At 36.0% G+C, this 60209-nt stretch overlaps 1 protein-coding gene across 1 annotated transcript; it reads right to left on the reverse strand.

Moving 5' to 3' along the window:
- Window positions 1–20347: 20347 nt before the first annotated feature.
- On the reverse strand, window positions 20348–55905 carry PLD1 (phospholipase D1). Its single transcript, XM_072408113.1, has 19 exons — window positions 55817–55905; window positions 55431–55583; window positions 52309–52458; window positions 51138–51221; window positions 47125–47206; window positions 46791–46901; window positions 45991–46194; window positions 44759–44978; window positions 39426–39554; window positions 38635–38753; window positions 38411–38524; window positions 35372–35482; window positions 34451–34539; window positions 33573–33686; window positions 32615–32664; window positions 30805–30939; window positions 25691–25844; window positions 25239–25356; window positions 20348–24698 (listed from the first exon to the last, which is right to left on the reverse strand). The coding sequence occupies exons 1-19, from the start codon at window positions 55900–55902 to the stop codon at window positions 24474–24476; spliced, it is 2448 nt and encodes an 815-aa protein (XP_072264214.1). The 5' UTR covers window positions 55903–55905; the 3' UTR covers window positions 20348–24473.
- Between the last annotated feature and the right edge of the window lie 4304 nt (window positions 55906–60209).

A 60209-nucleotide genomic window follows, 5' to 3' on the forward strand; every position in this document is an offset into this window, starting at 1 on the left:
ACACACGAGTATATATTTACATTATTTCACCTTTCTACTTTGTTGTTTGTCTGGAGTTGAGCTCTAACCTATTTAAAGGCTAAAAGGTGTGTGCCAGTAACGTTATATCATTCATTTCCCCATCATGTCAAGATTATTTATGAGGCACATTTCTTTTAGTGGGGATTATTCTGATGCATTGGCAACCACAGAAACAAGAATCTGCAATGTGAAGAGACTCACTGGTGCATTCTCATATAGTCATCTGTAAACAAGTATCACTTCACCCTCAAGATGCCCTAATCATCATTCAGCATAACTAAAGCATTTTGTTTGGTTGGAGTTCACATTTAATAAACATTCTTTAAAACAGGTATGTTAATCTTACCTTAGTATAGAAACACAGTACATTACTGAACTGTGTGTGCTCTGACAGAACATAACATTCAAATATATGCAAAGATGATGAGATGGCAGTTCTGTCTCTAAAGTCTGCCTTGAGGTGACAGGCAAGCAGAATTCAAGCACATTAGGTGTATCAGCACACTGTAAAGTGGATTAGTAAAAGAGCTGATCTGCTGCTTGGCAGAAGTTGTAGCCATACTATGTATGTTATATAACCCAAAAAAGAAATATATGTAGTTCAAATTCTATTGCTAAAGAAAAGTTGAACAGGACAAAAATGCTGTGGTAGTAGACATTTATAATGTATAAAATCACCTGGAGATGGAGGTTTGTAGAAGGAGAATGTAACGTCTCTTTTGCAAAAATCTTTCTTATTTATTTGCCTACTCTAGTGTAGAGCCCAAATTTATAGGTAGGCACCTCCAAGAATAGACCCACACACTGAGAGCAATGTAACTCCTGCATGTGCACTGGAGTTACATTAACAGTGGGCGTTCAATGGCCATAAAGGATCACTGTAGACAGAGGAGAGTTGGCAGCAAGTTGCCCGCTTTGGGGAGATGCAGCAGTGACAAATTTCTGGACCTATCATCTCTGCGGGGCACCTATAAAAAGGTATGAGAGCATACTTTCCAATTACGGAAAAATTTCGCCCACATCAATGAAAATTTAAGTCTGCAGTACCTAGGCAAAGATGACACCACCATCCTCCAAGAAAGATTCTTCTGGAACACAAAGCAAATCTTCCTAGAAGATGCTCTTGCAATGTATTGAAGTGTTTTCTTGCAAGATTTCGAACAATGTGCATTCCACCAGTGATGTGGAGGATGGGGGGTAAGGTAAACATAATGGTGGAATCCTGATATAGGCTAGATTAAATTGTCACTGGCAATGTCAGATAGCCCAATGAGTTTTATATAATTTACTGCCAGATTTTCAGGCTTTCCATCTCTCCAAACAGAACTGCATTCTCGTGTCACATGATTCTGTGCTTTTAACCTTCTTTGAACAGAGAATTGCACTTTGATATGATGGAATGTGCTGTGAATTCCCATGCATACATCTGGGGCAAAATATTCAGAGTGCCTATAAAAACTAATGAGCAGAGTGGTCAGCCAAAAAGATGGCAGGGACATAAATCAGAGCCAGTTAGAGGACAAACTGTGCCCTTTCAGCCAATGTAATTGCAATTCTTGTTTCTTTATGCAGTGTTCTTTTAATACACCTCTTTTGCAGATAGGAATTCAGTCTTTTATTCACCAGTTATCCGTCATTTACTATAATAGGTCAAAGCTGTTGAAATGTTTTCCATAGTTGCCAGGGACAACTGTGCATAGAGAACCAAGGACTTTGAATGGCGTTCGCCCCTCTGTAGGCTCATATGTCGATTGAAAGTCTCAGCAAACTGTGTTCAGGACGCTCAGTTCTCTGCAGTTTCCTTAACAACAAGAGGGAAAAAAACCCTACACACTGAAGAGTATATAACCACTCCATATGCAGCTGCTTCTGAATGGTACAGCAAGATAATTCTGAGATACAATTGTAGCACTTATTAAAGCTGACCTTGTGCCAATAACTACAAACTCATACCATTGCAGCAATGTATAAATAAAGTGAGCACGGCGTTTTTATAAGGGATTTTTAATCCTTAGTGAATGGATGATTTCCAACCTCCCAGCCTTGTGATGGCATGCTAAATGCTAAACTGAAACAAGGATGGCTGCTTCGTGACATCAGGAAACATTACACTGTTTATGTAAAAACTTCACTTCATCTAGAGAGAGGACAACTTCCTTTCTCCACATGAGATCTTCTCCAATGTCAACGATAAGAAAAGGGATTGACTCTCCTTCAGCAATTAGAAAACAAAACAACATGGGGCAGGCTTGGGATGGGCAGTGGTATTCATTTACATTGGGATATGGTGATCATTTTTTGTTTTTGCATTAGTATTGTATTACTTGTTTCCATGACAAATAACTAAGAAAGGATTTCCATCACATGGACAGAAAACATTTATAAAAATCCCATCCTACCTTGTAAAGTTAGAGAAATAACAACTGAACGTTCCAATCATCTTATCAGTGCCATTAGTGCTAAACTGTGTAATCATTTTTAGTGGTGAATTCTGGGGTCCTGGGGGTAATGTAATGATCCAGAGCCCTTCCTTCTGTCTTGCTTCTTATTTTGAAATCTTTTTTGCAATGCATTTGTGTCACCATGGAAAACAGGGCAAGATTTGCCAATGTAAATGTAACATTGGTTTGTGACCAATAAGATGTTCCAGGAAGAAGAGCACTGGCTAAATGTGGCACCAGATTTGTAGAAATACAGCAAGGGCACCACAGATTCCAGCATACTGAAGAAACGTCAGTAAAAAGTCCAGCATACTAGGTCAATTGTAGGTCTATTTAGTTAACATAAGAAGGTACTGTGCAATAATTAAACTATACCAAAAGGAATATAGTCAGTCATAGGATATATTATACAGCAAACCTAAATGCATATGTGATTTATATTTTATACATATTTTATTTGGTATTGATAATTTATTTATTTTTACTGTATAATAAATCTTATGATTGTTGATGTCCTCTTAGGTTTAGTAAAACCCAGTTTACCCATGTTTTTACTTGTTGACCATTCTTTATTGGTTAATTACATTGGAGAAACGTGAAACCACTGACCTGGCTATGTTTTCTGAAATTGTAATAAATAAGTCTAAAATATCTCCCATTTTTTACATACTTTTCTTCAGCCACCTGGCTATAAATCCGACTTTGATCATATTGCTTGTATAATGTGAAGTTGAAAAAGTCTGATAGAATGTAATATTAGTATGGCATAATTCCACCAGTTATCTTATGCATTACATAAATTAGACCACACCCTATATTATTACAGTAATAGAGAGGTATTCACAAACTTTCATAAATGTTACTGGTGGATGAACAAAAACACATACAAATATAGCAATAAGCCAGCAGTCAAAATACTTTTCATTTAAAGGGTCTGCTGTTTCCATGAACATTGGTTTATCTTCAGTTTAGAGGTGTATGAGATGGCCTGTAAAGTATACTTCCTTAAGAAGCTGGCTTGCTGTCATGTACTTTATGTCCCAAAGCATTGTGATTGGGTACTCCTTCTAAATTTAGATTCCAAGTCTGCTTTGGTACTATCATATCACTATGGTTCTCTGGATTGCAGCATTTTTGCCTGGATGTTAGGTGACCTAACCTACTTTGTGTGTTATGCTAATAAATCACCTGCCCTGACTTCTGTTTATTTATGGTTTTGTAGCCAAATTTGTACTTAACTTTAGTACAAATTGAATTGCTGAAGGGTAGCCACCGGGGAAAACCTGAAGACTGCAACATGGGAGTGTTACACAGCAGAGTCTGAGTCTACTGATTGTACTTCTGATAAAGACTTTGCACATCTTAAACCCCATATCTTTAGGAAGCTGATCCTAAAATTGGTGTCACAGAGAGCCCATTTCAGTCTGTAGCTCTTTCAGTGGCATTTACTAACACAAGTAAACAGTGAAATGGTCTTTGATGCTAAAGTTGAGTTTGAACAAGTTCTAGGTCTAAGGATTTCCAAAGAGCTGGTAGCAACAACTAGCATAATCTAGAACAAGCACTGCCATGCAAGTCCTCGAGGAGCCACTCAAAATCAAGAAATAAAGCGGCAGGTTCACCTGTATTGGGCTTGAATACTTATCTTCCCTGGAGAAGATGCTGTTGCACATTCCTTCATTACTTGTGGGTTTCCTGATAAAAGGGAGGATCAGAGTTTAAATTCACAAATTCTGCCTTTCTGTAGACATCATGTGACCAAGTTTATAATTCCTCAGGCATATGTCCAACACTAAATAGTGTCTGCATCAGCATTTTCAACAGGAAAGATACCATAAATATTTCAACCTTTGTAGTATTCTTTCCCCATTCCAGAGACATTGTTAATGTAGCCTTTCCTGAAAAGCTGTAGCAGTCCCCTAAATGATTTTACTCTTGGCTGCTATTGTTCTTTATGTGTTCTTGCTTTTGTTTCCTGTATTTTATAACAAAACGCTCTTGTTTTTATAAATCTCTGTGTACATGTGGTATTTCCTTCTCAATAATTTACTGTGTTTTGTTTGAGTAGACTGTCATCACCAATGTTAAAAACAAGAAATTTAGAAGTGTGAGGGATCTGACTAGACTGCCACTGGCATTGCCCTTAGAGTCAACTTCAGTCAGTCAGCTAGTCATCGTAGTACTGTTATAATGACATTTTTAGTCATGCCTCCAAGCTTGGCTCTTTTCTCACAAGGAAATGGCTTTGTTTTTTAATCAAGGAACAAGGAAATATAACAAACACACACATGCTTCAAGGAATTTAATGACTCAGTCAAAAACATGATGATCTTTGTTGAAAAAAAGGAAGTCCTAGTTTATATATACAGCTCTAACATTTGGTTTATGCTGTACGCCATACCATGCACACTTTCTTTTTTTAGTCCAATGCTAATTTATATGTTCAAGTTACTTTTTTTCACTACTCAATTGATATTGAATTGATAAGATAAAATATACTAGGGAATCTGAACACAAGTTCTTCCACTTATTGTAATAAACCTAGGGCCATACCTATCAAAAATGAAATAAAATCATTCAAACTTACCTTTAAATCTGAGCATGATTCATCATTATTTCCATTCAATCTACCCTGCCCACTTTGTGGTGGTCCTAATATTTGTACCAACATGTCAATCTTTGATCAATGGGATCCTAAAAGGTATTTAAGAAATGTTTTACATTTCATAATACTTTATAGAAAGCCTTTCTTATAGTATTATTTGTAATAACTATACAGTCCCCTATAAGTTAAGAACTTTGAGCTAATCACTAAACCAAGGATTTGAGAATTTTTACAGCTTTTCCTGATTTTCATCTTAATAAAAGACCAAATACCTTTTTTTTATTGATCACACTGCTGGAGATTTGACAGTGCTATTTCTTTACAACCATATTTAAAGTCTCTGGGGTCCAGGCTGTTTCATTCACCCATTTTGTAGCTTTACAAATCACACCTATTTTTTCTATCTCATCAAGCTTGTCTTCAAGTCTTTCTTTTACTGCTGCTAGAGTATGATGTTAGGTTACTTGCTTTATCCACCTGGTTTTTGTAATTCCCAATAAAGTGTTCTAGTCCATGAAAGGATCCTTGTACTCACAACTGCAGGTGTCCGATGACTTTCTGTTCTTTTTGTGAGAGAACACGAACATTTAAACTCAAATTATGGCGAAGAGGGGTTCCCTTGTCTACAAAGGATTGTGTCATCTATTTAATCTTCAGGCAGCTTTTAAATTTACTCCATGACATTTTGTAATTACTTTTCACTTTTTGTAAATCATAAAATACTTATTAGCTCTTAAAGAAATAACAAAAATAAATATACAGTAATAAAATTATCACTCTTCTATGAACATAAATGTAAAGTAGCCTTATAATTTGTAACAAGATGTAGTGCATCCTATTCCATGTAACTATAGAAATAATATACTGAGTTATGGAACTGTGGCCTGTGTTTATTGGTTTTCCACAAATTCTGGTATTGATAAATAAAAATCAAAAGTTGTTCCAAAAAGAGTCATAATGCTGTTTTCTAATTTTAAAGTGTCATCTGAGACTTGTAGTCTGTCTAGTAAGACACAGAATGTTCTGTTTGTATGAGATTGAATATTATAATAAGACATACATTTAATTTTACCAGCAGGTAATTTTGCATAATGACATGAGGCTGATTTTGAGTTTTGAGTAAGATCTTAAGTGCTTGAGATTTTAGTTATTTGACAATCTAGAAACACTAGTTAGAATAGAAAATAAATGCAAGAAATTGGCAACGTTATTTGACATCAGGTCATGAATAACTAAATATTGTCTTTAAATAAACCCAGCTCGTGTTGTGTGCCTGCAGTAGTGATGTCAGCAATGGTAGAATTATCTCTAAGGATGAAACCCGGTGTCATTCAGAAAATGCTGGTTAAAGGGCCATGTTGCCTTGGTACTTTCTTTAAATAGTAAAAAAAAATCCAACCCATACCCATGAGGGTCAGATTATTCAACTATCAATGTTATTAGTTGTTTGATTTCAATGGGCAAAACCTTACTGGCCACTGGGACAAATCATGTGATACTTTACAAAAATTTCAACTCCCAAACAGAGGAGACTAATTTCTAAAGTTCCCTGGTTGGACTTGAATGTTCTCAAATATTATTCCTGTAGGATAAACTCCCAATAGTAACTGATCCTAGCTGCAGGCTAATTCAGTTTATTTCAATGACAGCTCAGATCCCCAGCAAAAACAATTCCCTCCTGGTATGCATGATGACATACTTAAAGTAAATCTTGTTATGGTCTGTTAGAAAATAAATACAACCCATGAGAATAAAATTATTGTTTTTCACAGAATTTGAAACACATGACTTTTTTTACTATCTTTTACATGGGCTTGTCCCTGAATTCCCCAAAGAATTCATGTTCCTATGAACTGTCTGAAATATATAGTATTGCCTTTACAGCAAATTACAAAAGCTCCATTCTTTATAGACCTGATTTACTCCCATTTCCAATATTGATAACTTTGCCCACAACAACAATCTTAAATGTTTAGTGTATTCGGGCCAAGATGTTTACTTAGTTTTCTTGACCAGGAGATATTTTAAATTTCTCTTTAGTATCTGTCTATTTCCTTTACCCCATCCTATACATTTTAATAGTTGTGTTTATTTTGTGACCAAACGGCTACTGAAAATGTGGAATTTTAGCAGTAAATAAAGGTCACAAGGCTAAAGTTGGACTTTTACCATCTAACCAAAGGAGTATGCTTCTCTGTAGTGCTATGTCTTGTCTGGCTCCCTTTGATTCCTAATGCTAAAATAAACATGCAGAAATGATTGAGTGAGAATCCATTCAAACAGGGTATTCTTTTATTATGGAAAATCCCAAAGATTTGAACAATATATTGTGACAGAGTGTCCCTAAAAAGTGTCAGGAAAGTGTTAGAGGCTCCAGGGAAAGAGTATGTTAATATGTTTGGATAGGTTTTTAGGAAGAAACCAGGAATTTTAGGGCCCAGAAGCCGGCCAAGGGAGTGAAAGGGTGGGTTCCTTGGCCCAACCCTGATTTGGGATATATCCACCTGCACTCAGGAGCAAGGGGAGGGAATTGATCAGCAAGAGGCTGAGAGAGAACCAGAGTGGATTCCAGGCTGAGAGTGAGCCAGAGTAGATTCCAGTCTGAAAGTAAGCCAGAGTGTTCTAGGCTGAGAGAGAGCCAGGGGGTTCTAGGCTCAAGAGAGAGCCAGAGTGGATTCCAGGCTGAGAGAGCCATAGTGTTCCAGGCTGAAGAGAGAGCCAGAGTGTTCCAGGCTGAAGAGAGAGTGAGAGGGTTCCAGGCTGAGTAGAGAGCCAGAGTGTTCCAGGCTGAAGAGAGGGCCAGAGTATTCCAGGCTGAGTGAGAGACAGAGGGTTCCAGGAAAGCCATCGGGGCAAACAGTACTACAAAGTTGTGAGTTAATAGTACTGATATAGTGTATGTGTTAGGAAGGGAGGGCACCAAGTGAGGTAGCCAGATGCCCAGGTGGGCTACTGTTTATTGTTTTGTTATAAAGTTTTCGAGTATGTGCTGTAACCCCTGGCTAAAATAAATACTGCTGTTATTTTGGACTTTTGAAGTCTGCTGCCTGTTATCTCCTCTGTAACCATCCCGTTATCTTGAGCAACCCCCAGTGACCCCCACAACATCCTCAAAATAAAATGAAAAACCCCTAAGCAATATATATATATATATATAAATTTTTTTTGTATATATATATATATATATATATATATATGTATGTATATATATATATATATTTTTTTTTTTAGTCTGCGAAATGCATTGGAAAATCTGTGTGGAGATCTGTCAAGCAAGAAATGGGAGAAGCACTGTTTTGATATTCTTTGTTATGTGAAAAATTGATAATATACATTGTGGATGATTAAATAAAGAAACATTAATTTGGAATGTAATTTTCAAAAAAATGAAGTGTTAAATAAAGTTTCTTGATATTTTGTAAAAAGCCTGTTTGGGTTTATTTACTGTATACAGGTAGTCTTCTCTTAATGACTTACCTGTTTACCGACCACAAGCACTTATGACGGGCTTTCCCAACAGGTACACTGTACAAGATTTCTGTAGCAGATGAAGAGGGATTGCGTGTGATCCTATACAGTTTTTTTAATGAGAACACTAACTAATGTTATTCAACCTTGATTTGTACCCCATTTTCAAAATTATTTGGTTAGCACATTATTGTGTAGAAAGAGATTCTGTGCATGTATACAGGTAGTCTCCTAACGTCCAAAAGCATAATACTATTATAATTATTTCCATGCAGATTGGAAAGTAGATTATTGATGGTGTTTTCATGTAAATTACTGTATACAAAGTGGTGGAAAATAAGGAGAAAAAAGTAAGAAAGAAGTAAAAGTAGCAATTTGTACTTCTACAATACAACTTATCCATTTACCAACTGGGCAGAATGATAAATGATAGCTTGGCATAGTAAAGGCAAAGCCAGCCCAAGACACATAGCACTTGGCACAAATCCTCTTACATTACAGGGAAAGTATTTTGCTTTCACATCTGGTTACTGTGACTGGATATCAGACATACTTCTTTGAAAAACAGGATGCATTTGTGTCGATTTTTGCATTGGTCCTTGAATGTCCTGACTATGAATTTAAAAAGATCCTTCTTTTGGTACATCATATATTTCTCAGCATAGGCTTTATTGATTGTCAGCCTAAATGTATTGTCTGCTATCTTCACTTTTCATATTTCATGTTTGATCCCAAAAACAGACCCATCATTTGTTTTTCTGGTTTGAGAGACTCTTTTTGGCCACTGTTAATACATGTTTTTTGCCTTAACGTCTGCTGTACTCATTTGAAAATGGTTTAATGATTCAGGCACACCTATTAACATCCTAGTACTGAGAGTCACCTAAAACCTTGATGGATGGGCGGCAGTCTATGACTTAGTAATGCTGTACTACGTACGTTTACAGCCTTTTCAGGGATGACATCTTCCTCTCTGCTAGGGGCTGGGGAGTGTAAAGGGAATAGTCAGAACTTTTATCTAATATAATTTAAGTCAGATGGTTTATGATTAAATCAGACATGTTTATAAATAGGAATGCATTAACCCCCCTAGCATTCTAATTTTCTCCGTATTACCATGCAAAAAGCGTTACATTTTTTTGCATGGAAATTTATTTTACATTGTAGGCTTATAATTCTTAGGTAAAACTCACCAAAATATGTCCAATATTTATTAAATTTAATAATAAACTTTAAATAAAAAAAATAGTTAAACATGTAATATACATACTGTACTGTAGCTTGTATAATATATATATATATCAGGATTTCTTTGTATTTGACTCAATACAGCTATTTTCTATTGAATCCAATACAAAATTATTTGAATTTCCCACCGATCCTCCCGCCCGCACTGACGCATGCATCGACGTCACCGGGAAACGCCGGAGAACGTCTCTGCAGTCACCAGCTGGAGATCGAAGAGGAAGAACGTGTCCTCAGGACCTGCGGGGACAGCAGCACACCGACAGAGCAAGGTAAGTGTTTTTTTTTTAAGTTTAAAGCGACCCCAAGTGTGACTTTTTTAGCCTGGTAAATCCACCCCGGTTAATAATGCCCCCCCTTAAAATCTTTTACAGATAATTTAAAGCAATATCACACATGTGCCTTATTTAGTGTATGATAAGTGATATAACAACATGACAAATCATTCTTAGAATGGTTTGAAGGCCAACTTAAACTCTTGACCTCACTGTTGCAAAATGCTTTGGAAATTCTTTAAATATTTTTTTTCTGCCTTCACACTCTCATGCCCTGTAGTGGCGGTACAGGTACATTTACACCTCATTTCACATTGGTCCACTCTTGCATTTGTATTTCTGAAAAGAGGAGTGTGTGTTTTACAGTCTTTACAAAGTACAACACAGCAACTGCAACAGGAAAATTTAGGTAAAACTATAAAATGAAGATGGTTAGTAAAATGTCTATTTGATTGCATATTTATAAGAAACTAAAGAAGAATAAGAATAAGAAACTAAAGAGGTATTTTATCCAGGGAAGTAGGGTTAACAGAGTTGCCGAGCCTAGAGTGTATTCTCAATATGTATAGAGAGAAGAAATAGGCTTTTTGAAGGCAACATTCAAAACAAGGTGTTTCTTTAATTGGTGTAAAGTGAACTCCTGACTAGCCAAAGTCTGCCTGTGCTAAACAATAAATAATATAATAAAGAAAAATAAAGCATACAGCAAAACACAATATTGTACTGAGTCCTTTGTGTTTTTTTGCAGGACTATCTTTAGGTACAGCCTCACCAATACCCCCCGTTTAGCCACCCTTTTTTTTTTTAAGCGTGACTAGGACCCCTAATTTTCCTGGGCATTCCCTGATAGCCTAGGTGTGAAGCCTGTCCTGGTGGGGTCGTTTTGGGGAAAATGTAATTCTAAACAATAATACGTTCTGCAAATCCAATATAACATCTATGTACTTCATATTCTTATCCAATACCCCTTTTATGTCCTTAAATGTTTTTCTATCATGTTCTTCCTCAAACATTTATATTTTCGCTAGACCCATATATGAGCGCACAGCGCATGCATCTGTACTATAACATTTTCTCTTGTATGACTGTTACCTGCGCTTGTGCAAACTTACGCGCATATGAAATTAATAGACACCATTTTACCAATGGGCAACACATAGGGCTAAAGTGTTTCAGACGCCCAAATAACACGAAGATAACATCCCACTTTAATGAGGGCAGAAGTATTCTCTCCCCACCCGACCTCACTTAACCCCAACACGCATGTGTGCCATTTCACACATGCGCACGTCAACACTGGATGAGTATTTGCATTTTAGTGATTCAGATCACATAACCCCAAGCGCATGCACAACGATGTTTCACATACTGATCAGAATTCAATTGTCTGTTTATAAATACACTGAGAAAAGCAAAAGAACTCCCTTTCTGGCAATCATACTTAGGAATTTATGTATCCAAGCATCCCCCCTGGGTTAAGATAAGATAAGCTCTCCTTTACACAATCCTTAACCCTTTAGATGCCTTATGAGACTGACAATTATTCTTTGCTTTTGAATAGCTAACCACTTGGATGCAAATTTAACCCTATAAAGATTGGACCTATTAAATTACTTATTAAACCACCTCCGACCCAAAGTAAGTTTTTTCCCTACATATTACAAACTCAAACCTTTCTTTTTGATTGTTAAACAGTTATTTGATGTACTTATTCACACATAACCCAAAACATAACCTAAAACATTAATATTCATTAACTATCTTTTCAAATACAAAACCTTTTGGAAAGTTAACCAGTCTCTATAAATTGGACTGTTTACACATCTACCATCTACAAAGTGAGTTTTACTTAATACTACCCATCTTATCGCTATAATTAAAAAAAATACCACTAACAACCCCCCCTCCCCTCTTTTTTACCCTTTAAAGCTAAACTATGCTAAAAAAAAACATTTCTTTTAAAATATCACCTTATTTGGTCACAATCCTTAATCAGTGAGTACCCTAATATCCCTATATATATATATATATATATATATATATATATATACTTACTATTCTGTAAGTTATACTCTCGTTCTCCTGTATTTCATAACAAGTGTTGGAATATAGTATATTTAAATGGTAAATCTATTGACAAGCTTTTTCGCATATCTTTGAATTGTCCCTAATCCTGATTCTCCTAAATAGAATATACCGATCTACTGATGTGTTATGATAACATTAATGTTATAGCATGTTTCTATACTTTGATATGAGAACTAGGTACTGGCACAATCATCAGCACCGACACTAATTTTGATTATCAAGAAATTGTTTTCTAATGTTCATTTGATATTTAAATTACATTGAGATCTTAGTTTCTATTTTTGATTGATTTATTTCTCTCTTAGTTTATATGGTTCTGTTTTAGTTCAATATTAGTCTCCAAAAACATCCCCTGAAGAAGCCAATAGGCGAAACGCATTGGTTTTAAGGGACAAAAAAACACACAAGGACTCAGTACAATATTGTGTTTTGCTGTATGCTTTATTTTTCTTTATTATATTATTTTATTGTATAGCATAGGCAAACTTTGTCTAGTCAGGAGTCCACTTTTCCAAAATTAAAGAAACACCTTGTTTTGAATGTTGCCTTCAAAAAGCCACTCTTTATTTCTTCTCTCTATACATATTAATTAAGTTCTCAAGTAGCCCAAAACTCCTATATAAAAGGCATTCATGCTCATGTGATTGATTCAGATGTGAAGACTTTTTTCTAACATTAATATTTTGGACTGGCCAAGTGACTATAGCAGGAAGACGCTTCCACTCAGCATTGGGGATATGACCACTCAGGATATTACTACCGGAAGCTGGAAGGGCATGTAAAGAGTTTGTGTGAATTCCAATACACATTGCAATAGAAAGAGGTCTGGGAGGACTCCCATGGGGAGAACGTGGCATGTCACTGATTTCAGAACTTTTAAGGACATCTTAGACTACGCCTATGTTAAACTTCAGTTGCGGCTTCAGTTGCGGTTAGTTGACTCATAAATAAATCTAAGACAGAGATGACAGTCCATAGATTTTTTTAAGAATTCTTTAATGTGTCTTTCTGGCTGTTCACAGTATTTGCAAGTAATGTCACTATCACCATACAGTAAATTGAAAGCATTAATGCATATCCGATTCTGCTATTTCAAGGTCCATCCTCTGTGAACACATATTCTTTCTACAGAGACATATTTGCTTTTGAAAATCTTATCTAAGCCTTGTGCTCCATATATTTTATAAAATCCATGCTTTCATTGTGCACATTCTAAAGATAGATAGCTAATTGGTGCAGATGATGGAAAAAAGAAAAAAAAAGACATTAAAGAGAGGGATAGAGAAACAATGCATCTTGAACTCTGCAGATTATTGTAGCAGGCGTGTGAACTAGTTTATAAAAACTACATTATAATTACATCTCTGCCAGAAAGAATGTTGCAATTTCTAAAATTGTATTTTTTTCCAATACGCTTTACTGTTCTTCAGTTAAAAGACATTTCGTTCTTGCTGGAAAGTGGCTAGAATAGCTGCCATTTCTCTCGCAGTAGGGAGCACACTTTAGATTTACTTTTTCGCCTGCTTCTGAATAAATAAAAAAAATGACAGGTCATTCAAAAGAAGTCCTGCAGGTAACACCTTGTACATTTAAAAATAGATCACACAAAACTTCTAGGTTCAGATTATCTAATTAGCTATCAGAAAAAAAATGAAAGCAAGTGAGAATTTTTCTCATTGATATAATGCATGGCATCAAAATAATTTTATGCTTTGATACATTCAGTACATATTTTCATGAATAAGTTTTATTACGCTGAAGGAATCAATATTGGAGGTCCTCACAGTAGTTCAACAACATAACTAAATCATAGAACACTAGCTCATAAAGGCAGAAGGTTTTTTTTTAATTCACTTTTTCTAGCTGAAAACCTTTGATCACTGTATTTATTGCACATAAAATCCCTTTTACCCCCTTTTGTTATTTTACCAGTGTGATTGTATAACCTGTATTTGCTCATGGCTTTTGTTTTGGTTTTCTGTTGTTATTGCTAATAATGTTTTAATCTAACTTTCTGTTCCAATATACATTTTATGTTTGTTTATTATTACAAGTTCCTTTGTAAATGTTGCCCAAACCTGTCCCAATATATATTTTTTGATGTATTGTACCTGTGCTGTATTGCTCTTTGTGTTACTGTTATATTGAAGCTGATATCTAATGCAAGTTATTGTTGATCTCTACTATGTTCTATTGTTGCTTAGTATACAACATGATCGCTAGATTTTTGGAATAGCATTCAATTTTGAAAACAGGCCGTGAACAAAACATCTTACAGAATACTTGCAATATGAATAGCCTTCACTTGTGTTTGCATGTTAGGTTTTGATGCATTGTCCACACCATAGAGTTGTATACCACAAAGATAATTCTGTAGCAGAAAGAGTAGGATTGCATGTGATCCTATACAGTTTTTTTTTTTACTGAGGACACATATTGGCATTAAGGGCTATCTAATGCATTCAACCTTGATCTGTCTCCCATTCTCACAATTATTTGGTTAGCACATTATTGTGTTTGAAAAAGATTATATGCATGCTATAGTTCAGAAGTACATTTAACCATAAAGTATGTAAGCCAAATTCAAATTATGTAATCTTAATTGTCCTCTGGTTTAGAAATCCAATGTATTATTTTGTATGGGGATAATGAAAAAAACAGTTTTGAGACTGTTGAGATAATCACTGGAACAGTCATTTTTCTATATATGGGGCAATTTGGAAACAAGTTGAATTTGTAAAGTTTTTGGTGGGGTTTGTTTATGGAGAGATTACCCCTCAGCGAGGACAACTTTTGTTTGGACAATAGTTCCCAGTGGGAACACAGGCAGCGATTAAACATGGTAAAAGTTTTAATTGGTGCAGTGGGTGATCTAGCAAACCCGGAATAGATTTGGTAAAGTTATTTTGCTATTTGTTAGCAAATGTTTTCAAGTCCTTTACCTGATCCATTCCAGGATTGCTGTGTCACCCAGGTTTACTGATGGAAGGCTCTCCAGCCTTGGAGAGCTTTAATAAATCAGGCCCATGGTGAGGAAAACTTTTCCCAAAGGTTACACAGGTGAAGTAAGTTATGTGAACACAAATACAAATACAAATAGTATATACATGTAATGTTAGATTATGATTAATTTACCACTTTACTGTTTATTGTAATAAATCTGAGCTGGCTGGTAATGACAATAAGTACGAACTCTGTTGCTTTCATCTTCAGGGTTTATGGGAAATATGATATATCTTTGAAATGTGTTTTCATAAGATAAGCACATAGCAAAGAAGTCTGAGTACGGAATATATGTGGTTTAAACGCTAAAGAAATGCAATACCTGTTGCTTTTCTATTAGCCAGCCATGCAACAGATATGGATAGAGGACAAGAGCATGTATTGCCCAACAGCTGCCTATCTCTGTTTTCATGGCAGCCCTCTCCAATCTAGTGGCATATTTATTTCCAGATTTGCATGGGCATAAAATATAATAGCTTTGAGGTTTCAGCCACAGGAAGACATCATTAAACTGCCAGTCAGATATGTTGCTGAATTAGTCCCGCTGATTTGCCATTTCCTTGCACAATTTTGCATTTGTAAAACAGAACAGGAACAAGGTATGATAGGAGGCAATACAATTCATGTGCACTGCATTAGGCATTAACATAAAATATAGCCAAGAATCCCAGGCAGTGAAGATTTATTCATCTAGAGCAGGATGTGGGCCATAAACAGTGACTATTTTCCACATCTTTTCACCACTGTATGGGTGACAAAAATAGTAGATTTCGTTACTGTAATGTTAGGCTATGGTTTGTATGGCTGAGCAATTCTGTATCAGACAACCAAACAAATGTGAAATACTCTTCTTGCCAATTATTTACTTTCAGTATTGGAAAACTGGCACCATAAATATGCATTTTGGTTATCTTTTGACCCCAATGCACTTGATAGAAGTATTTTTCTGCATGTGTTGGTTAAGTGTTAAAGATTAGTTTGGGGTTTGATATTAGTAAAGAAATTAATGGTTGGTAGTTTTTGTTTACCCTGTACAGACAACCAGTAATTGTGGCTAATAAAGACCTTAAGTGTTTGTTTCCAGGGACAGAAGAACAAATACTAATCTGTTCTATAGAGAGGAGAACTGGGGGTCACCCACTGTATGCTCCACTAGAAAACAACAAAAGTCATTCCTGTCAGCCATTTAGTAATCTAATAGGACGTTAAATAATTACAGAAGGACAAGGAGTACAAAAATAATGGAAAATTACAAATCATCATCTTGGACAACCTTAGTCTAGCAATTGAACACAACTTTATTTCACACAATTTTCAAGGATACAGTAGGAATGTAAAATTAGCTATTTCAGTACATAACCCCATTGGAGACATTTTCCCTCACTCCTGGTCCTTGTGACACTAGAAGAAATGGAAGGAGTGGTTGTAGCCAGGATATATTGGCTACATATCATACAACAATAAAAACAAATGCAGAAGCTCGAACAGCTCCCTGCTCCAATAAAAGTATGATTTTATTTGTGTACTTTTGATGAAATTTTCAGCACTTCCTGTTCTCACAGTTCTGATGTCACAGGAAATATATTCTAGCATTTACTTTAATAGAATTTCTTTCTTGCTTTACGGACATGCTGATGATTCTTTTTCACTTTTGTGGGGCCAGTAAGTGTGAATCCATGACAACAAATGTGGAGTTTTTAATAAAGCCATAAAATGTATCAGCCAGCTTTGTTTCTGTTAGAGGGAAATATATTATTTTACTGGGTATAATATTAAAAAGTTTGTCAGTAAATATAAACAGGATTGGCTCTGCATTTTTAAATTTCCCTATTTAAAACCAAACATTCCCTGGGTGAGTTTTCTTCAATCAAAATCATGTAGGTTAGTTGTCCAACATATCTAAAATGAGGACTTTTTGCTCCACCTGTGTAGGGATGGACAGACTTGCCCACATAACCTACATCAGAAAGTATACTGACGTCAATGGGAGGCAATTGTAAGTTATTATGGCAAATTACACAAAAAAAAAGCATGGGGTCAAATGCCATAAGGACCAGGGCAACTAGTGCAGATTTACCTTTGGAATATGAAATCCTATTCAAATGTTTGAGGAAGATCTTGGCCAAATCTTATTTTAGCGAGGTGAACTTTTCTTGAAAAACGTTTTTTTTTTTTTTAAACAGAATGTTTAAAAGTGAAAATGTTAAAAGTTTAAAAGTAAAAAGTTTAAAATTATAATTCAATTTTTTGGGGACAAGGGACAAAGTTTTTTTTGGCAATATTGTTGTATGAAAATAAGGTATTTTGTATGACAAAATGAGGTACAGTAAGGGATTACAGTTTATACAAGCAAAGTGGTGGACAGAGTTTCTGTTTTATAGTCCAAATGAGCTTGCATACTGCATTACAGCCATTTCCTTTCCTTGAATTCAGCTAGTGAGAGGGTCAATCAGATGTAATAATATTCCACCCATAGTATGAAGAACGATAAATGGCAGACATTTCCCAGCATTCCTACTTTACAGTAGAAATTATGTGTGCATCAGGAGGGAGGACTTGTAGTCTCGGGAAGTAGGTGGTGATCATGTGTAGGACCTCAATCTGTTATTAGGAAACTAAAATGAAAGATCCTGGCTATGTGGATAGATGCACAATACAGCAAAGAACACAGTGAGATAATTGGTTTCAACTTTATGAATTTTTCTATGTTTGATTTTGGGTTTAGTTGGCCAAAAAGAGGAGCTGAAAGTGAGAGATACATCCTAAAAACCATCAATAAAGTTTCTAGGACATATCTCCTGGACTTCTCCCTGAAATTCAGAATGTACTGATTTCAAATATACTTCAATAATAGGCTAATTTGTATACGCAGTTTATCCTTTGCCTAACTTTCATACCTTAGATTACCTAAAGATGTTATATAACCTCACTACAAAAATGACAGATCAGCTAGACAATGCAAATCACATTCATGTAAACTATCCTGCAAATCTTCCTTTACAAAAGCAAATCTATAAGAGAACACATTCACACATGGTGAAGTGTCTGCACTATCTATAGCATCACCTTTGTTCCTTAAAGCGTGCTTTAGAAGAATACCAGTGATAGAATAATTGTTGCCACAGGCAAAACATTTTCTCTAGGGCTGCCTGATAAATGAGGCCCTGGGAGATGGCCAGATTTACTACCAATGCACTTTGCTCATTTACATGGAGCTTGAAAAATTCTGCAACAAGACCGACTCTTTTCTGGGTTTTGTAGTTTCAAAATACATTTATTTTAAATATTTGTTTCAGCAGGCAACCCTGCCTTTTTCTGCTTCATGGCAATTTTCATTAAAGAGGTATAAGAAATCCTTTTTAATTTACCTAATGAATACTCCCAGATCATGATGAACCATCCTATCCTGGAGTAACTAAACCCAAAGTGAACGGGCCACATATGTTACTTCCAAATTTGGCAGTTACAAAAAAAGAGAAATACAAGAATATTAATGGAAAAATCAGTAAGTAGTTTACAAACTGAACAATGATAAAATCAGCAGTGCATGTTCTGTTTATTGCCAGTATTGTCTTCCCCACCTGGGCTAACATTTCACTACATCTACTGATGTTCACAGGAAAATTACCGCTGGGTTTCATGCTGCAGCCTTAAATTACTGTGACATTTTTCCTTGTTTCCTCGGCAAAGCATATGAGAAGGACAAAAGGAGAAAAGATTTGTACAACCAATTATATATAAAATATTTATATTAAGAGGGGGAATCTTTTTTTTTTTTTTTTTTTTTTCCCAATCCTATTTTCAACTTGAATAAGAATACATATGTATACTGATCAGCCACGGCATTAAAACTACATACCTAATATAGCCAAGGTCCCCCTCCAAAACAACTTCAGAAAACCATTAAAGATGATAGAACATGGCTATGATTTATTTGTTACAAATCCAACCAAATTTTACCTGGTATATGAACATGTTTTGAGTTTACCCATGGCTGTGAATTCACGGTTAACCTACACAGTGGGCAGATCTACCATTGGCTGGTGGTTGTCAGTGGTGGAAGTAGCCCTAGAAGGTAGTTTACAATACACCCCAATTTTGATAATGTAATGTTTTTCAAACAGAAGTCTGGACTGGCAAGTCAGAAAAAATAATTATATTTTCTTTTGTATTTTAAACAGTAAATCTGACTTACCACATCAGTAGTAAGGGGACCCCATTGAAAATCTCAATTACGGCATTTATCAGGTAAGGAAGTAAACAGTCCCAAAATTTCCACTGACATTGTCAATTGTTTAATTTGCTATTTAATTGTTGGCAACATAAACGGCGTACTCTGCTCTCTAAGGATCTCCAGATCCAGACTGAAATATTTTAGGTGAAGAAAGCTTCTAGGTGAAGTCTATGAATTTTACTGGACATAATGCACACATTTCCTACAAATTACTGTTGCCCTCAATAAATCTTGTTAGTAAATAATCATACAATAGAAAAGTAGAACTATGGCCTCTGTTTAAAAATAATGTGCTGCAACACATTCATCTCAACCTACAGTTTTCCCTTAGTCTTCAAAGAACCACAGATACCTCTTCATGCTGCTACTGAAGATCACCCCATGCAGCTTCCGGAGATGAGTTGTCAGTGTTGCTGTATGACTTCTGAATACAGAGCAGTGTTACCCTTATATTTGATGTGCCAACAGTAGGATGAAAGGATTTTTCAGGAGAAATGGCTATAAGTAACATTCACAAGCCTGTAGCTGATCTGTCTCAGCCCCTGGCACACCTGGTCCTGCCAATGGCTTTCATCAGCAATGCTTCTGCTACTGATGCCCTTCCTCTGTGATCTTGAAGGTAAGTACACTTACCACTCCTTGCTCTGTCATGGGTGCTGGCCTTTTCACTCCAACCTCTTCTGAGTTTAGGATCTTTGGACATCTTTATTGGGCAGCCAGGCATCGTATTCTGAGCTTGGTATGCTCAGCTCATGTACATTATAGAAAAAGAATTTGAAGAAGTTGGTAAGTTTGTTTCATTGCACTGCCCCCTCCACAATAAACAACCTGCCTACTTTTATTTTTTTTTAAATATTTTTTACACTATAGATAGAATAACCACAAAGTTTAAAACCAATCTTTCTGAATTATTAGTGTTTGGTAGGTGCAGGTTAAAAAAAAAATAACTAAAGCAAGTGAGCAAACATTCAGGCTGCCATATTTTAATTAGAAACAAATACATTTATTGAAACAATTAATCAGAACATAATTACAGTGACTAGCATAGATAAAATCAAGGGATGGCTTAGTCATGCAGTAAAGGTAGCAGTACAGCCAACAACCCTTCATGGAAGGAATAGAAGTTATTGAACTGCATCTTTCATCACAGAAATGAGCATTTCAAATACTCATATATGTCACCCCAAATAACATTCAGCTAGAACATATAAAGTGACACAGACTAGATTTAAATTACATTTCATAAAAAATACATTTGTATATTTTTGCATTACAATTTTACATTTTCCTCTGCATAAAAAAAAAATTACATGTATATTCTTTAAATGTATTTCATTTACCCTATGGGAGAGGTTCTGAAAGAAAGTGCCAGATAAATTAACAAAATTTAGTATCCATTTAATAGGAAAAAGTTTTTTTTTCACAAAAAATAAAATCACGATATGAAACAATAGCCTAAAAACAATAATTTCAAGCAAGCTGTTTAATTCAATTATAATAATAATTATAATTAAATAATTCAAATTTTCAAGCAGTTCTATGACTAAATTACATTTTTAAGCTGTGACTGAAATGTATGACATAAAATTAGAGCACACAAAATACAATTGGGAATTATGTTGTTTTCATATGTTTTGTTTTAGGAAGCTGGACTTGTTGTACATGTATAGTATTTATGCACATGAAGGTTAACAAAAAAATAAACAAACTAGTAAATAAGTATTTTACAACATTTAAGTTTTGGCTATGACTAGGTTTCAATTCCAATATTCTTATACATACTAAATATGCACATTGCTGTCTCAATATAGGTAAGGATTCTACCAACTAGTGCCTTAAATCACCACTAATCTACGTCTTCATTAAAATAAAACAAGTGGATTAAAGGGATACTGGATAAATAATGCAGAAGTCTCTGCAAGATTGATCACTGCCCTTTGGTCCCCATGACTTTGTATACCACTTAAATGTCACTAAACAGCTAAATCCCCTAAGATAGATTTATCTAAAAAGTGCTTAAGGTAGTCACACTTTGATAAAACCATCTTTTGGTGCCTAGTCTTTAAATAGATTTCAGAGAATCACACATTGATCACATTGAAAATTACCAAATGTAATTGTAGGCATCATACGTTGCCAGAATTTTAGGCACCCAATACAACAGAGACCTAGTTCATTTTAATATATAAAGCATTTATCAGGATAGTTTTTTATAAGCAGACCTTTATGTCTTCTATTCAGACTTATAACTTAACATAGCTCTTCTTAGAGGATCGAATGTAGTAAATTGCAGCTTCTCATAGAAAAATGTATCATTTAATTCCCAGTTTACTATTGACTTATAAAGTCCTATTATTCTTCCCATCTGACAAAATTTGCCTATTTGAACTTGCCATGGTTTTCAGTGAACTAGGAAAGTCCAGAATATTTTCACTTAATGGAAATGCACTATGATTTACCTAGATCAAAGAAGTTGCTAAATATTCAAAACAAAAATATTCAATTTGAAACTTTTCACTTCGTTTACTGTTGGAGTGTTGCCAGCAGCAGTGGCAGACTCTGGGAAATGACCCATATTTTACAAATGGACCCCTCAGCAGTTTATCTGAAAGGGTCTACTTGGTAATAGATGAAGACAGCTTGCTTCATGGCTAGTGGTCACTTTGAAGAAAGTTGTGAGCTTTCACAGGCAAACTGTATGCAAATACAAATGCATACACTTATGTTAGTGACATTAAAAATTGTATACATAAATATGTCTTATTCTTCATTTGTTAGCTTGAAAGGAAGTGCATGGAGCCCAATGCAGATAGCAGTAGTGCCACTGGGGAGCTTAGTGATTATAACTGACTGAATATGGCTGCAGCACCTAAATCACAGTAAAACTATCTGCACAGGGTTATAGTTGAACCAACACATAACGCATCCTCAGCCTTCTATTTAGCCTTCTATCTTATAGAAAGGGCTCACAGAGTACCCATCAGTAAGGCTGTACGTATACAATTGCAGGAAATCACAACAACCAATAACTTAACTAATCTCTCACTAGTTTCTTTGGATTACAGAACATTCCACATTTTTTGTACTGCATTATTTTAAAGCCTGAATTCATACCTTGTAATGGGCTAGTAACAAAAGCGGATCTAGTCTTCCAAATATTACACCAATTATGGTCACAGACTAGTGTAATCTACATATAGTCATACATATAAGACAACAGATGCAATGAATGTTACGGATACTTTTATAATACCTGTCAGTATATTGGACCAGTACACAGCTGCTTCTCTTGTCTTACGGAATCCAACAATCATTTAAATTGTTGTCAGTGATGCCAAGGTCCCGGGTCTTTGAGATGTGCTGGATATTTTTGGCTTCAACAAGGTAAGTAATCAAGGTTAGCGTATTGAAGGTATTGAGGTAGTGTTAGTTAAATGGATAATGGTATTGGAGGTGTTTGGATAGAAACATATGCAACAGCATGATAGCATTCAAATAGGATTAGAGAATGCATTTGATGAATTTTAAGAATCAAATGTAGTATTGGGATCTTTATTTCTTTGTTCATGTGCTGAGGGTGTTAAGTGTCAATCTTACATTTGGACTGTTAGGTTGAATACTGAAAGGTTAAGTATGCCAATTCAGACTTGCGGTTGGCCGCACTGTTCTACCGCAGGCTCAACCGGCTTCCAACGGACATCATTTTGTGCACGTTTCAATGCTGCTGCAATTGTATTGGTCCATCGTGATGTGGCTAGAAGTGACAAATCACTTCTAGCTTAATGGTTGCTTTTCCACCTCCTGAGAAAGAGCTGCACCTTAAACTCAACCACAGGACAGAGGTTTTCAGTGGGGTAGCTGGAGGAGGGTAATAGCATGGTTTTTCACCACAAGTCTGAAAAGGGCCCTAAGGTTAGAGGGCGGTTATAAGTAAGGCAAGAGGAGTGGTTACACATTTGTTTGATACTAAGATATTTACCAGTTTGTTGTCAATAGGGATGAGCGAGAATGCCTCTGGCATTCTCGCAAAAAAGTTCCTCGAACTTCTGATAGGTCCGCGAAATTTTGCAGAACTGATTTTACTGACCCATCGGAAGTTCCAGGAAATGAGTACAGGAGAATTTCCAGGGCTGCATTCATTCATGCAGCCCTGGGAACCCTCCCCGGGCACTAGAGGTTAATTAACCTCTAGTGCCTGGGCATCGCAGTAGATTTCCAAGGCACTAGAGGTTAATTAACCTCCAGTGCCTGGCGATTGCAGTGGATTTCCAGGGCTGCATTCATTCATTCCCTCCTTTGGAATTCTTTGTGCGATCCCCAGCACTGGAGGTTAAAAAGGGACAAGTGTGCCGGGGATCGCACACTGAGCTGATCAATGATCAGCACAGCCCACCATTTTTTTTTTTTTAATTAAAATTCGATCTCGATCGGCGATTTTACACGGGTCATTCTCGATTACAATTTTGGTAAGCGAGAACAGCCGAATTCACCGCGAGATTGAGTTTTAAAAACTCGCTCACTCATTGCTAGTTGTCAATACATTAGTAAGAGTATGACCAATGTTGCCACTAAAGGCCTACATCTGTGGCCGGAAGTTGCTGCACATACATTTGCAATGATGCCTAGGTCTGTATAAATGTCAGACACACTTTCTATTTACTCGTGTGATGTGGGACATACCTAAATTTTAATTGACATTTCTTTATTTTATATTTTCACATTTAATAGAAATATACCCCTAATCATACTGTAATGTGATTATTCAGTACAGTAAATAAAAAAGACCAGATGTGCCTTAACCCCACCATGAAACAGTCCATTTATCAAAAATAGGGTTTATTAGAAAACAAAGTATGTGTGTGTGTGAGGGTATTGAACATAGTGACATGAAAAATTAAGTATAATTAAGGTCCCTCAAATTTGACACTTAATATATGCCAAGCTGTGCATCAAATTGTGCACCAAAGAGTTTGTGGTCTCATGATTCAGAATAAGGTGTCAAGGTGTCAGTGCCCTCTTGTGTATTCATGATTCATGTTCCGGGATACAGTCTGTGATTATAGCAGCTTTACCATGTTTTTCATTTTGAAAACTCATGTCCATGTTTCCATAGGTACTATGGCCTCTCTAGTTCCCACAGACGGCAAGAGGTTTTCTCCAGACAAAAACAAGAAGGGCAGATGGACTACAAAGCCTCGGATCCTTTGCAGCTCTTCTTGTGCTGTGGTTCGGTCCTGTGTGGCCAGTGCTGGCTTGGAAAGGAATTCAGGTAAATGGATAAAGTTGAGCACTTCATCACTGGGAAGACATCTGAAGACCTGGAATAGTAAAATGCAAGCGATTAGTCCTACTCACAAACACTTAAGTCAAGGTTAGGGGTACACGGTGGGTACTTTAGCAGCTAATAAGAAGCATTTATACTTCAACCGTCATTACTTAAAAAATATCAAATTTAATCAAGAATACACTGATAAATAAGGTATATTCTGACTAAAAATGGTCATAGGTAAGAACTTTTACTTTTGATACAAGGATATAATGATAGATTTGTCCATGGATTTATTCTCATCAATATTCTATGATCCTAAAACAACAGCTATTTTTTGTAGCAAATATAGCGAACACTGTGTTATCCCTTACAGGTTGGGTAATGTACCAGTTGGGTACACTGTAGATGATTCCATAAGAGCCAAATCACCCAAATGTTCTGCTATATGCCAATATCACCTCAATGATAGCATTTTTATACTGGCTATGTTCACAGTATGCAAACCCTGCAACTAGTAAAATTGGTTGAAATTGGGTATTATTTACATATTTGACATTTTAGAAAATAAGGCAATCAGTAAAATGGTCACCTTATCAAAAATAGTTGTATTGCGTGCACTTGTAGCCACCCAAACCTCTTTGAAGAATTTGTCACTAACTGGGTCCTGGATGTTGACAGAGGGATCATTGAGACAACCAAGAAGAAGCCTGGAATAGAAAATTGAGAATTAAGTACACGATCCTGGCGTTTGCACACTTATGACACTTAGCTCCACAAATAAAAATGGCTTGTCTCCAAAATTCACACTTCCAGAATATTTCCCAATAGATCAATGTCAATATGATGCCAGAAGCATGAAAAGATATGTGGGACAGCATATATAAATGTTTTCTTTACAAAAGACTATTTTAATAATTAGGGTTTCAAATAACAGTCATTCATCAATATTAGCCTTATTCCTTGAGTTGTTTGCCTACACAATGACCATTACGGTATAACCTTGCTGGGCTTAAAGAAACTTCAGCCCTAGTATTAGCCTACCTGAAACAATGCATGCGAAGGGACAGAGCAAGTTTCCCAGCTTGATAAGCCTCGCCATCCATTACCGAAGGGACAATTTCTGTGTCCTGGATAATAACTGCCATCTCACTGTCACGCTTTCCCATCATGCTGCGGTCATTAATATTAGCAGAACCTGAAGGATGTATGAAAATGATGAATGGTCTTATTAACTAAGCAGTAATGACACAGGATCATGTTCTATGGACCATGTGTCTAACGATGTAATGCCACCACAAAACTCATGCTCAAATATACTGTGTATATTTTTATATATATATATATATATATATATATATATATATATATATATATATTATATATATATATATATAATCAAAGAGGTTTTAGGAACACAACATACCGAGGTGATCACCTCTAATCTCATGATCATACATCTAGAAGTAGTGTGTCCAATGCTTTAAAATACTGACTGATAATTTGGAATATTCAGAAAAAGTCATTGCTACCCCCACAAAAATATGGCTAGAGTCATTCATAATAGCATTTTAATCAAGCTTCTCTTTTATATAAACATGTGCACTACTGAACATCCACTGATTTTTATACTTACAAGGTATGTATCATTACTGTATGTATAACTGCCCTAAGCATTTTCCCATGAGTTTCAAAGGCCACTGTACAAATGTTTGAAAGTTTTATTTTAGTAAACATACTATACACAGGACACTTTTTAAATAAACAACATTAAATGACATAGACCAGGCCATAGGGCTGAAAACTATGAAAAAGCCAGTGAAGACAGGAAAAACAGAACCAGTCACAAATCTGGTTTACAGAGGACGCAAAGAGTACTAAAGACTAGGAAGCTCACGGAGGACATCAATGTTGGAATAAATAGTAATATAAATACTCTTAGGAGCAATAAGACCAGTCTATTAAATGGTTCAACACAGAAACCAGTGGGTGTTGAGTCATGAATGTATATAGTGGACACATGCAATTGTATCTGAAAAAAGTTTCTGTTTGCAAACATAACTAGTTGCACTTACAGAGAATACCAAGTGCATTGTAATGCTAATAAATGCACAGTATGGCTGTCCTAAGTGGGTACTGGTGGATAGATGCACAGAAAAATCCTTCCATAAATATAGCATGCTTAAAGTACCTTCCATACAATCTACTTCAAGTGTATAAACCCAGCCACAACAGTCTGAATATTGGAGCCCAACAGACCCTTAGGCAATACATCTGAAGTTTTGGATGGATTGATATATTCCGATTTATCATTACACGTCACAATCACATATATTAATATAGGGAAACTCTGTATGGCTTGGTATGCAAACACTGTTCTCAAGGACTACCTATAAGCAAGTTGACTATGATGTCGGGATTTGTCTTATAAAAACAAATAAGTCTTTTGTACCAGGTCTCCTCTACTCTGAAAGGATACAATTTCACATTACTACTGGGCTGATTTAAATATTAAAACTCATTCACCTTGAGCAGCTTTCGTAGATGATCCGTTGTGCAATATAATTACTTTTATTGTTAGTTCTATCCATTTTGTTTAAATAAGCCATTCTGGCACTGACTCACTCAACCCAGATTATTAGGAGGAGGATGCAGGTTATGTGATTTGTGACTTGTAAACATAAGCTTTATTAGCCATACTGCACTCTGTCCAATCTTCCTAAACCTAATAACAGAATGGATTCCATGCAGCTGCTTCAGAAGCATCAGTAATAATAAGTAATGAAGAGAGGCTCATGGATAGAATATGCATCTGTTTTCCCTGTGTGAAATAAGGCAATAAAACTGCAGATCTTAAACAAATGGCAGCCATATGCTCAATTATGCAATAGTTTTATCACATGCGCTTAGACTGGGCTGCAGAATGCTAATTTAATTTAGACTGCAGTGACTACCTTATGTCGTAATCGGCCCCTGCCCCTGGTGATTTGTTACTATTATTATGCATACAATTAGAGATTTTAAATATTGCCTCAGTGTTAAAGAAAACTTCAGCCAAAATAGGGCCTTGTTTTAGGATAAGGTGATCTAGTTGTAGTAGTATTAGGAGCCCATTTACTAATATAGTTTACCATAACAAATGGTATAGGACAATATGTACATTGGTGCACTGGGGTACTGCAGTTTATGACAAAGCACAACTGGTGTGTTGCTTTCTAAAAAAAAAAAAGGGTCATGGGTGTTTTTTGTTGCAATTTCACAGCACATTGAAGATGAAACGAACCTAACAACTTCATTACATGTTATACCAAACTAACGTGAACCTAGCCCAAGACATCTGCATTTTTGGAAGCAAAAAAAAAAAAAAGTTACCAGCATATTGGAAGCCAGTAAGGAGCCCATGTCAATATTTGTTCTATTTCCCTCTTACTATTGACCCAAAAATGTTTTACTTATATTTAAAGCCAAAATGGTTATTCATTTTTGAATAGAGTAGGCAATGCCACTTATTTCTCATTGAGGAGACTTCTATTCACTTCCTGTCCTCCATAAACAAGAGGAAATAAAAGGAATTTCCTTTTCCCTAATTTACCCTATTAGTCTGGCATAACTGAAACAAGCATCCACATTAGAAGATTTTACCTGTACTGCTATTCTTGTTAAAATGTCACATTTTTCCTTAAACTTTCTGGTCACCAGGACTATTATAGAGAGTAAATGTTCCCAATGAGAACAAACAAACGCTGACAGGGGTTCTAATATCTCCTCACTCTATCCGACATAAAAAATAGCTTTAGTGGCATTAAAATTTAAGGACTTAGAGAATACATTATAAACCCTTAATCAATTGGTTCTAAACAAAAACAAAAAAGGGAAGTTTAGCAGTAAAGCACTTTTTCCATCCACATATTATAAATATTTTTGTAGAAAATGTGATTCCAGAGTACAGACAATGCCAGAAAAATTCTAATTTCAAAGCACTCTGTGTTCTTCAAAGAACAGATAACAGGTTTGTCAAGTTTAATTGCTAAACTTGACTTTGATTCAAGACAGATGGGCCCCATTCTGACAGTTAGCCCACTCTTGATGCTTGCTATTTTTTCTACAGAATACAACCATCAGTAGACATATGAAAATTGTTCATTCCATAATCAACACTTTCTGAAAATCATTTAAACTGAAGCAGATTTAAAGGAAACTCAGCTTGTGGTGCCAAAGCAGCCCCCCTATACTAGGTTCACTGTCATTTCCTTTTTTAAATGGCAACACAGTGCAATAAAATAAAGAGAAAGAAATATTTGCATTTCTCACTTTATGCAATGCAGTATGTTTCACACGTTTTTATCATGGAAGTGTTACCTATGGGTGCACTTTACTGTACTGTAATGGTACAGGAAGTAATGTACAGCACAGCCAGCAATGATAGCTTGCCAATTGCATACGATCCGCCTGCATTACATAGTACCAACAGGGTGATGTCACTGGGGCTAAAATAAGGTAAGGCATACAATTTAAAGGTTTTAATTAAAATAGTATTAGCATGTATGTTGGTGAGGTGGAAAGGCACACACATACACATGCGCAAATATGAATGGTGTATAAACACAAAGCAGGAACAGGTAGGGAGAATACCAGTACTGCTGCTTTGCACAGTATTAAATTCAGTATCTTCTGCTTTTATCACCTTAGAGGTCTATTTACCAAGATTAGACAATACCAGCTTTTCATTTTACCATCCAATTTTCCCTCTAAACTGTGGATGGAAGTCCACAAAAATCGGATTTAAAAAAGGTATAATGCTGAATTGGGTTATAAAAAAATAAGTGGAATTTTACAGACTGGAAATACGAAGAAAACTAAATATACCCCATACATTCCCTCTCTGCTTTTTCTCTGCTAAGCAGAACAGAGAACACAAGGTTTTTATGGTAGTGCATACTACACATTGGAGAAAAACAAACTTTTTTTTATAAAACTGCAAAATAAACTTAGCATAACACAGCATAAAAACTGTCAGAACCAACATATACCACAAAATATCCCGCAAAGTATTATTATTATTATTACACAGTATTTATATAGCGCCATCATATTACGCAGCTGTACAAAGTCTATAGTCATGTCACCAACTGTCCCTCAAAGGAGCTCACAATCTAATGTCCCTATAGTCATATGTCATTATTACAGTCTAAGGTCAATTAAGGGGGAAGACAATTAACCCCAATTCTGCCTCAATTAACTTAACTGCATGTTTTTGGGATGTGGGAGGAAACCGGAGTACCTGGAGGAAACGGGGAGACACGGGGAGAACCTGCAAACTCCATGCAGATAGTGTCCTGGCTGGGATTCGAACCTAGGACCTAGTGCTGCAAAGGCCAGAGTGCTAACCTCTGAGCCACCGTGCTGCCCAATAAGTATCAGTTCTTACCATCTATAAACAGGTCTCCTGGGGTTAGAAACTGTTAAAAACCATAGAGTTTATAGCTCCTGGATGCCCACTGGCAAAAACCAGGCACCCAGAAGTGGTAGCAGGCAGCGACTGCTAAGTATTTACAAATGCCTGTGCAGAGGTTTGCTTGCAGTTGTAATTGGTGCCTTATTTTTCTATATGGAATGATATACTGTAATTTTTGTAAGCAGGTTTAGAGGTTAACCACTCTTGGATGCAGCATGTAGTGTCTGAAAAACTGTGCATCAATGCTACCACAAGCAAACACCCAAGAATAAAAAACTCAGTTGTTCCAAATATTGACCTCTTTTAGGGGGCAGCTAAATGTGGTTAACCACAGTGGCACAAAAAAAGCCACTCTAAGCCTAAGCTTCGTACAGACTTGCAATGAACATCAGAAATTGTCACATAAAATAATCTTTTGTAATTGTTTCCAGTAACAGATAAATGACGAAGCACTGTACACACCATGCCATTCTATTCAAATGAAAGAGGAACAGGGAGGATAGGATGAGTGAACAGCACCCTTCTGTGCTCTCCTCCACAGGAGTAAACAGTGGAATTCAGGGGACCACCAAACAACTTAGAATTGTTGCCCAAGACAAGCATTCGTCTCGAGTGATGATTATCTCACCTGTTTACATAGCTTAAGCCTAAAAATGTAATGTAGCTTGATATAGAAGTACAAAATGTGGGTTTGTTTACTTACCAATAATGATAGTGTTGTCATCAGCAATGAGCAGCTTGCTATGAACATATATCAGTTCAGAGACAAGGTTTCCCTCCAGTTCTGCATGTGTTCTGAGACCGCAGAAGGATATGTAGTTCAGCCAATTATCCCCAACTGAAAAAACAAAAAAACAAAGTAGCAGTTGTTAAAATGTTTGTTAACTAATGTCACCAAAAAGCCATCAACCCACATTTGTATTTAACGCTGGTAACGCTTCCTCTAAAGTGAAACTTAAGTGGGTAAGTCTAGGTATTATAGTGAAAGGGTATAATCTCTGTGAGGAAGTGGACGCAAACTCAAATTGGACACAGACAGTAAAAACATGAAATATGTTCTAGGCCTTTCTATTCGATCAAAGCTCAAGAAAAAAAAAAAAAAAGTTTCTTCGGCAGTTACATTTATTTGGTAAGACTAATGACAATGACAGAAATTAGGCAAGCTATGATATCCAAATCAGAGTAATTACAAAACTCCATGTATGCCATAGAAATGGTTTACTAAATCTACATACAGCTGGTGCTTTTACAAAAGGCCTTCTTTCTTATAAATAAGCCAACTCCCAAAAACTTGAGAAGTAAATTCGATGTCCCTGAACTCACAAGAAGCTCCTCAGCTACGACCTGAAATTATTCTCCGGCATCCTAGCACATAGATTGGCCCCAGTACTGAGTGGCCTTATTCACCTTAACCAAAGTGGCTTTCTCCCCCTCCGAGAAGCCAGGGACAACACTACATGTACTCTAAATATCATTGATTATGCTCATGCCCACAAGATTCCTCTCATGTTTCTCTCCATGGACGCAGAGAAAGCATTTGACAGGCTGGATTGGAATGTTTCTCCACTCTACCCTGTCACACTTGGGCATACCTCCACGTCTCTTAACATGGATAGAAGCCCTCTACTCATCCCCCAGAATGGAGAACTCTATTATATCTTCTATCATATGGAAGATATATTATCCACTGATTCCAAGAGAGCAGACAAATTTGCCCAGGCTTGGTACCACTGGATACATTTCTCTACATCAGTGGAATATAATGGGCCTGTTGCAGCCCCCTCAGCCTGCCTCACTACATGCCTCTGCTAACTAAATGGTATACTTTTGTTAGTTAATGTATTGAATGTGAGTAGATTTATGTAACTGATAGGATTTGACTCCCCCTCCCCCTCCCTTCTATATACTCTTTCTTTTTAAAAAAAGAAAAATGAAAATTCTCACGTTCCATTTAGTTATACATGATCCTGTTTATGGTTTTATTATTGATTTTTACATTTTTTTTGGTTGTATAACTTTAACAAATCGCAGAGCTGTCAGTGCTGTGTGTTCTTCATTTCTTTTTAAAATTCTTTTTTTGAGCAAAGAATGCTTACCCTTGTATGTACCAAAGCAACATTTTCTTTACTGTTCTGTCTTTAAGAGATTGTGGTTTATGTTCATAATACTTTACTGAGCGCATGTAATATACTTCAACATGTAGATGAATCTTTATATAGATTTTCCGGGTCAATCTCCTCATTTTGATATATAACAGAATAAAGCTTGGAGTAGAAAAGTCCCAAAAATAGTCATTATGTGAACAGCAGCATGACCATTAGTGCCATACTGAAATATCAGCCAGTTTTTTATTAAGTCACTTCCACCAAGATCACCATCAACCAAGAAATGACAGGGACATGTTTTTTTAAAGTCTTTGTGTTATCGTCAGGAAAACATCATATAACTGGAACACAGAATCAAAACTAACAATTTTCACAATGTACAAAAGAAAGGAGAAAAGTAAAACTCACTTTCTGCTTTCAGCTGTTCAATGATGGAATGCTCTCCTCTGCAGATAGTTCTATAAATAATGAAATTAAAGCTCAGAACAGTGTGGACAAGAAAGCACAACACAGCACAACATACACTGATTAAAAATAAGGTAAAGAATAGGAAGCGACATCAGTGTATTAGTTCTGTATATATGTTACACTATTGCTGTTGGTTATTAGGTTCCATTGGTTTCTAAAAAAAACAAAAAAGTAGCTAAGCATCCTTTATCAATCACAATATTAGCAGCTAACCAGAAATACATCTAGAAAGCTATAGGAAACATACCCAGGAGTACAAGAATGATTGAACAAGAATGTTACAGATAAATTAACACAAGAGGGAGCCAAACTATTAGACCAACTGAAGCTGGAAATCCCAGCATTATATAGCGACAAAAGGATACATAGCAAGAACACAGAAATTCTTTTAAAATTGAATATAATCAATGCACAACATAAGTAATTATTTCAATTTTTCCAAGTTTATTAGAACAGATTTTAATATTATCAATTTGTCGTTGTTATTGTTACACCAAGCCAGTTTAGGCCACATCTGCTGATAACTTCTCAATATGGGTTTATAGGTAAAATTTTTTGACTAGGCTAACTTAAAAAGAATGGAACCAAGCAATACACTCAACTAGTGTAGTGCCCAGAAACAAATAAGCTTTCTTCTGCCACATGGTGCAAGTAAAGGACTAACTGCTATGGAAAAGTGTTTCAAAATTTACCCTAATTTTCTCTTTACATACCTTAAACTAAACTGGTAATTTGTCAAAACAATATTGTTTTGGGAAAAAAAGATACATTTTTATACAATTGAAAACATTAAACCATTGTGTTATAGAAAGAAGTTATAGCAAACATTGGACTTCCAGTATATTTACATGTACATATTGTGTTACTGGTTTTAAGTGTATTTGTATGCTTTACATACCTGTAGTTGAAATGCATGACAGCCTGTAAGGCATTTCCTCCTCCATTTGAAATATCTCCTTCAAATCCAGGCAGGAGTGGAGTGATGACAAACACACGATACCTTTTGTTTTCCCTGCAAGACAGAACATAATCCACCTAATGCTGCACTTCTGTAAAGTAGCAAATGTTTACCATGCAAGGAGTGCTAAGTTATTCCAAATATCTCCTTACTGACTGGCCCATCCCTCTACAGGTTTTGCTTTTTCTTCAAGCACCTACATCTGTTTTTGAATATATAAAACCTCAAAACAGAATTCCTCATACCTGTTAGAAGTATCTCACTATGATACAGGTTGAGAGTCCTAAATGTAAAGGACCCAATATATTAGAATATAATGTAAATAAAAATAAAATACATTATTGTAATATTAATTAACCTAGAAGAGTACCTCCGGTAAATACATTAAGCTGACATCCAGGTTGAATAGCAGGACCCTGCCAGGTGCATGTTCAGCCTCTCCCCAAAACATCCCAGGAGACAAAATGTTGGGGTGCTGTATTATGAAAGTTGTTCGGTGTCATCAATGGTCAACACACATGGGTAGCAGGCGAAAGGAGCATATTGCAGGCAGGCCTAAGCTGCAAATTTCAGTATAATGCACCCTAGGATTTGGAGCTCCCGAAGTTCTCCAGTAAGAAGCTATGTGGACAAGCATAAAGAGGCGCCTGCTTCCCAACTTATTAAAGAGTTTAACAGCACCCAAGATACAATTACATTACTGATCTGACCTGAGCTGGTTATATACTGACAGGTAGTTGTGCGCATTTGCCTGCTAAATTGAATAAGAAAACAACAAGAAGCTTTTTTCCTGTTAATAAAAGTTACAGAAAGATTACCTGTAAGCCTTGATGATTCTCTGTGCAATAGCATCACCAATCTTGTTAAACACAACTTTGTTATCTGCACAGCTGATGAAGAACTGGTTCTAGAAAAAGTAACATTAAAAAAAAAAAAAAAAAAAAAGTAATGAATAGATGAGGGCAGAAATGTATAGAATGAGGGGGAAAAGAAAGATGGATATAGAAAAAGAGCACAAGTGAGCTAGGGAAAGGACCACTTTAAGGCTGCGTCTACATGGACGTTTTTTAAAAACGCATGTAACGTTCCTATTGCGTTTATATGCCTTTTTATGCACTTCTATTAGCATTTTTAGGCTTGCCTTTAAAAAGCTGGAAAAAGCCTATGCGTCGGTTTTCCGCATTTTCCTGTGTTTTTAACTAATTTGCTAGTATGCTCAAAAACGCGGGAAAACGCAGGAAACTGCGTTGCAAGCAACGTTTAAGATAAATGGCATAGACATGCCTCATGTAAACGTCCTGGTGTAGATTAACCCATTGTAATGTATGGGGATTTCACACAAGGGCTTTAAAAGCTTCAGGTTAAACGCTGGGGAAACAGTCCATGTAGACTAAGCCTAAGGGTAAACAAGACAGTGCTAACATTTCTGGTGTTACAAAAGTACCATACTAGGCAAATAAAACTTAGTGGCCTTGGTCATCTGGTCTGAACAGAGACCAACACCCAGCCACATTTTTTGCATGTATCCGCTCTCACTAATATTAGACTGCTTACTATTAGGTTGTTCAGATTTGCCCTTTAGGTTTTGGCCCGTTCTTGAAAAAAAACATTGGCCCAGGTTATTTGGATTGGTCAGTTTATTATAAATGATTGCATGTAGTGTCAATCTAGGCAATTGAAAGCTATACTAGTTCATTATACAATGCATAAAACAATCCAAATTGCAGACATATTCATACCTCAATGTATATGTAGTGCTTGCTGTTTTCTATTACATAGATGTATGCATTGTGAATAGACTCTTCGTGGTACTTTATACCCGCTGACCAGTCTGCTGCAGAACGCAGAACCTAGAAAGGGACAGAAGTCACATTAAGATACAACACTCACATTCCTTGTCAGCACATATAAACATAAATACAGCTCAGAGCTAGGAAATGCATTGAACCAGCTGCATCCAAATTTTAGTTCTACCTGCAGAGTAACCCTGCATCTACACTATGCCACATATTTATAAAGTAGTGACCATGCCATGTACTAAACATAGTTTGTAAATTAAAATTCATGTACTGGGAAGATACAATTGCAGTGAATGTAACATTCAATGCTTTTTAAATATAACTCCCCTAACCTAAGCAAGCCATTTACAGTCTGCATGTGACCATTTCAGTTCCTTCCATAATACACAATCTTTCAGACTGTGCATCAGAAGATACCCTTGAATACAAACTAAGTGTAGAATTAGATTTTAGTTTGCATTTTTAGTAATAAACAATAGCCATTTTATCAATGTTATAAATCCTTCACAAGCTTTAAATATTTGTAAATATTTTGTTCAATTAGGTAAAATCTGTTAAAAAAAGTAAGCAAAACAATACAGATAACTAACCAGAAGAGGGAGCTGAATGCATAGAGAATGGTGGTATATTGCAAATGTACAGCAAACTGTGGGGGATTAGCACCTTAAAATATTTCCCTAGCTTGCATTCAGACTCTGCCCTTCTTAGATAACACAGATGCAATGTAATTTGAGGACTGCAGTGTTTTGATACATGAATGCTTTGAAGGAGAATAAAGCTAGTATTTTATTATCAAATACCAGTGGAATTTAAATAAAAATTATATGAAGAAACAACTCTAAAATTACATGTTAAAAATAGGGCATGCATACATGTTACATCATATTTTGCTCCATATAAATTTTTTGTCATCCATATGCCATGCAGGGTCTTTTCCTGTTACTTCTCTTCAGCAATAGTGGTAAAGTGATATGGGTAATACAGCTGTTTGATCATGTAACAATTGTAACATGGGATGATCTTCATAGGAAGTAATACAATTGTTCTTGGGATGCCTAATGCCTCCTTCTTTCTGCAATTTTATCAGCCATGTGTTAAAAAATCAGGAAAGTATATTGCTGTGTTCTCTATTGCAGATTCAAAAGATGTGGAACGCCTATGAATTCTGAGCTGCGCAGCAAGCAGGGATCAAGTTGAGAAATCACAATGGTTCCTTGGCCCTGCTCTGTTCTCAATCCACTGCTTTGAACCCTAAAGAGAATGCCACACAAAACAGTTTTCCTGGTGCACATACATGCAATCTCCTTGTGTTTAAATTCAAGTTAAAACTGTAAAAAAAACATTCTGCTTAGCTAATAAAAGGGTAAAAAAACTTCAAATAAAAACGGGAGCGGCATACATGGCAAAAAGCACCAAGTGAGATTTCCCACTTCTATTAATATGGTCTGCATTATTCTCTGCATTTCCAACAGAATCCGCTGTCAAGCAGAGACATTTAGAGATCCTACAGGCTGCAACTTTAAAGCCACCACTTTGTTGAATAAAACAGTCAAACCCATTCACACATCTACTACGTAAATTCAGTCGTTAGCTGGGCTCAGTCTAAAGCCACAAGCTGAATAAGAACCACTGGAAAATAAAATGGCTATAATTCTAGAATAGATTTTACAGTCATCACATCTTTGTGTACACTGATACATTGATAAAACCAGGCTTATATTACCAAATATGTGAAATATGCAGTAATTCACACCAACCAATTGAGTCTTTTTCTCTACTATGCTGAAATATGATTGGTCACTGCATTGTGCACATAATAAAAAATAAATTGCATAATATTATGAAATAAACCCTTGCTCATAGGCCTGTGTAGGTGATTTATGGTCTCTTCAGTTGCTACAGCATATCTTTGCACATATAATTACTGAAATGGCTTTTTGATTTATACTCCCCATCTGAACAGGACACCACTAAATGTTCAGCACGTCATTCTATTTACTCTTGTTGCTTAAGCAGCACCCGGAAAATTGGAGCCAATCCCCCTGGCATATTTTTCAGACATGACTGAAGCCATCTTTCATTCTGCTTATTAAACACAGGCCAAGAAAAACCATTACTTGTGACTAAGCTGGCACATAGCTTAAGAAGCCATAGTACAAGAACACAGTGTTGCTATGATGTCTGGCTGCTTAGGAAAAATCCTAAACACTGACTCCAGACTTTACTCACAGAAGTTAGGTTCTTCATTTGGGAAAGAATATTTTTAGCAGAATCTTTTCCAGAATGCAGCAGAGGACACGAGTACATGTAACCACAATGCCATTTCCCACTTCATCTCCCCATCTGCCTCCCAGCACTGTGCCTTCAGCTGACAGTTCTCTATAGACTCCCACTGACTATAGACAGCGCCAATGTCTGCAAGGAAGCTCCATGGGTTGGAGGGCAGCCCAGAACATGCTCTCAGTGATCAGCCACATTTATTTAGCAGTGTATAAATGATTAAGGGTTGGGTACATTTTGATCAGAAATATCAGCTGGCCTTCTAAATTCTGCATGTGCACAAAATATAACTGAAATGGTCATAAGTACCAAACGAACATAAAAAACCCACAGACTAACAATTTCAGACTTTCAGGACCCACGTACACTCCTGAGTTGCAGTAATGTAAGCTAAAACATCCATAAAAAAGCAAGTTACCACAAAGCATTTGCTCTATGTGTGGAACAGGAGCTCATTTTATAGCATAGGCGGAGCAATCATGTGGCATTCACATCAAAATGTACTTTTCACAATGACAAACACTATCATTTGATTGATGTTGCTTCCTGCTGTAAACAGCTCTTAATGACGTCAGCAAATACAAGAAAATCAGGAAATGTATTTTATGAAGTAATTTGCTATAGTGCAGCAATATTCTGTCTTTGGCTTTTTTCTTATAACAATCATAAGGAGTATCACAAGTCGGACATCACACTTACCTGGGCACAAGCGTGCGTTGCCCCCGGAACCTGATAAGGCAACTCCTTTGCTGTTTTGTGAGATTTTGGCAGTAGGAAAGGATAGGAAAGAGATCGATACTTTGGCTTCATGATCTAGAATAAACATAGCATGAATCACAATTATAGAGAGGCATTACAAAAGCAAAAAAGATACAATTTAAAACTGGAAAGCAAGCAATGAACTAATATAGTAGATCAACAACCTTTGTGAAGTTCCAACGTTGAATGAAGTGTCTTGCCACATCACGAGCAGCTTTCCCGTGCACCACAGAAGAAATATCATGCCAGGGCATTCTGGGTGTTTGGTATCGGTCAATGAAATCTTTAAGAGGAAAAAAAAACAAAACAAAAAAAAAAACTTAGGACATGTAGCACGGACAAAGAGCCTTATAAGTATTATGACAAGATTCAGGGTTTTACCTAAACACTGCATAATCGCACATGAAAAAGACAATTTAAAAGTAAAATTGTAATCATGGTGGGTAAATTATTGCTTGAGGTGCCTGCATTTTCAGATGGATTTCAGGGTGCCCCAAAACCTGGAAAACTTCAGTTATGCAAACACCATCAAAATAGCCCCACAGGCAAGGAAATTGGACAAGGAAAAACTTTAAAATCAAATTATTGTTTTCTAAATGCATAGCACAACATTTGGTTTTCATAAACTAGTTTATAACCAAGGTATCCTAAAATACAAACATACTGTAGCTGCAAGCCAGAACTACTGTTCATGCATTTATAGTTTTACATCCTCTTACTCATTTTCACTGTGACTCAAAGTTAACAAAATGAGTGCTTTCAAATTCACATATCTATGTCATGCTTACAAAGGAACAGTCATTTAACCCAAGCACATCATTACATCCGTTTACTTTGTGTACCATAGTTACAATTATAGACAGGTCATTGAATTTGCATAAAAATTTATTCTGCCTGACAAAACTGCAAGCTGTTCTGGAAATGTTCTGTTTTTGCTTTTGAACCAGTAACGTACCATCAAATGGTTTATCCAGCTGTACCCAGTCTTTAAACACAAAGTTGCAGTAGTCTTTCCCATGCCAGAACCTGGTTTCACCAAGAAGTTCTCCAACACCTGTCTGTAGGCTTCTCACAGATCCCCGGTCTGTAGTAAGCAGAACATATGTAAACACGTCGGTATGAGCAAACAATATATTCTGTATTTATGAGTAAAATTAGTGAGACTTTGAGACTTGGTTACAAGCTGAAATGCAGCTCTTGGTCCAACGTCAACCAAAGCACTGCGTGACCCTTTTATTTCTCAAAAATATAACTGCAAAAAATTGCTGTTGGCCCTGGGTTTGTATTTATATGACTAAGCAAGTGACATTAACCACCTAGCCGTTATGCCCGTACGAAGGTCGGGCAAAAAAAAAAATGGCTAGGATGGTTAACCCCGTATTTTTGTCACATCCTTACCTCCATGGTCCCGCTGTGCACATCCAGCGGGACCATGGAGGTAAGGATTCCAGCGTCGTTTTCCTATTCCAGCGTCGTCCTCCGTCCATCGTCGTCCGTCGATCTCCCTCTCCAGCGTCGGGTGCCAGCGGGACCGGTAAGATGCTGGCCGGTATCTTGTGTTCCGCTGCCCGGCATCTTGCGTTCCGCCGCCCGGCCGGCTGAACACAAGATCCCGGCCGGGTGAACACAAGATCCCGGCCGGCATCTTACCTGGTCCCGCTGATCGTCCACGTCCGTCTTCGTCCAGCGCCGGATGATCTCTGAAGCGAGAAGCCGTCCGGCTCCTCCCTGCGTGCGTGATGACGTCGGCGCATGTGCGGGAAATTCAAATAGAAACTCATTCATTCATTTTGTATTGGATTCAATACAAACTCCTGTATTCAATCCAATACAAAATAATTCAAATAAATACAAAGTTTTTAATTGGTAAATTCAAACTGTCATTTTGTATTGGATTGAATACAAACTCCTGTATCCAATCCAATACAAAAAATAAAAAAAAATAAAATAAAAGTAAATACCTTGGAAATTCAAATTTATCTTTTGTATTTGATTGGATACAAACTTGCATATCCAATCCAATACAAAATAATATAAAATTAATACAAAGTGCATAACTGGTAAATTCAAACGCTCATTTTGTATTGGATTGAATACAAACTCCGGTATCCAATACAAAAAAAAAAACAAAATAAAAGTAAATACATTTTTTATATTCATATTATCTACTAGAACCCCTGTTCGGACATATTTCTGTAAGTTACAGGTCTACAATTTAAAAAAAAAATTTCATGAAAAACAGTGGATCACTTTTGGTACAGAAATCTAGACCTCAGTGTAACGCTCAGGTGGTTAAAAGTCTATTGCTCAACACATGCAAATATAACAGAACAGAGCGGTGATTGGACAATTTAAGATTACCTATTGAAAAAACAAAACATTGCAATGTACAATGCACAGACCATGAAGTTGTGGTGGCAACTTTTGGCTATACATAGGTACATATATTACTGGTAAAGGCTAGAAGAGAGGCCTCCAGCCATATACATACAGTAAATGTCCCAAACCCCAGCCATAAATATATATACATAGTATCACCCTGTAATCCATACATATCTACATTTCCCATATAATGCATATGCATAGTCCTAATTTCGTTAACGTGCAATTTAAAATGATGAGCACCACAACCTGTTAATGCACATAGCCAGCGCTATTGTAACATGCCAAATCACAGTGTGTGAATACATGCCTATGGCTCTAAATGCCAATGACTCTAAATGCCTATGGCTATCCCTTTAAAAGCATTATAGATTGGACAGTAAATCTAGAGTTAAAAGAAAGCAAGTAGATGTCACAAGAGATTTGGCTACAGCAACACTATGTCATTTAACCAAATAGCTCCCAGACAAATTGCCTAATAACAAGACAATGATCATAAGCCAACATCAATATGTTAAAGCTGCAGACATAAAATGCCATTAACTAAGTGCTGAATTACATGACATTGAACAAAAGCCAATGCTAGGAAAAATACCACAGACCCTGGACTGTGTACAAAAGCATCTTAGGAATTATATTTTTACCACTTTAAACACTGCAGGGAAAACAAGATGGTTATGTTATCTCATTCTGACGTAAAAGGCTAGGAAATTGTAAGCCTATTGCATCACTAAAACAAAAGGCATGTTCATCAGTTCACTGCTACCCACAGGACACCACATTTATTTCTTTGTTCACAGATGATACTCCCATGCAGATTCTCATTTGGAGGAATAATAATTCTTTAGACCAAAACCAATGTTCTGCACACAAACGGACTGTGTGTGTCAGCTGAGAGCTGCAGTTATCAAAGGACTATCCAAGGATCATCAAGTAAACTTTTTGTACAAGATTGTAGTGCTTCAATCTTCAATTCAAAGTAAAGTGAAATATATATATAAAAAAAATTACTAATAACTTTTTTTTTTCCAGGCGTCTCTAGTCTGGTCTATCTTGAGCACTTCTATCCTCAGTAGTGGGCATATACTCTGCAGCATTCCTTTTGTGAGTCCAAGGTGGGGGCTGAGCCTTGATACTCTGGGCTCACAGGAAGGGATATATAATTCTGTAACCCTGAAGACAAGCATTGCATGATCAGTGACCAAATGGGTATGCAGTATGATGGCAGAGGCTGTGAGTGTAACAGCTCCCGTTTTATTAAGGTTTTTAAAACCTGTCAGCAAGGCTTAATATTTTGTTAAAAAACAAAAGTTGGTTTAAGGCTGCAGATAGCACAGGGAACAATATTTATTGCTTTTAATACATCATAAAATGTTTTTTGTGTAAAAACGGGGAATCCAAATTTCTGACTTGGACTGGATCTTGTATTCTCTCTATAGCAGTGTTCAGAATGGTATAGTAATAAAGGGTGCCAATACGGTTTGTTGCAGTGCAAATGACATGACGGAAGCACATGACATGATGGAGTGACAGAGAGATTAGCTCATTAACCAGTTGTTTATATTTTTTGTCCAGTAACAGGTTGGGAGATGGGTCTGTAGTTACTAAACTGCAGCAGAGAAAAGTACAGGGAGGATGTAGTGTGTGGCAGAGCTGTGTAAATCTTAGACAGACAGGAATACAATTTCTTTGGCAAATAATTAAGACGTTGTCTGGAGTTAACCACAAAAATGTGGTTATTAATTTGTTTAATAAGGCCTGAAATGTAATCAAAGTGATGCTCACATTTGTACTTGATAGTCATTCTTTACTAGCATGTTTATTTTTACTTATTTTGCCTCCTGTGCAATCATCACTGACAACAAAAATATAATTTAGCAGCACTTTTAAGCAGAAAGCTGAGCTTGTATACATAAAAGACTCATATGTGTATGCATTAGCATATACAAAAAAGAACATTTTTTATATCCAGCTTTAGATGTTCATTAAAATTAAGCAAAAGCTTATAACAGAGCTGTTTAACTCCAGTACTTAAAAGCCAGGATCCACACATATTTAAGTATTTCTCAGACAAAAGTTATATTCTGTTGTTTATATAAAATCCTGGCCAATATGTGGCCCTAGAGGACTGCAGCTGGACAGCCCTGGCTTATAACATAATTATAAATCTGCTTTGTCTAAAGCAATCAAGTTGATATCATTTCTTGAAACTATGAGAAATGTTGTCTTATGATTTAAAGCAATGTTTTTCTTGGCAAGACTAAGTCATGGAATTATTTGGACTGCCAAGCTTAGCTTTAGCATAGGAAATTCAAACTAAGTTCTATTTAAATTGTTTGCTTATCAGGAAATCGTTTGCATCTGGTTTGCAGTAGGAAACCAAAACAAAGAAGATACAGGTAAATATTAGACAATACCAAAGTAGCCCATGTAGACAGTACCCTAGTATGAAATGAACACTGACCTCTGCAAGACCATATAGTTCCCCACTCTATATACAGCCAAAGCATTCCATTACCTTTTGCTTCCAGCCATTATTTCTTTAGACTACAAGAGTTCTGTATATCTTACCTGTGGTATATATGGTTTTACCTTATAGCTGTATGTGCCATCAATCAATATATTTGATTTGTATTTTTATTGTTTGTGTTTAACCCTTTCACTGTGCACTGACACAGAGATGGCATCTCTCTAATATTCATTAGTCGAAACAGTCAAACAGTAATAACAATTTAGCTACTCATTCAAATTTTAGGGTCTTACTTCTAGCTAGCTATAGTTCATGGCTACTGACAATTTTAGGTAAGACCTAAACTTTAAGCATGCCAGCAAATGAAAACACAATTTGAAATTATTAAAAAGAAAAGGAGAATGAGAGCAATGTGTATATAATAAAAATTAGCAATCACAACTCTGCAATTAACCTCATATGAGCTTAATTTGAAGTTTGAAGTTTAGCCACCTCTTCTGAAAGGTATAACAGGACTTGCATGACTTCTTTATAAAAACTACCTAGCAGCCTCATGTAACTTTCTCCACAGTTGACTTCAGACTAGGAGGTTAAACACCAATATTATAAAAGAGAGAGTCAAATTTTGCTACAGTGCACCTATTCTTGCTCTTATGGGAGAGGGCAGGGTGACTACAGTGATGAATCATCAGGGTGCAGGCTGCCTATTTACTGTGCACTAAGCAGGTTGGGGAAATGACCAAGCTATGCCGATAATAAAGCCAAGGCTGAGTTTGTGGCTGTGGTGCATGATTTGCAAGAATCACTATAAAAAATTACAAATCATGTTACAAATCAACCATGTGTCCAACTGCTTGATTATTCAATGATGGAATATATGCACTTTAGCAATATTACAAAGGGACCTTTGCAACTGTTCTGAAATAGATGGAGTTAATTATCCTTTGACATGAATGAATCACTGTTATGCTGGTAACATTCACATACAGCAATGTCCACATGATGATATCACATGACCGCATGGAGTCTGCTATCCACAGTTCAGTTGAGCTGAATGGTGTCCTGGGGAGGATTTTAGAATTCTCTATTAAAGGAGAAATTCTGTAGAGTAGAACAGCCTAATATAAATAATGTTAACTATGTGTGACGATACAGTAAAAAAAAATTCTATATGTACACATTACAAGGCAGAGTCACTTTCTTACTAAATAAATACACTGAATGCATGTGGTTTCTTTCTGTGCTCACCTTAGCTGGCGCTTGCTGCAAGAGCTTACCCATATCTAACGCCATAGTAAGCACTTATAATCAGGGTGAACAACAATGGTGTTTTGTAATGCTGTTATATACCTTATTGTTCTATTTATATGAAAGATTAATCAAATTATATGTAATGAAAACATAAGAATAGAAAAATAGAACATGAAAGTACTTACGCGACTGGCTGTCTATGCTGCTGACGCTGTCCGCATGCTGCATATTGTGTTTGTGGAGTTGCTTGTACAGGCTGAATTTGGCAAATTTTCGAGATTTTCCCATTCCTCGAATCTTTGAGTTATCCACGACTTCTTCACCATGCTTGCTTTGTACTTGGAAGCTGGTCTTTCTCTCAGACTTGTTTTCACCATTTAAAGCATGACTGGAATCTGACAGGGCCTGACAACATGAAAGGTATTATTATTAAACAGAAGGTATATAGCACCAACATATTAGGCAGTGGTGCACATTAAATAGGGGTTGCACATTACAGACAGTAACACAAGAGAAGAAGAGGTCCCTGCCAAGAAGAGCTTACAATCTAAGAGGTGGGGAAGCAGCACATAATATGAGGGAGGAGTTCACTTGTTATTTTATAGAAATGACATTTACTGACACTAAATGAGCCATCAAGCTAAAAGTGCATGGAAAACAAACAAAATATATGTGCTTCTAATAAGTCAGCATTTGATGGAAGGTTGTGGTAAAATAGCAATAAGCACAAGAAAAGTTTTAGCTAGGTGATGCCAAACCTAGGAAGATTGATTGTAAAATTATTTTGTTTTTAATAACCACTACTCTCCAAGAATTAGACAACTAAAAAATATAACCAGTAGGACCATCAAGGCTAACTGAATATAACTTTATGATACAACTATATTTGTAAATTGCCACATACATCTATACAAAACAATGGTAAATATTAATGCCCAAATTTAGAAGGAACTCAGGAAACTCAACGTTTCTAGACTTTGCTGCAGGCATCCTCAGCAAAGGTCAGGAAATAAAGTATGCTAGTCAGAATTCTATTAGCTGACCATTATGCTGCTTCATCTTTCAAGGTAGGTAGTTCTCAGATGTTTACAACTCAAACAGGCACACAGTGATAAAACACACAGTTTTAGGATTCTCCTGATTAATCTATATTTGTGCATTTGTTTTGGCCATTCAATGTCAAACACCACTAGATATTCGACATGGAATCAGTGCAAACATTTGTAACATCCTTTGTAACAAAAGGTGATCATGGGCTGCTGTGACCTTGGATGATTTGGGCAAAAAATTATATATATTTTATGTGTATGCCAACATATGATGGCAGAAGTGCATTATGTAACAAAACATAACCGCGACCTAAAATCATTTTGAAATATAACACTTAATGACTGTGTGTACAGTTTAGAATACTAACCATGTTTATTGCATTAGTTGACTGCGCTGCTACAATTCTCTTGACACTGCCAACATCTGTAAGCCTGTGTTCATCATCATCCCATCGACCATATGCCAGGTCAATTCCTCCCACAAAAGCCACAGACTGGTCGATCACCACAATTTTTTCATGATGCGCCCACAAGTAGACTGATGACGACATGTGATCTGGATGTCTCATTACCTACACATACCAAAACAATCTTTTTATAAGAAGTACAAGATTAAAGAGATCTTGAATTTAGCTTTCTGTATAGTGAATGGGGAAAATCAAAACGAAAAAGAATAAATTTACAGACATATTTGCTACAAAATACGGTTTTGTAATTTCACGTATTTAAAATGACATTTGTTTAAATCTTTTACATACATTTTTTCATCTTTTAGGATACATTTTTTAAAACTTCAAAAACCCTGAGTTAATGCAATGATCACTAAAGTTGGCTACTGTGAAACATTCATGTTTGGCATAAAGACATTGCCAAAAATAAATCAGGGAATATTAGCAGGACCACCAGGTATTTTGCAAGGTTAGTTTGGGGGTGAAACAGCTCATCAAATATTGGGTATTTTGTCTTTGAAATGTAAATATGGAAAAGCAAGCTTTTTTTAAAGCCTTGGCTAATAATGGTTCACTTGCCTGATATAAGGCAAAGTTTTAATACACTGGCCATCCTCAAACTCTCATTTCTGGCCTGTCTTCTATTATGATATACATACTATTGCACAATTTAAACAATCATTCAAAAAAAATTGAGTACAAACTGATGTCCACAATACCTTAATGTTGGGATGTATACGCATGAGAGTCCTCTTACTGTATTCGCTATTTATACCCAAAGCCAACTCTACTTCCTTATACAGCATGATGAATATCTTGACACCTTGTTGCTGTAAACACAGAAATGTACAAATGTAATACAATCTTTGTAACCAGCCTGGAATAAATTACCGGTGTGCTATTTATTGAAACTAATCCAAAATTTACCTTCCTTTACACTCTCAAGGTATTGTAACAAAAACAGAGCACTATTTTTGAGGACTACATAATTTAGAAGATACTGTAGTATGCTATTTGACCATATTTTGTATATTAAAGCTAAACACAACTTACAGCTTTTCGCTTTAGGACACAGTCTAGCCTCCATCGGTTTCCTTCCACCACTGGTCGCTTAAGGAATATTTCTGGACTCAGCCTTCAATAAAAAAAATGAAAAAAGCAAAAATGTATAAATATATATCTTTGTGCTACAGAATGTCAGCAAATACTCTAACAAGTAAAATACAACACTCTTTTCTATGCATGTGTGTTTGAATCTAACATTCTAACATCAGAGTCTGATATAATGGGATAAACATGCACTTTAAGGGTCCCAACTGGTCAAAGTTGAGACAACTTTACTTTAATATTCTGATTGCATTACCACACTTAAAACATCAGACCACATAATAAACTCACTGTCATATTTTCATATCAATAGCCATTACAAAATAGCTTTCTATAATACATAGCCTAATTACCAGGTAATTACCAGGTTCTGGACAACCCCCACCCCCTCCCCCCCACACACAGTAAAAATTCATAGCCAAGAACATTAGCAGTTATGGTGTAAAATTAAATGGTGTCTTGCAAATAGCCAAGAAATACTCCCAAAATAGGAATAAAATACTTACATTTGAGCAACATTAAAAAAAGAATTAATAATTATATTATGAGCACAATTAATGTAATTTGTGGTCAGTTTGGGGGCATAGAGATCATATTAAAAACAAACAGATGTTGCATTTTAACGAAGGCGGAAGATCTGCCCAAATTTGGTCCTGTCTAATGTGAGACTATGCAGATAAACTATAAATATAATACAGTGGATTCAGATTGAGTCAAACTATACAGAAGTCCATAAAAATGAACCAATAAATGAGTAAATGTTTAAATCTGAATGGTTACTATGGGTTAGGTAATACATGCTTTATTGCCGACATTTTGGTGTCAATACAGCATAATAATTAAACCATCCAATTCAATGGCAGGGACAAGTAAGCAAAATGCTACCTGACAAAATAAACCCCTTTTTACTTATTTTCAAAAGAAACAACTTTGATAAATGCTACGTTATGTATTTCTGCCATCTGTGGATGAAACATTGTGTGGGTATCTTAAAATAAAATTAAGAAAAAAAAAAAAAACAGTGGGGAATCTAAAAAACTGATCTAACTAAAAAATGTGAAGCAGCATATGGTTTTAAATCCAGCATATGGATTTCGAATTATTCTGAAGTAACATAAAATTTTCATTTAGCACCAGATTAAAAAAAATTTTAAAAAAATAACTATATAATTTAGTTTTTTTTTTTTTTAATTTGACCCTTCTTTCCCAAAGTCTAATAACCATGCTTGCATCTGCCAAATCCTTGTTGTGCCAGTGGCAGTCAAAAATCTGCTGCTAGAGTCATCTGGCTGGGCAGCAGATTGTGGAAATTGCAAAACTAGAATTTCATAATAGTGGGCAATTCAATACAAATCATTTTTTATTCTTTAATATTTAAGTAAATAATAATAATAAACTTTATCTGTGCTCTATGCCAATGTTTCAGGGTGCACAGTTGTCCCAGGGGCATAAAGGAATGATTGGCATGGCTCTGCCCTCTGTATTATAATGAGAAATAAATCTTGTGTTTTTAGGTTGTAATTAAATTGATAACTTGTAAATAATTGTTGTTGCAAGATATGTTTCTCATGCTTTATAAAGCTCAAACTAATGCACTTTAAACCTTTATGCTGCAGTAGGATACATTTACAAACGTGCACGCCAATCCTATTTACCTGCAATTGCTTTTTGGTTGAAATTTTTTTTTTTGGGGGGGGGGGTTGCTAAACGCTGGCTAAACAAAAATTTAACTACAAATATGCAAACTATTTTTCCTTACTGAGGATTTTAGCACTTTAAATGATTCACACCCTGCCATAATGCATGGATGACAATTAATTAATTCCATCTAAGAAATAGGACGGTGTCACCTCCCTGTCCCAGCACGCTGACCTGGCATTGGAGTAGTGTTAGAATGACAGTATTGTGAAATGCAATAGAGTTTTTTTTTTTTTGGCTGACACTAGTAGTCCTCCCTCTGAGTGATTTATGTAAGGCATTACAGAGGTGGAGACACAAATAATAGGTAAATCAAAAAATTTAAAATTTATCTTTCCTCTTTTCTTTCAATATATTTTAGAATATAATTACATCTTTGCATATACCTAAAATCCAGCTTTCAGCCTTTTTCCGGTCTTATATCTATGTTTCCATGGCAGTGCCAAGAGATCAGGTTGTATTACAGTAAGGTACGACTGGCAATGAAATGACAGGCTTGTAAAATAGCTGCAGAAGCAGAAGAAATAGGCTGGGAACAAGGTGTCAAGTCTGACCTGACTTTTTCCAACCAGTTTTGTTTGCAAACCCTGCTTCAAAGGGACGCTACAGCCGTCAGACAAGCTCCTCAACTAATTCATCAGCACTTGCACATCAAACATAATGAAAGTGAAACTTTAACATAGGAAAAAGTTTTTATTTTTCACTTCATGTTTACATTAAAACTGTCACTAACCCTCTATCTACTAACAGAATGACAGATCATTTCTGAATCATTAAATCTAGATCTAATGCAGAATGGGGGATTTTTTCAAATCACTAGACCTATACTACAGACTGGCAGATCATTTATATAAATATAGTGGCTGTTCTCCGTAAAGGGCATGATGTAAAGATAACTAGAATAGTTCACTTCAGGTCACATGACTTAATGAAGATCCTGGCACACATGGCGTCTACATTTACTGGAGTCAGACTGGACACGTGCCAAGGTTGCCATCTTATCTCACATTTCTGAAAAGTCTGTGGGATCTCACAAGGCACTGCTCTAACCAAACATAACACAATTCCTGCTGCTGAGAGACTGTATAGTCCAGAATGTGGGAAAGTATTTCATAACATTTTATTCACACAGCTACACAACACAATCTGCAGTCCTATTCTGTGTTTTAAAGTATAGTTTTTTCATCATTAAATGACTCAATATTTAAAAGGTACAAAGTACCAGCTGCATTGTTTAACTCTCCCCTTGAAAATGCTAGTTGATTGGCAGTTATGCTGATCCTAATGCAGAATATTGTATGCCAGGGATTCAGAACAAGCATATTAGTAAACAGATTTCAGATGGGAGACTCACAAAGTAATGTGGGGGTAGCCAGGTAACATTTCATAATGAAGCCAGCTAGTTATTAGACCTCCGATTTCCCTACCAGCACTGCATGCTAATGCGGGGTATGCGGGGGTATGAACATTTATTATACTCCTCTTTTCCTAAAAGGAACATCTTTTAATTTCTTGACATTAAACTGTGGGGTTTGTAGCTTCAAGGAAAACTTAGTTCCTAAGTCTTGACATCAGCTTTCTGTAATCCCGCAGCGCAGATATGCTCTGCCTGGCACTCAACCTGGCAGAGCAGGTGTTAGCCATTTACAAGACAACTTGAATAGTAAAAAAAAATCCTTTAGGTTAGATGGTTTGAGTTCATCTCAGTTAAAATATTTTGGGGATGGACATAAAAAGGTGAACACCAAATCAAAATCGCTGACTGATGTGTTTTTTAGAAAGATGGCAAAGCAAGCAAGCACAAATACTGAGATTTGCATTAGCTAGATCTATTGACATAGATGAGGATGAAATGAGATAACAGCAGCCACAATCTGCATTTCATAAATGCATAGGTATGCTGAAAAAAAACGACAAAACAGGCCACTGTTCTAATTATGTTTACAGGAGCAAAGTTATTCAATATGGCTTTGAAAATGAATGTCAAAGATTACAAATGTAGCAGAGCGCTGCAACATTTTTAAACAACTACTGTAGGACAGTTTTTATTAAACCTGTGGAAGTGTTACATGGCAGCCTTAACAATGCATAAAGAACTACTTTTCAAAGTATTTATTTTGTGTATACCACCGGTTTCTTGATGGAAAAAAAAAAAAAGGAATTTGTTGCTTGTATGTACATAAAAGCAAATATATATAAAAGCAAATATATATATATATATATATATATATATATATATATCTTATATAAACAACTCTTACCACCAATCTGTAATGAAAATTTCCTCTTTTGCTGCTTCCATAGCATCGGCCACATCATTAAAATACCATTTTGCGTTGACATACCTAAAACAAACGAAGTAAAGGAATGTTAAGTAGGGATAAACCCATCATGAAACCCTTTGCCAATCTCTTAAACAAGCCAAGCATTTGTGAACCTGGGCTCTATAATGGAAGCACCTTGTGACTCTGCAATAACGGGTCATTGTCTTGCTGATAAAAAAGAAAATGTTGCAATAAGAATGCAAATTGTAGCTATAACTTGAAATAGCCGAAACAAAGCTGAAATAGCCTGTTACAAAGATTTTTTTACAAGATTAATTATTTGCCAAATGCTCAGTAAAGGCAACAGATGGAAAAAATAGATTTGGTTTCATCAGAAATTCCTTACAGTAGTTAAACTTGAAAAGACTTGAAATTACATGCAGCATTTAAATTTGGTGGAAGTAATCAGAAAAGGAACATTCATGGAAGCAAGATGGAAAGGCCACATACAGATTTATAACACTAGCTAAATGATATTGTAATACAAAGTATTATCAGGTGGACTTATTTCCTTGTGCCCTTAGAAATATTTTGGTTGGAAAATGTTTTGCCCTATCTGCAGCAGTTGTCAAAACTACAAATAAGGTGTCTTTTGTTTTTTGCTTTATGAACAATCTGCAGGCAAAGTTAGAAGCCGCAGTATAAAAAAAGTCTTCTCAAAACATAGAAAGCTTCCTACCAACCTGCTTTCTATGAAAGGCCAGCCAGTGTATGGCCACCCATTTAAGAGTCTGTGTTGACAATTATGGGGCTTTTGGTGATGCCATCAGTATCAGATACTTTTAAGACCATTCAGAATTTAAAAGGTGCTTTTGCGTAACACAGGTACAAAAGTTAATAGACCCTACATTGAACTGGAATTTCATTACACATAAAGCACAGTATTGTTTGCAAAAGCTGCTGTATTAGCTCAGCTGCTTTTACACTACAAATATCCATACATTCTCACAAATGAGTGAGACATTCTTGGTTCAAGGTGCTTCTAAAGTTTGCCATTCAATCCTGTTCCCCTTCACACAACTTCCACTAATATCACAGGCTTCTAGCAACTTTCAGAGAGAAGATAGATTGCCTGGTACTCTTAGCCAATGATTTACCAGGTACATACCACTTGCAGAGTGTGTTTTTCTGGATGGCAGCATATGAGCCAAATCTGTGAGCTGTAAGGAAGTTTTTGCCGTGCTTCCTAACAAATTCTTCAATAGCCTGTCCCCACCATCTGGCATGTCTGTAGCTGTTACATTTCAGGATTAAAGATCTAGAAAACAATTCAAATATAAGGAAGTCTTTACAAAAAACACCTTACTTTAAACAGAATTACAGGGCAGATAGCAAAATACAGTAACAAACATAAGTATATAAAACATTATTAGCTACCATAAGATTTGTTATGCTGTCTTTTGGTACACATTTACCATAGCCAGACAGGTGACAACGTTTAAGATTTGCAGCTTTAGCTATCTGCCAGCTAACGCAACAGAAAAATAAAACTGATTTATTGACTAAAAAAAAGACTGCAAAGCTTGTTATAAAGGGTACTCAATACGTGCTAGTCACAATTTAAAATCTTTTATCAATAAATTATTTACGTCTGTGTATTCCAGTTTATTATGCTGTGGTTTTCCATGAATTCCAGTAAAAAGATACACTTAAAGCTGACCCATAGTCCAAAATTTAGGTGTATGTTTTCAGTTCTGAATGAAGAATGGAAGGGTTAGACCCTTGAAGTATTTAATTGCTGAATAAAAATGAAGGTATATCTCAATAATGAGGTGCAGACATCTAAAATTGCTACAAAAGTAATTTATAATTTAATAACAAAAAGACCATGTTTCCATTTCAACCTGCAGTTGCTGTAATTTTCTAAAACTATCAATTTCAATAAAATATAGGAGACTGAAGGCATTCTGTACACAGCTGGTGTGCAAGGAATGCTCCCAGAAATGGTATTTCCTGCTTGTGTGATTGACAGATTTCTCACTAGCATTCACTAATATACAAGTAACGTTTTTGTAACAAATTGTTGAGATATTCTATAATTCTGGTTCATTAAATGAATGCAAACGCTGCAGGTTTCCTCATTAAAACACTCAGATAGGTTCAGGTTGTTAAAATTAACATAAAAACTTAACTGTTTAGGAATCAGTCTAAAAAAAGACTAACTTTTTTTTAAAAAGTTTTATTACATCACTTGCAATGTAATAAAAAGAGCCGGGGGAATATAAATGGGTGAGGGGAAAGGGTTCCCAAAAAAGAAGAGTGACATTTTAAATCTAAGAAAGTAATAATTCCAGCCAAGCCATAACAGTACGTACAGCATATTCCAGTCATTCTATTACAACTACCTGCTTGTTTATGTCCTAAAAATTCTATTCTTTTTAATAATTAAACATTGCCTCAAGGAATCACGATAGACCTCAGAAATTATTTCCAATAGCTACAGCTACATCCTGGGTAAATTCTGAATTTTCTCCAGAATTCTAAAATTAGTAGTCACATCTGACAAGTCACATAAGTAATGTGTATGTACAGGTAGCTCACTCTAAGGCCTCCATTTATCAGGTCATGGATGAAGTATTAATTGATGCAAGACACTGCAACTAATCATAAATAATTTTCTTACCCCAACTGTTTTACCTAATTAAAATATCTAGTGGCTATAATGAATATTCCATGCTGCAAAAGATTCAGAAAATGGTCATCAACGTGTTGCAAACAAACCATAAGAGAAAAGGAATAAAAGGGTATATAATAAAAAGGATTGTATTAAAAGGAGTTTTGTATAGCTTTGTGTAGCTTTCCTTTTCATGAATGGTGTTGTAATTTTTTTTGTTTTAATGATTTTTATTAGATTTTAATCCCCGGGTTAGGGACATCTGACATACGGATGCCTCCTAGATACGAAGGGGCTTCCCTGCTCGCTCCTGTGTAGAACTGAGGCCTAAAGGGGGGAAGGGGTGGTTTGCATGACTTGCAGAAAAAAACTTTTGCTAAACACAGCTAAGACTGAGTTGTTCTGCAAGCTCCTTCAACTTTTTAATGACCAAGACAACTTGTGCAGTTGTTTGTTTTTGCATATCAAAGCACAGCTTGCTCCAGAAGTTAATGAATGTCTAGCCTCCATAAAGTTCTTTTTTTTGCTTTGTTTGTGATTAGCTCAATGAGGATTTTATACAGTAACTGACAACACGCTGCCTAATAATATCTTGAGACAAACATCATATTTGCATTTATTAAAATAATATACATGTTCCAACTTGTGTACAAATACAACTTAAGAACAAACCTACAGTCCTTATCTTGTATGTAACCCAGGGACTACCTGTACCAAGTAAAAGGGGGTATAACAAAACAGACAACAAAATGGGTTGGTCAACAGTGTGCAAGAGAACAAGTTACAAGACAGGTATTACAATAACATACCAGAACATAAAACTATAGTGTACTGAGCATATAAAAACAAAATAATAATACTTCTCAAATATACAATAGAGCTCCAAAAATAGCTGTGGAACCCAACTTATATACTGATTGTGGATAGACAATAAATAACTCAACCCAAAGAGAAAGAAAGACCAACAAAGAGAGGGGGTTGGGGGCTGAGAAAAGGAAAACAGCAAGGAAAGTGATGAGGAAACAAGGAAAAGATGGAAAGAGGGTATGACGTCCGGGATCTGCTTTCACGATTGAAAGCCATCAGCATAAACAGCACGTGATAAATCATTGTAAGCAAATCTATGGTAAAGTCAGCAGTTAGGTAATGGGTAATACAGGGTGTCCAGAAATTTTGGAGCGCCCTAGAATGGTGTTGCAATTTAAAAAAAGTATTTGAACTACAAAGCATGGAGTCCAACTCATACAATACCTGGCATCAGGGTCCATATATACTCTAAATCAGTGGAGCTCGTGAACTACTAAATGCACGGACTCTGGACCCACATTTTTGAAAAAGTAATTAATAATCTGCCATATTGTATTACTAGCGACTATCCCCAAGTACCACTATTATTATACTATTGCATACAAATGCAGTGGAGTGCTTCACTCTCATTCTCCCCAAGTAGTAGTCAGTCTCTACAGTCATCATCCTAAAATGTCACCTGAAACAATCACAATCATAAATTATGAGGCATTGATAATTGCAAATGTGTACTAAACATAAAAGTGAACAAAAATGGTATACAACTAAACTCAACGCAATGCATTGTTATTTCATCATGTAATGCTCACCTGGAAAGATTGTCTATCCGTAATCCATACTGAGTTTCAGTATCTTTCTTTCCAATCTTTATGTTAAACTCCTGATCAACCAAATGAACAAAGGAAATAGCACCAGTGTCTGTCTTCATGTATAAAAGGAAAGAGTCCTTCACAACCAGCCACCTGGAGAACACACAAAAGTTTTGCAAAGTAGTAATTCATAATCGCATTGCTACGTAAATGACAACATTAAATACACAAAACAATGAAAAATAGAATAGAAAAACAATTCTGCTTTTGTTTATGCATTGTCTTGTAAACAAGTTATCATGTAAAAATGTTATATATGAAAACTTTAAAAGTCAAAATAAAGATCACTTCATACACATCTATGAAAAAAAGAGTTAAAAAAATACCTTTTGGACCAACGGTAGCAAACACTCCCTTGTCCGCAGCAATTTAAACCAGGAATTCTGTGACCTCCAGATCTCTTCTGGATCATGCCTTCTCTAAAGAACAACAATAAGAATATAAGCATCTGACTGATCGGTTCATGATAAATCAGGGAGATTAACTCTGAACTAAAGTTTTCTTGGATGAAGAATTTGTTTTTACTGGTAAACAAAACTTAAGTGCCATTTACTAGCATGCAAGAGGGATCTCTTGCAACATGTACAGCACCTTCCACACGTGGCGCCAACACTCTAATAGAGAGTCTGTGCTATGTGATATCACTATCCAGAAAAGAGAATACTAAAACTTCCTTTTCTGGACAACACCAAACAAAGAAAATGTGATCCTTTCAATTAAAGATGCTCACACCTTAAAGCATGATCTTCTTTAAATTCTGCCAGGCGACCGAGTAAATGTACAGATTTTAAAATTTCCATCTGCTATAACACAGGCCAAGCACATAAGGTAATTTATGTGTCATTTAAATTCCTAAAAGGGAGCCTTTAATAATAGGAATATAGAGGCTGACACTGCTGATCTGTTCAGCTTAACTAATTTAATAATCTAAAACTAGCATACATGATGACATACATTTTTAAACTTCACTAGTTGTATTCTTATTCTAAACTAGTGCCACACTAGGCTCCACTATTATTGGTCCATTCACACCAGTACACTTCTGTGCTTTGCAATAGTGTGCAATAATATACATATTACATGTGTTAGGACACTGTTGCCATTTATTCAAATACTGCAGTACAACACAAATTCATGGAGTTTAATTCTTATTCATTCATTCTAAAAGTGACCCAAACTCATTACTGCAACTAAACTTAATACCTAGCAACTGGAAATGTGCGAGCCAGTGGGAAACTCCTCCCCCCCTTCCACTTTAAAATAGTATACCCATCATATCATGCTACCCTGTCACACATAGCTATGAACGCCAATTTCTTTAAAATAAAAAGGAATTGTAAGTGCAAGTGCAAGACTCTTGAGTCTAACGCACCCTAAAATGTCATCACTAAGGCACCATCACAAGATACAAAAAACTATACCTGCCATGCCTTGCTACCCTGTCACACATACCTGGCCACTTACCTTCTCTGAACCCCAATTTCTCTTTAACAGTAGAGAAAGGTAAATGTAGAATAAGTGAGAGACTCTCTAACTGCATATACGACATTCTGCGTTTTAATGATAATGTGACCCAGGCTATAACAGTCGGTTTCTGCACTGTTGTGCAAGAAGCAAACACAATCTATTGAATCAGGATGAGATTATTTAAAATCCCTTTGGGAGTTCCCTGGAATTTTGGTTTAAACAAATTTCAGAAACAGCTGTGTCCTATTTCAAGGGTAAAAAATGTTTCTAGGGCTTTAACTGGACATCTGCATATTCTAATAGAGTGTATACAGAGCTAAACTAGAAAACAGTATCTTAAAACAAAGATGGTTGCCATAGGTTATTTCATTTGCAAACTTACCTTTGAAGATGATGAAGAAGCAAAGCGTTCTACTTCTAGAACCTTGACTTTTATAGGACATCCTGGCAAGTATGTTTGGAGATCAGGCTCTTTAAACCCCTTTGTGTTATAAATAGCTGAGAAAGGAATGCAGACACCTAAGAAGAAAGAGGGATTTCTTTTTACACAAATCAAAGTACCAGTACTGGTAAAACACCAGCATCAGTTCAGCCTGCATAACCGTGAAGCTAAACTCTGGGGAATTTTTTTTTATCCTAGCAGTGGGTCCTTCTTACCACTGAAAGCGTACTTGCTAGAGGGGTCTAGAATATTAAATTACACAAAACATATCTGCACAGACATCAACTTTAAACTGGGAGCATATATACCACTTCTAGAGAAAATACTTACCTTTCCATTGTGAAATGCCAGACTGGTGGGGCGGGCGATAAAAATCTGACGTGTGTACGCAGCTTTAGAGATATCATGTCTTTGTAGGATAACCTGTAAAAAAATAGTTAAATAAACACAAACAAACAATTTACCAATATTTTTTTTTTTAAACAAATTTTTTTATATTTTTCCTATCCGATTTTTTACCGTTGAATCTCGTTTTGTTTGGGTCGGATCTACCCGAATTCGAACAGCCATTTTCAGTTCGAATAAAAGGACAACCCGAATTCGAACACCAAAACTACTCACTGCACTGTACTGTACTAATATAAAACGTCTAGTCAAACAAAGAGTCATCCCCAAGATACAGGAATATTTCCTAAAGAAGAAATATCCCAAATATCCAAATATCCCCTTTTAAGTTATGTCTTATAAGTAATTCTCATTACTTCATGCCATTTATTTGAATATTTAGTGATAAATCAAATGTAACCTTTTCTTTATTATTATTTTAGGGCAGCTCTTTTCTGCAAATACGGATTTAGAAATATATTTAGTTTAACATTTATAGAGTACTTTCTTTTTCTGATAAGTACTTCATTCAGCAAATTACCTTTCTGTTCACTAAGTTAATGTAAAAAAATATGCTTTTTTAATGTAGAACTTTCTTTCAATATAGTAAGAATATAAATGTACTGAGATAAGGTCACATTGGAAAAGGTGCACATTACATTGAGCAGTGAAGTAGTGCTCATATTATTTTTTTTATAATATACACACAGCCCAGCCTAAAATTTTAGTAAAGTACGTACAACCACCTCTTCTCAACTGAAATGTCGATTTAATATTTAGACGCTGTTCCAGGTTATTTTAATAAAATAATACACACTGTATTCAAAATAAAAAGAAAAAATGTATCTGGCAACTCAACTGTGTTTTAGTTATTTTTGTGTTCTGTACACTGGCAGAACTATTACAATAGCAGCCCATGTATCTACCATGAGGTACAGTCTGGGACCAAGATGTGGGGATAGTACACTGGCTTCCAGGGCTTTTTTATACAAAACACGGCGAGTGCTCCCTTTCAGCATTTAGTATGCTCCTTCTTTGTCAGCATGGTTGTATTGATGCGTTCCTAAGTGGAAAAGTGCTGACACCTGTGTGATCCAGCTAAAGGCTGGATTCTTCTACCTTGTGGTACAATGGGAGATTTAAAATTTAAAAAGGGTTGAATGATCAATGTATCATAATGGACCAAAAAATAAAAAAAACACATGTTGGAGAATCAAGGTGCCTGTCTTTGAATAGCACTCCAATGCACAAGGCAAACACTTGCCTACCCGTCTTCTTCTGTCTTTTGAAACCACCACTACATATCTCCCATCCTATTGTGTGTGTAATTCCCCCACCTACTAGATTGTAAGCTCTTCGGGGCAGGGTTCTCTCCTCCTGTATCACTGTCTGTATTAGTCTGTCATTTGCAATCCCTATTTAATGTACAGTGCTGCGTAATATGTTGGCGCTATATAAATCCTGTTTAAAAGAAATAATAATAATTTGTTTGCTATCTATTGTGTGTATGGTCGTTCCGTGATTGTGGATGTTTCTGCTGTACACGTCACTTCCTGCATTGTTCAAACGATCGTATATAGTGTGTGCACATTTTTGGTTGATTAATCATTGGTTTTCTAACGATAATCATTGCAGGTGTGTATGTAGCCTAAGTCTCAAGAAAGAAAAAAGCTCTAACATCACATTAACTCCAGAGATCCACCGAGGAACTAAACTGAACTTGAAACCTGGTACTTTGGTTAAATCCCTGAATATCATCTTTCACTAGTTTAGAAACTTCTCTTTGCGTGGAAATCACCTAATTTCCAACCTATTGAACAGAAAATTAAAGACATTTCAAATTAACCATAGCAAAATGACAAAACTACAAAAGGTTAGCTCTGTTTATTCTTTACTATTTATATTGCATGACCTCACAGAGGCCGACACACAGATGGATGGTAGCTGCTGGAGAAAATATGGTCAACACAGAACCTATACCCACATTAGGTGACATTCTGCACAGTTTACCCCAACAGAGATAGTAGGACAATTACCAGAGGAGTGATGGATCACGTCCCATTCATTCTTTGGGTAATCCTTTATTTTAATTGTAATTTATCAAAAATTTGTGCGATAAAAAAAAATACAAAATAAAAAAAAACCTTTTATTTCTGATTCAGACATAAAGAGTTCTAACCTTTGGTGAACCTGCTCAGGATCAAAAAGCATATCAAATACTCCAACCTTCTACATTTTTCCTAATGGAGTCACTGTGAACTGGACTTCATTATGGCAGCCGAGTTATTTCAATGAGGAACACCTAATGTTCCTTTATTAATGGGTCTGTATAAATCTCAGCTAAACTCTTTGTCTTGTATTTTAAATATTCAATGGCCTCTAAATTTAATATCTAAAGAAAGATCTTCCTGATCACCTACAATGTT

This window comes from Pyxicephalus adspersus, chromosome 4 (assembly GCF_032062135.1).
Source record: "Pyxicephalus adspersus chromosome 4, UCB_Pads_2.0, whole genome shotgun sequence".
In the NCBI taxonomy this organism is placed as follows: Eukaryota; Metazoa; Chordata; class Amphibia; order Anura; family Pyxicephalidae; genus Pyxicephalus; species Pyxicephalus adspersus.

Excerpts from the sequence above, each read along its gene's own strand:
- PLD1 (XM_072408113.1), bottom strand. The coding sequence starts at position 55,902 with ATGATCCAGAAGAGATCTGGAGGTCACAGAATTCCTGGTTTAAATTGC. Across the intron at positions 33,687-34,450 it reads AGAATCATCAAGGCTTACAG|GGAAAACAAAAGGTATCGTG; the intron begins GTAATCTTTCTG and ends TCTGTCTTGCAG. Across the intron at positions 30,940-32,614 it reads TGAACAGCTGAAAGCAGAAA|TTGGGGATAATTGGCTGAAC; the intron begins GTGAGTTTTACT and ends TTGTTTTTTCAG.